Source organism: Lolium perenne, chromosome 6 (genome assembly GCF_019359855.2).
Source record: "Lolium perenne isolate Kyuss_39 chromosome 6, Kyuss_2.0, whole genome shotgun sequence".
In the NCBI taxonomy this organism is placed as follows: domain Eukaryota; kingdom Viridiplantae; phylum Streptophyta; class Magnoliopsida; order Poales; family Poaceae; genus Lolium; species Lolium perenne.
In genome coordinates this window covers 199,579,451-199,648,836 of record NC_067249.2, presented here as the reverse complement: position 1 = coordinate 199,648,836, position 69,386 = coordinate 199,579,451, and the positions used below count along the sequence as shown (strand labels likewise).

The 69,386-nt window shown below is 44.8% G+C and overlaps 3 protein-coding genes across 3 annotated transcripts; 2 read left to right on the top strand and 1 right to left on the bottom strand.

Moving 5' to 3' along the window:
* Nucleotides 1-8,950: 8,950 nt before the first annotated feature.
* LOC127306430 (AT-rich interactive domain-containing protein 5) lies at nt 8,951-14,754 on the top strand. Its single transcript, XM_051337065.2, has 13 exons — nt 8,951-9,674; nt 9,763-9,802; nt 10,065-10,117; nt 10,211-10,256; nt 10,767-10,859; nt 12,851-12,970; nt 13,060-13,114; nt 13,187-13,262; nt 13,477-13,543; nt 13,709-13,759; nt 13,889-13,981; nt 14,058-14,245; nt 14,319-14,754. Exons 1-12 carry the CDS (start codon nt 9,082-9,084, stop codon nt 14,160-14,162), a joined length of 1,392 nt encoding a protein of 463 aa, XP_051193025.1. The 5' UTR covers nt 8,951-9,081; the 3' UTR covers nt 14,163-14,245; nt 14,319-14,754.
* A 2,153-nt stretch (nt 14,755-16,907) lies between these two features.
* On the top strand, nt 16,908-22,292 carry LOC127306429 (pyrophosphate--fructose 6-phosphate 1-phosphotransferase subunit alpha). The gene is made up of 18 exons (XM_051337064.2): nt 16,908-17,095; nt 17,670-17,842; nt 17,993-18,105; nt 18,583-18,771; nt 18,858-18,925; nt 19,043-19,126; nt 19,309-19,362; nt 19,933-20,013; nt 20,106-20,199; nt 20,290-20,363; nt 20,484-20,594; nt 20,679-20,723; nt 20,826-20,882; nt 20,993-21,097; nt 21,180-21,296; nt 21,418-21,521; nt 21,682-21,847; nt 21,935-22,292. The coding sequence occupies exons 1-18, from the start codon at nt 17,006-17,008 to the stop codon at nt 22,058-22,060; spliced, it is 1,851 nt and encodes a 616-aa protein (XP_051193024.1). The 5' UTR covers nt 16,908-17,005; the 3' UTR covers nt 22,061-22,292.
* Nucleotides 22,293-33,458: 11,166 nt separating this feature from the next.
* LOC127306431 (UDP-glycosyltransferase 92A1) lies at nt 33,459-35,370 on the bottom strand. The gene has a single exon (XM_051337066.2). The coding sequence runs from the start codon at nt 35,261-35,263 to the stop codon at nt 33,833-33,835; it is 1,431 nt and encodes a 476-aa protein (XP_051193026.1). The 5' UTR covers nt 35,264-35,370; the 3' UTR covers nt 33,459-33,832.
* Between the last annotated feature and the right edge of the window lie 34,016 nt (nt 35,371-69,386).

The window sequence follows — 69,386 nt, the reverse complement described above, 5'->3', positions numbered from 1 at the left end:
AGACGCCACATGAAAACCAAGGGCCCCAGAATCGAGAAAGAACACACGGCCTTCTTGAACTTCGGTTGGAGCATTTCATATTCTGTGGCCCTTCCCTCGCTCCCACCAAGAACTATCTCTCTTTGGCATATGAACTTGCCAAAGGCACCCAACTTGGCATTGGCAAGCTGTTTCGGGAGAAGTCTATCGATACCTCCAACCGATGTCCGTCAAACTATTCTCCCAAAAGACAGCTTAAAACAGAGGCCCCCGGTGGTTTATTCGATTATGGGCTCAATCGTACTTCCGTAACCATATCCATAGCTTCCCACTTTTGGCTACCCGCACCTTTCCAAACACCAACGGGAAGCCAATCCGTTGTACCAGCTACGGCCAAGCCTTGTACGATCTTCCAGTGCGACAAACCGAACCCCAAGGAAGCATCGGGATGGTTCGTAACTTTTTACCAGGGCCTGGATGACCCTCTCTTCTTTCCCTATCGAGTCCGAAAATTTTGAAAACCCGCCTCCTTCGGGTTAGACGACTTTGCCGATGACGATAGCACTCATAGCTATATTCCATCATGATCCGCCCTCGCTTCCTCCTGGCTTGGCATGAGCACCTCAAACAGGATCATAAAACCTGGTTATGAATCTTACCACCGGTCGTAGTAGGCCGGCAATTCGGTCTTGGGCAAGTGTCTCCTTACCTCTTTCTCCACCATCTAACCGAGAGCAGTGGCCGACTTGCCCGATGTTATCACCGGTCAAAGATGTTACTCCTTTTTGATGCTCTAGTCATCCCAATCCCTCACAATCTATCCTTCATCTCTTCGATCGATGACTTTGAGATCCGGTGGACAATGTGGAAAACCCATGCCTTCAGAGAGCCCTAGGACCGTTCTGTCGAACCAACTTGACGCCGAAGCCGATACTTCGCAGAATGTACCACTTGCTTGCAAATCCTTGCGATAGTTTCCAAAGTGATGCTTTATAACCTGCCTGCTTTTCTTTGCAGCAACAAGATGGCCCAGAGCTCGTCAATGATGATGGATCCCCCTTCAAATTCCTCCCACCAGCTCCAAAGTGGTCCTCTTTTGCAAGAACTCACCATCTTTTAAAAAGGTTGTGATGCAGAGCCACCCGATTCCAATAAAATTGGCTCCCAAGAGTAAAGATTCTTCAGGGCCAGCTGCCCCCCGAGCCTCAGTCAGGGCGAGAACGACAGTGAGAAAAGTAGCTGCCAGGAAAACTTTGAAGGGTAAAAACCCTGCGCCAGCTCCGTAAAAGCTTAAACGTAAGTCGTCATATACCCCATCTTGTTCCATTCATCCTTCTAGGCTTTTATAGCATGTCGTTGTCCATTAATCCTGCTTCCTGCAGACCTCCACCGAAGACAATACCAGCGAGGAGACGGCCACCCGACGAGGCTCAAGCTCGGGCACCTCTCGAGGACACCACCACGCAAAAATAGCCAGATGTGCCACCATCGGCTTCCAAGAAAAGGTCAGCCTCGAACTCCGTCGCCCTTCAAGCTCCTATCAAAACAGGGCAAGGAAGCTTACGCACCAAGAGTCAATGCACCAAGAGGGCTCGGAAGGGTCAGCAAACCCCTTCCTCGAACCAAGAAGTTTCAAATGTAACGGCTCTCCAACTCCTCCTAGCTTAGTTCTTATGCTTTGCTGCTCAGATCGGCTCACCATCTTTTTGCAGACTGATGAAACTTCCAGTGGGGATGTCGAGGAAGTTCTGATGCCCTCCACAACTCTGGAGGTAACAACCTCTAAAGGTGACATCGACCAAGTTTCCACCTTGGCCAAACCCCAGGCAGAGACGCCACAGCCGATTGCTTCATCATCGGCTGTTCCCATGGTCATAGGAGAGGTACGCTCCCTTTGTCGGGCTTGCCTTTACCCTGATCTGCAGACTTATACTGCTTTTGTTGTTTGTCAGGGCTGTGATCTCTCAGGCTTGCTGTCGTTCGATTCTGAATCTATCGAGCCGTCCCACTCCACACCACGTGACGCACCGAGCCCCAGCGTCATCGCTGACCAACTCCAACGCCTCAAAGCTCTGCTTTCTTCACCCATTGAGACATTAGTCGAAAATTCTGAGGAGGTGAAGAACATTTTGAAGGAATCCAGCCTCACGTCCCAGTAACGCTGCAGTTGAAGCTCGCCGCCGTGACATTGTCTCGCTTCAGATCAAGGGTGCAGTTGGCTCGTCAGAGAATCGACTTACGCCACACCCAACTCCCGCTGAAAGCCGATATTGCAGACAAATGTCAACGGCTTAACGAGAAAAAGGCAGCTTTGGATGCTAAGACTGACACCTCTGTCAGCACTGCTGAGCTTGAGATCTTGCGAAAGGAGCTGGAGGATCTCGAAGAAAAGGTGCGGGTCACCAAAGAGCTCATCTGTGACAAGGAAGCTTCAAATGCTCGCTCCCAATGGGAAGCAGAAGGCCTCAAGGCTGAACTGAAAACTGACTTGGCAGAGATACGTGCCTTGAACAAGCAACTGGTGACAGGCAAGGATGATGACGACAAGGCCGAAATCGCAGAGGTGGATCACGTCCGTGCTGGTGCACTCCGCGCCTTAGAAATTTTCCTTCAGTAGGGCCTGCGCATGTGGCAGTTTGTGCGTGTAATTCTAGAGTCGATGGCTGTGCATCGGCTTTTTATTCTAGAGTCGATGGCTGTACATCGGCTGTGCTTAAAATTTATATTTTTTCCGGCCGATCTACTTATGCATCGGCCCCCAGTATTCCAATGTCCATCATCTTCGAGGAATATATCTTGAGTTGCTGGCCATTGACAGCCACTTCATACTTCGTAACCTCGTGTCTTATCCGTTTAAGTGCCCCCCGAGCCGATTTTTTCAAAGGAATTGAAGATATCGGCTCTTCAGGCATCCTTTCTTAGATCAATGCTGAACACAGGCAAAATGCATGTTTGAGGATAATTTTGGCCGATTGCTAGAATCGGCCTCCTTTTTCATTGCTATGCTTGATGAGGGTTTACAACTTCTTGGCGCTTCACTATGGCTACGTGACATGCTCGAGAGGAGATTCTGGCTTTTTATTTTTTGGGGCCGATCGCGGGGATCGGCCTTGCCACGTACGCCTAGTGCCTTAGATCTTGCTACTCTGTCAGGCCGGTGGATAAGACCAGCCTCACCCCGTTTTTTGAAGCTTCGATGCGCTCACAGCCGTCCAAACTGATTCAAGAGAGCGGCTCTTGGTCGTTTGCATCCCAAATATTCATGGCAGCTAGTGAGATCTCGATTGAGTCATCTGCCTGAACTACCTCCACGTCATCTCCATCCCACTGTATGATGCATTGGTGCATTGTTGATGGAATGCAACAGTTAGCGTGAATCCAATCCCTTCCAAGCAGGACAGCGTAATTGCTCTTGCTGTCGACGATGAAGAACGAGGTGGGTATGGTTTTTCGGCCTACGGTCAGATCTACATTCAGAACACCTTGCTTCGATGCTTGGCCGTTGAAATCGCTTAACGTGACGTTGGTCTTGATCAGATCGTCATTGGAGTGTCCCAAACGTCGTAGCATGGAATACGGCATTATGTTGATCGCCGCTCCCGTGTCAACCAACATCTTGCCGACAGTGCTGCCCATCGATATAACCTTTTAGGTATAGAGCTTTCAAATGCCTGTAGCTCCTTTCTCGTGGCTTCTCAAAGATCACTGGCCGTGGACCGCAGTCGAGTTGAGCCACCGATACTTCCTCGTCGTTTGGAGCACAAAACTCTGACGGGAGTATGAACACCATGTTTGTATCAGCCGATGCCTCTACATCGGCTTTTGTCTGTTTAGGGCGCCACACTTTCTTTAGCGGGCGCATCTCTGACTCCAACGTTTGCTGAATTTTTACGGCCAGATCGGGCCGTGCCTTCCTCAACGTGCATGTGCATCGTGCTTCGGCTTCCTCCAGGTTTCGTAGCCGCCGCACCCTACGCTTACGAGAATGGCTGAGTCCATCGTGGCACCACCTTGGCTGGTGGTACCTATCTTCTTCTTCATCCGACTCCTCGAAGTCTTCATCTTGAGACGACTCACCTCGCTTTGTTCCGAGGTGGGAGAGGCCCTAGACGTTTGAACACTGAAACTTCCTTTGTTCCCTTCCTTTGCGGTCTACATTCTGGGCAGTTCTCGATTGTAGGCAATCGGCTCATTCCTGAGTCCCAGCAGTGTTTAAAGAAAGGACAGTTCCAATGCCTATCTATGTCTTCTTGCTCTCTTGAGTTTCCTCTAGCGTGATGCTCGTACTCTTTATCGTCTCTATCATATCGACGATACCTCCTGTCATCTGCATCAGACCGACGATATCTTTCGTCATCCACGTCGTAGCGCCGACGTCGGTCATACTGCTGCTCATATTTGTTAAGGAGATGCGCGGAGAGTGGTCGTCGATACCGCACGCTTCTCACTTCTTCTTCACGTCGGTACCGACTGTTATCATGTTGGGGCCGGTCGCGTGGATCGGCCTCCTCTTTCTTCTTGCCACGGGAGTGACTGCTTTCTGCTTTATCCTTGTCATGGCGGTTACCAAGCCCTGCCATGTTGACATCAAAAGAGAAACCTGGCTCACATCTTATGGAGTGACTGAGATCCACCATGTTGACGCCAGGAAACGGATGTGTGTCTACTTTCATGGCAAATTGTCCGAAGATTAATCGGCCTGACTCTATCGCCATTTGAATCTGTGCGCGCAACACTTTGCAGTCGTTGGTGGCGTGGGTGAACGTGTGATGCCATTTGCAGTATGGCTTACCGTTCATCTCTTGTGACGTAGGAATTTTTGGCCTTCGGGTAACTTCAGCTGTTTCTCCTTCAGCAGCAAATCAAAAATTTGCTCAGTTTTGCTTAAATCAAAGTCAAACCCTTTTGGAGGCCCTGGTTGTTTCACCCATTTGCAGGACACGGGAACTGCCGTCCGAGTCCATTCAGCCACAGCGACTTCCCCGATCTTCCGCAGTGGTCTTCATCCTCCTCGCCGTCGACTGTGCCTATCGCGCGCTTGAACTTGTCTTGGTATAATTCCGGTGGCGCTGTTCATACGGTTAGTCTCCGGACCATGTGCGCTAACGAATTGTACTCCACTTGGAACGTCAGTATCCTTGAGTGGCGCTGCGAGGCTCGCCACGCCGCTCGATCGCTTTCTTTCTCGTATAAATGAACCGAATAACATCGGTTCTTGACAGCTTCAAACGTTGAATGTATTCGACACCGTCTCTCCTCGCCTTTGCCGAACTCGCGTCGATCGGCAATGCCCGCTTCGGTAGCTTCGAATGATATTGTATGTGAAATCGCTTCCTCCAAATGCTTCCATGTCCGAACCGAATTTGGGGGTAGCGAGGTGTACCACCCAAAGGCTGGACCCGTGAGAGATTGGGCAAAGAACCTCACACGTAGCGGTTCGATGTCGAAACCATGCCCAATCGTGCCAAGTATCGGCTCACGTGCTCGATAGAGCTAGATCCTTACGATCCACCGAATTTTGTGAAGTCGGGAGCCGATACTTAGGTGGCAGCTGGATTAGGTCATACTCATTGGGGTACGGCTTGGAATAGCCGATGGTTCTCTTCTTTGGCAGGATACCGAATCGGTCTCTCAAGATTGCGCCGATCGATCCACGTAGGGGCTGTAGGGGTTGAGCTTTCATGACTCGTTGCGTGGCATATTTAGTTAGCCACGCTTGCTTCTCAAAGATCTGCTCTGTAACTCCCCGCCGCTCCAAAGAATCCTTCCTGTCGTAACAATAGCTCCTACTCCGCAATTCCTCCCCGCCGAAGTTTGGATCGCGCGCGTCAGCTTGTTGCAGTCCGGCACGTATGTGCACACGTATCCATGTGGGATCTCCTTGGGCGGCTCATACAAGAATTGGTAGTCGCCAGGATCACCCCCAACCTTGTAGACAACGTATGCCGGTGAACCTTGTTGCGTGGAGCTGCCATCGCGAATGGCAGTGGTGGCCCTGTGTGGAATGATATCTCTCCCCGATGAGTCCCTAAAGCGGGTCCCGACGGAGAATACCGATGTTTCATGATTTCTTGCACCACACGAAGCGCAACTCGCTCAAGCGTATTCACCAGGCTCTCGTAATGCCGATGTAGAGAATGAGCCACAAAGATAGTTAATTTCTTGGCGCAGTGGCTCGGCACGTTCCTCCGAAGGGAGAGATGCATCTAAACCCTCGAACGCGCCTTCGGGTGTGAATCCTTTAAACCCGATGCCGTGCGAACGGGTCTTCTCAAAAGAGCCGATGAGATCGGCTTCAAAGATGGCCTTCACTCATCGTATTTCTTCTTATGCTCGCAGTAGATCCTCGTACTTTGATCGCCTGTCCGACATCTTGGCTGCCGACGTTGACGGGGTTGTTGTAGAAAGTGTCCCACCGGCGTGCGTGCGTAATGTGTTGCCACAAAACTCATCGGCGAGCAAAGTGGTTAAGCAACACGGAGAGCCGGGAGGCTCCCACGACCGCTTAGTGGGCCCTGGCGCCTCGCGTCGTCCCGCAAAGTCCTAGCACACGTCCGTGCGGCCGCAAGGCGTGCCACCCGACCTAGACCTGGTCGAAGGTGTTGGATTGCTTCGACTAGTCTCCTGCATGGTAGACACGTAAACATTAAATACGAGCCCGATCGGCTCTCGTGTTGCTCTCGTGGATCGGCTCAAAGAGCCGATCGCCCCATGGTTCATGTTGGATTTACGATGACATGGGGATCCCGCTTGATCAAAACAAAGCTAAACCAATCTACGACAGTTTAGGGTTTTCACCGCATAACCGGAACATCCTACGCGTAGTCGGGGCCTAACAGATACGAAAGATGATGGAAACTACTCCTAAAAGAGGCCTAAAAACCAACATTAAGTCAATTCCCGGAACATCCCTTGTAGGAACGGTAAAACAACACCTAACGCACTACCGGATCATCCAACCCCAGCATAAGGCCTAATCATGCAGATATTAAACTAATCCTTGAAGAACAAGGAGCAACTATAACAGATCGGATCTACTAAGTAACGAACAAGCAAGGTGCTGCCCTTACACCTGGATAGGTGCAAGGACAGCTAGATATTGAAGGACAGCATTGCTAAGCAAATATGTGTAAGAAAAGCATCAATGCAAGCCCCAAAACATCTACGATAAATAGTGCTACTCGCCATCAACAATGCTTCAGCACGAGTAACACAAGGTAATCGAATAAACGTGTACTGCCTAGATCGCAAGATGCGATCTAGGCAGCATGATGTTTACCCGGAAGAAACCCTCGAAATAAGGGGTGGCGATGCGCCTGGTTTGTGTTTGTTGTGAACGTGATTGTCCCCCTTTTCTCAATAACCCTAGATACATATTTATAGTCCGTAGACTTTCTAATTCGGAAGTACACCTGACCGTGTACGAGCCAAACTCTATCTTTTACTTCTAACCGACACGATCTAATATTATTTACAGATACACGGGCACGCTGGCCCAAATTCTAGCCCTAGGGCCGATTCAGAAACTCCTCTTAGATGTAAATCTTCCAAGCCCATCTTCATCACGGCCCAACTCCCATGCAGTCAAATTCTGGCGATAACAAATCTCTAGCAATCAATTCCTCCTCTAAGTGAGGGTAACTCTTGGGATCTAGACTTTGGAGCCATTTGTTGATTTCCACCATTGTTCTTCCTCTCTAATTTCTCCCTAGCACTTGTTTCTTTCATGAGATTTGAGTGAGAAGGATTTGACCACCTTTGGTGTTCTTCCTTTTGCATCCTTGCATAAGTGTTGAGCTCTCCTTAATGATTAGTTTGAGTGAGAGACCATGAGCTTGTTACTCTTGGAGGGGTGACCTTGTAGCTGGCTTGGAGGTTGGTGCTTCGTTGAGCTCTTCTTGGAAGATTGTGACGAGGCCCTGGCTTCTCCTTTATGGAGCTTGTGAAGTGGTTGTGGACATTTGTCCTTCCTGGAGTTGACTTGGAGAAGAAGGTGAACCTTAGTGGCGCTCGAGAGATCTTCGTGGTAGCCCGCATCTCTCCAACATGACGTATCACATTTCATGTGAGGGAACGCGGGAATGCATCTTCGTCTCAGCGTGCCTCAGTTATCTCTATACCCGAGTTTACTTCCCTTATGATAGCCATCGTGTTTGAAATACTTATATCTTACTATCTCTCGTGTTACATATATCTTGTGCCTATCTTGCTTAGCTTGAGTTTTTGTTGTTCCACTTAGTATAGCCTAGCACATTTTGTTTTGTGCTTGTAAAATAAACGTTAGTTCAATTCCGCATTCTTACAAGCCAAATTCATAATAGTTTTTAAAACGTCTATTCACCCCCCCTAGACGATATCTCTACCTGAAACTTTCACTCTCCTACTAGGCTACTACGTTAGACATTCTGCATGCTCGAGGTAGCATTAGGCTAGCATTCACATCTTTGAGAACATATGACCCAGCAGGGACGATTTTTTCACTCTTGGACGTCAATATGGATATCATATTATTGTTTCCGCACTGTCAAACTCAATGATTGCAGGCATGTTAATAATTTTTTATAGATCCGGATACCCTCCAAGCATGGTAAGATCACAACTTCGTCTGCAGTCAAAGACCAGCTCATATACTTCTAGTCACACATTTTGTAGGCAACATTGTGCAAACTCACAAAAGTACACGTAATGAACACTCATATATCTACCAGGCCTGAATGTTTTTCTTTGATATTGGAAGATTTCTTTGGTTCTAGTTTTGAAAGGGATTTTGAGTTTCAAAAGGAGTATAGAAATTTTAAAATTCTGAATAAAAAAAACAGAGCACAGAAATGTTAGTGGGCCTGGGTTCAGCCCATGCGGCCCATGGGCGCGAGGCCGCTAGAGTAGAATCTCTGCCCCTCTTCTGGCTGCCTCCATCCATCGCAACGCAAGCCGTGGAGATCCATCCTTCTCCGTTGCAGTCGGCCACCTCCCCACCGCGTCCCCAGAGCCTCCTCCCTCCCTCCCTCCCTCTTTTCTCTCTCCGCTCTCTCCCCCTGCCCCTCGGTGCAAACCGCGAAAATAGCAGCCGCCCGTTCGCTCGCACTCCCCGGCCGTGCCGCGATGAGCGACGGCGCCGATTCCGACCGCGACCTCCCGCCTGCCTCCCACCACGCCAACGCCGACCCGCGCCACCCCGACGACCCGTGGGCCGCCAAGGACGACGACGACGAGGAGGACGACCCGCCCGTGCCCGACGAGTTCCAGGACGCGCCGCTGTCGCCCGAAACCACCAGCGACGGCGACGGCGCCGGCTCCCCGGATCGGGCGGGCCACCCCAATGCCGGGGAGGCCGCGCCGCCTTACGCCGGGGGCATGAGGGTCGAGACCAACGGCGAGGACGCCATGAGCCACGACGGCGACGGCGAGGACGACGACGACGACGACGAAGAGGATGACGACGACGACGAGGAGGACGAGGAGGACGACGACGACTCCACCCCCGATGCGTCGCCCAAGGCGGAGGGCGACGTCCCGGCCGGGATGGCGCAGTGCGCCGGCCCGCCCGCGGAGTCGGACCCCTTCCTCGACGGCCACGACTCCGGGACGGAGGATGAGCAGGCGGCCTTCATGGCCGAGCTCGACCGCTTCCACAGGGACCGCAGCCTCGAGTTCAAGCCGCCAAAGTTCTACGGCAAGGGCCTCAACTGCCTAAAGTGCGCATCTTTCCCAGCTTTCCCGAGTCATATCTCTACTCGTCTGAACAAACTTAATAATGAAGCTCCTTGCCCTCTTCTGTTCCAGGTTGTGGAGACAGGTCGCACACCTGGGAGGCCATGAGCAGGTATGAAGGCTGCCCCTTTTCACTGCTTTCAGGCACACCACAGACGGGACATGCTCCTGATATCATACAGTGATTTATATAGTAGCCTGAAAGCTGTGAATTTCCTACACATGTTCCACCAATGAATATACCAACTAGCAAATAGCTCACCAATGATGTTGAACAATAATCCACTGCTCATCTTCTATCGCAAATACAGTATATATTGTATCTTTTGGTTAAACATTGATGGTTACTCCAGTTATGTCTTTTGATTATTCAGGTAACGATTTGTAAACTATGGCGGCAAGTTGGAGAAACCTTCAGACCACCAAAGTAAGCTCTCTTTCCACAATACATGTAGAACGAGTTTGCAGGGGAAGATGTAATTCTGCCTCACCTGATTGTTGCTATTGGATTCTTTTGCAGGACCTGCACCACAGTCTCTTGGTCGTTCCGAATTTTCTACGAGAAGGTGATACATCTCCTGCAGGATTTTTTTATTTATATATTTTTTACTTTTCGGAAGGTTTCACAAGCACACACCCACACCATGGTAGATGTAAAGCAGTTTTTATATGAACAATATTGTAGGCATATCGAGCTTTGCTGTAAATTACTAAATTTACTTTCCATAACGAAAAACTATGTTATTAAACTTACTAGCATTTGGTTCTTACAATTTTTTAATATGGAGCTGAAATGAAGCCACTGCGATTATTAGTGTTCTAACAGTGAACCAAACAAATATAACTAGAGCACTTGCTTCTTTTTCATTTGACAGAAACTGTTCTAGTACTTGATTTCCATATTTGATAGGTGCTATTTATTTAAGACATCACTACTTTAGATCCTTAATTTTTCTACCTGATCAGATTTCGGATGGAATAAATAAAAGAGAAACATGTTTTAAGCTTATATATTTTCATTTATTGTTTATATGTTTGATTTCTTCGTTGTTGACTGTTGTTTCTTATCACCGTAGGCGCTCCTTGAGTATGAAAAACACAAAGTTCGAACTGGCCAGCTTAAAATATCAGTACCTGCTATACCACAGCCTGGTGGTACGAACCGCGAGGTAATTATTTTGGCTGTAGAGTTATAATTTTATCCGAATTTTCATAGTTCACTCTCTAGTTTGTTTCACATATGCTCAATTTCATAGGACAAAGTATCTCTCTCTAAAAATATCAAGGATTTAAAACTCATACTTCAATGTAATTGAAAATCAAGGATATAAAGGATTATTATATTAAAATACTAGCACACATGATTAGCAATTGAATTCTTGTCCTGTTTTTTTTTTTCCATATGGCACACCATTATTGCTAGGTTACACTATTCCTAGGAATGATGGAACATATCAAGGTCAGTTCATACAAAATACAAAAGTAATTAATGAAGTTCTGAGGGCTTGCATGGTGTCGCCTAACGGTAACCACCATACAGAGGCAACTAATATCAGTTTCAACATAAAAGGTATCAAAATCGCACATGCACAGAGCAACTGTAAAGGACACAACCACACTCGCAAAGGGAGCAGCACATAGGCCCAGCAAAACAATTAACCAACGAATGGATGCCAAACTCAACTCTTCAGTAATTCCTCCGGAGCCCTGCCCAGTATTTGAAAAAGGAGCAAGCATAACAGATAAACTCAGCAGGAGTTCTAGTCAGCTTGTTATCAAACCAAGCTCTGTTTCTCACCTCCCCGCAGAACAACTTCACCACTATCTTAGTTTATCTGTTATGCTTGCAGATGTAATTCTTGCAAGTTGCATCTGCCTGGTATATACGAAGATACTCACTAAAAACAGTGTAAAACAATTTGGACAATGTGTTGCTCCAAGACTGAGACTAACACAACTCGAAACAAACTTTGCAGCTACACATCCAAAGAACAAATGGTGTATGTTCTTGTTCTCAGGGTGAGAACAAATTGAAGATCTCATCCCCTTCCCAGACCTTCTTTTGTCCCTAGTGGGGAACGGCATTATGCTAAACTAGCTAAGTGCCCACACATTGCTGTGTATCCCTGTCTCTTTCCTCTCTCAAGTTTTCCCTTCAGCTATGTCTCTTGTACAGTGTGTTGTGCCTTTAGGAATGAATACTAACCAGACATACCTAAGTGGTATAAATGACAAGAGTTGTCTTTTGTTCTCTTCTTCCCTAACATTTCCTCCGTTCCTATATATAAGCGTATTATTTTTGTCACAAATACCTAGTCAAGAGTTAGGAGGGGTAATTAGGATAAGTTTGGACGAAATTAGCTTTCTATCGACTGTTGGTTAGCACCTGAATTGGTGTGAGGCATTTTCCTTTAATCTGGATAGTGATTTGATCTATCCCGCAGGTCACTTGAGATCTCCTGTTCCTGTCTACTCCTAGCGATCTTGTTACGATTAAGGATGTCGTAGTCAATTTTCTTTGTAATCTGGATAGCTATCCAATCGATTCTAGCGTTCACGCTATCGTGTGTGCTCCAAAGGTTATTCTACCTACCATGGCTAGATCGTTTCCACAGGAGGCTCTAGCTTTGTACCTGGAGTTGATCCAGGTGCAGGTGCGGAGGTGCCTTGCGGCTGATCGAAAAGGGAGGAAACAGAGCCAGCTTTGTATGCGAGATGTCTTCTGCCTTCTTTTCCACACCGGACAGAATACGCGGGATCCAATTGGGAATAAGGTTGTTGCTGTTCTTGTACGCCCAATCCCGATGTACCCCGATCGATCTCCTGGTTCACTCTTTTAGAGGGCCAGACAGTTTTTTCGAACAAGCGGACGCAAGGTACTATCACCATCACCACCGATTCAGAATTAATAATAAAGATAAGCCACAACAAAGTCTTGTTTTTCAAAGAACTTTTGCTTTTCATAAATGTTTAAAAGATCTATCAGGCCTAGAGCTGGATAAGTGTGTGTACATAGATTTCCCAGTCAAGATAAACACAAATACATGTTAAGATGGGAACTATTTTCTATGGGGGCCTTGAAGATATCTGACATTGCCGAAAGTGTCTGCTGTCACCTGCTAACATGAGTAAGCATGATGAGTTGTTTCCTGTTTTGCAGATAGGTGTGAATCCATCATCTTCTGCAAGAATTAGAAGGTATGCTGCAGCACGTGCTATGCAGGGTTGGCATGCACACCGTCTCCTTGCCAACGACATGTATGGAGATCACATCTTAAAGGTAAAAATATCTTGCCTTTTTGTTTGCATGCACCTTTAATTTTCCTACTATTTGGCCTTTTTCATGCAAATACATTCATATTTTTACAGGACAAAGATTCAATCGCCTTTTCAAGTCGTGATAATAGGAATCTAAAAGGCTTCGGTATGCTCCACATTTTTTTTTCTGCATAAGCATGTGATGCTTGATTCTCATAAATCTTCTTGGCATATTTAGGGGTACTCAAGAGGAAGAAAGCATCTAGTCCAGAGCGTGCTTTCAAGGTGCCTCGCACAAAAGCAAACAAGTCACAGTTAAGACCTTCTGCCATCTCAGTTGGCTATGTTTAGTTCCGTGGTTAACATGATAGGCAGAGACCTTGGCTGCTGAAATATGTCAGTCTGCAATTTAACAAGAAAAATCCAAAAAAAAAGAGACTATATAGCAGGATTGAACTTGCAATCGGTGTATTTGGATGTTATTCTATGATGTCTGTTCTTATATGTGATGTACTGATCAATTTTCAGGGAGGATTCTATGGTCATTGATGTTGGAGAACCTGCTGATTGGGTGAAGATTAATGTTCGTCAAACCGTAAGTTCCACCATGATTATTTTGTTTAATCACATGGTTTGCAAATATTACAGACAATGTCTTTTTAGTCTGAAATATTAAATATCCTCTTAAGAGTTGTTTCTCCTTTGAAATTCCATTTCGATTTGAGCTGAAACTGCTTCATTGGCTACTGGTTTGGTGCAGAAAGAATGCTTTGAAATATATGCGCTAGTTCCTGGGCTTCTACGAGAAGAGGTGAGATTGCATGCTCAGAGGCCACACTTCATTGATTAATTGGACCATTGCAGCATAAACCAAAGGAGCTTGTCACCTGAAGTGAGGCTACAGATAATAAAGTACTAATTCTTGTTCCAAATGACGCAGGTGCATGTTCAGTCAGATCCTGCTGGACGTCTTGTTATAACTGGGGACCCTGACCAGCCTGATAACCCTTGGGGCATCACTGCATTCAAAAAGGTTAGTGTTCGAATAATTAAAGGACAAACTATTGGGTACTCCCTCAACTTAACATGAGCTGATTGTTTCGTCTTAGGTGATCAACTTGCCACTAAGGATTGATCCTCATCAAACATCTGCAGTTGTCACGCTTCACGGCCAGCTATTTGTGCGTGCGCCATTTGGGCATCCCGACATGTAGATATGCCTTCTGTTCACTCCAGTTACCTTCAACTGCAATACCTGTGTTACCACTGTGCCAGTGGTTTTCATGGATATTTATAGGTGTGTGTTTGGCTATATCAGATAGTTCTTGCTTCAACACTGAAACTCCATCCTGATATGGCGTTCTGTGCAGGTTTTAGAAGATTTTTGTTGTTGCAGAAGTAGGATTTCGTTTGAGCAGATGCACCATGCCAAGCTTAGCAGAACTTCTCTGCAATCTGTTCTCTTGTGGGTATTCATAGTACACATAAATTAGCTGGTTCATGCTTGGATTTTATTTTTTAGTGGCATATAGTTCTTTTCCTTTTCTGAGAATTGAGAGAGAAACAAGACAAAGCTGGAAATAGGTTAATTTTTAAGGATTAGCTTCTTTACTTTCTGTATTTATTTCCTCTTATCTCTATAAAAGCATTCCTGGGCAATGGGCAATGTAGTTTTGAAGCCAAAAATTATTTGTATACAGTGATTTTATTTGTCATTTTACTCGACTATGTGCTAAAAGCACTGTTCATTAAGCAAACAAGCGTCAATTGGAGCTTGGGCTACAGGGAGTCTGTTCAAAAACTTTATTTTTCACTTTATAAATTCTGGAAAAAATGTACATGTACATATAAATATTTTGCACATTTAATGTTTCATAGAGTTATCTTTTCATATGTGATCTACACAAAAAAGACAAATGTGAAGACCAAAACAGAGCCTCCTTTTGCGCCACATTTGTATGTCTTTTGTGTATTCCAAAATATATTGTACGTATTAGTTAATACAATTTTACTGGTACGTAGAAATCATCTGTATGTTGAAAAATTCATATTTCTTTTTTGGAGCATGTAAACAACATTTTCGATTATTTCTTTGAAGGCGCGCTCCCTGGAGCTCTGGCTCCGTATGTGTGAAGCTTTTATGATTATGCAGTACTTTCAACTCTAAGATTACATTGGAGGCGAAGCCCATTTCACGTGTTACGTTAGTTTTAAGAGGTCGAGGAAACTAGTTGTAAGTTGTAGGTGAGTATCTAGAGAGCTGCTCGATTTAACCTAATAGTTCGTCTTCTTTCCAAAAGGGCGAAACTACCAACTCTAGCTAAAACAAGTCCCTCCTGTCTTTCTTGTCGCATCATCTCCTTATCACCTCTCTAAGCTAATGCCTCCTATCAATTATGTGCTTGTGTCACTTAATCAAAAACTATGTGCTTGTGTCTTATGGCCACCGACTTCCAAAAATGCAGTGGTGAAGCCTAGTTGAAAATAGCGGGGACCACCCCCACCCTAGCCATGGGCGGGCACAAAGCTATTCATGGGTATTCAGCTGAATACCCATTAATTTTGGCTAGACAAAATCGTGTAGTATTCATCCGCCTAATCTAGCAAATCTAGCTACTCTTCTGGCCGAACAGCAGCACTATTAGCCCCCATAATCTCCATGTGAGGCTCCAATAGTCTAGCTCCAACGACAGAGCAAGGACGAGGCGGCTCTCGATTCAGTTCATGACCGGAAGCAAGCTACACTCAGCCACAAAAGCCAGCCGAGCCAAATTTGTTTTAGTTCGAACAATTATCAATCTTTGTGTCATGTACTTCGTTGTTAAACAAAAATTGTGAACCTTCACGTTTTCTCATTGGATTTTTTGCTGACTTTGAATACCCATTATCAACAACCTGTGCCCGCCCATGACCCTAGCTCAACCAAAATCTTCATAATATTATTAGTGCATATTAATAAAGTGACACTATTTCATACTTCTTTGGATTGCCACCCTTACATGGTCAAGATAACCTTGGACCTGCAAAGCGCCCTGCCTCCTTATGGCCCTCTCCACATGATATCAACACTAGGCATGATGAGTTGTCGAAAATAATCTTTCCAACTAATCTTCACCAATATCGCATCATTCAAAAAGTTAAGACCAAGATACTAGTGCAGTAAAGGGGTCCAAGCAACTCACGATGACATCGAGACAGCCAACTAGTGAACCAATAGTGGGATATATATCACCTAATCAGACAAAACCACCATATGAATATGGCTAGGGTTTGTAGAGGAAGCCACATTCTATTTTCTTGTAATACTGATGCTACTCAGATCGAAGTGACCTCAACCCTACCAAAAGCAACACCCCCCTCCATGTCTTTTCTTGCATCGTATAATCGCCTCCTCCTGGTTTTGACTCCACCTTTGTTTGTGCCTCATCTTCCACAATCAACTTTCACATGAACAACGCCTTATATCGCCCCCTCTCGCGTCTTCCCTTGCCCCAACCTTGCGACCTCTAACTCAGTGCCTCATGACCCTCCCTGCGTGATCTCTATTCTACCATGCAACATTGTCGAAAACAATATTTCCAACTAACCATCATCAAAAGTTCATTATTTGAATTCGGCAAAAAAAAATCACATTATTTGGAAAGTTATAAGACAAAAAAAACCCGGTCCAGAACATCCAAGACCGTTGGACATGTGAACCAACGGCTGGATATGGGTCATATGGACCACCCAGGTGCCCCACAAAAACCACTGTACGGACACAAAACGAACTACTGAGGTCCTGTCGAAAAAGAAAAAAATTACCAAGGTCCCCCGATCCAGGGGTACAGATGCGAATATTCCTGCGATCCTAGGAGGCATTTCGAAAACGAGACCGGACGCACACGCACGCGATGCGCAACATTGGCTTGCGCGAGGGGTCCCGTCTCCGGTATAAAATTTAGCTCCGCCATCGCACCCGGATCTCTCCACTCAGCCGGCCAGCCACCACCAACACCAAAAACGCATCGACGCGGCGCAGATACAAACGAGGCAGCCGCCCTTCGCCGGCGAGGCGATGGATTCCGACTACGGCGTGCCGCGCGAGCTCTCGGAGGTGCAGAAGAAGCGGACCCTCTACCAGCCCGACCTGCCTCCCTGCCTCCAGGTACGCCCCATTACCGCCACCTCCTCCTCCACCCCCGCGCGTGCCAGATCTGCGCCGCGGGGCACCAGATCCCGCATTGTTTCCCGGCCGGATCGGCCCCGTCGGCGCCTGGGCCTCCGGTTCGCCTGCTTCCGATTTGTTTGTTTAGGTGTAGGTGGTATGACTCTGACGCGGCCATCGCTCTCGGGGTGGCGAAACTGGATCTAAGTTGCGGTTGCTCGCGGAGTGATAATTGCGACCCCTAGAGTAGGTAGCTAGCTCGGCCTGCCCGACTTGCGGCGGCGGGGCACGAGGATTCTGGAGATTCAGTTTCCTGTTCTGACGCTCTGATGTGTGATAGTGGAAGGCTGGCACTGGGAGCAAAGTGATAGATTCTTCTCTACCAATTTATTCCCGCGGGTCCACGATCTGTTTCCGTCCAGTTTGACTAGGCAATCGCTTTCAGGTTTACTTTTCCTCCTCTTTGGGAGTATGTTTGACTTGGTGCCTGGATCAGAGAAATTCGTGCTAGTTTTGTGGAATGATATTCTGGATAGCTCTGCTCATGCTGTGATTTTTACCCCATGTAAACCAGGGCACTACTGTGAGGGTGGAGTATGGTGATGTGGCGATTGCTGCTGACCCTGCCGGTGCTCATGTGATCAGCCACGCGTTCCCGCACACGTACGGGCAGCCACTGGCCCATTTCCTCAGGAAGGCGGCTAATGTCGCTGATGCTAAGGTCATATCAGAGCACCCTGCCGTCAGGTATTGCTGACAAGTAACAAGTGATGTAGAGCATTATTATTCTTCCTAGAGTTCGGATATAGGAGAAACATAAGCAGAAATTTTCTTCGAGCTCTCCTTGCTCTCACTGTGTACACACAGAAATATCTGATTGTTTTGTTTTTGATGAAGGGTTGGCATTGTATTCTGTGGAAGGCAGTCCCCAGGAGGCCACAATGTCATATGGGGACTCCATGATGCTATCAAAGCTCACAACCCGAATAGCAAACTTATTGGTTTCCTCGGTGAGTAAATTCCAAACTGATTCTTTCCAGGTTCCAGGAACATTCTTTTTGTAGTGACCAAATGTTCTATTTCGAATTATTATGTTTGTACTTTAGTATGCTTTCTTTGTTTGCACAAACTTGTATGGTCAACTAACATAGCATCAATGCATCATTCTAAAGGTTAGTCATGAACGCCGTGTTAATTAGCAATAACAGTATCTTTTAGGAAAGCCAGTAGCAGCATGATGTGATACAAAGTTTTCCTCAGATAATTTGCTTTAAGTGTGTTATTCAAAATATATAAAACACTTATTGTACAACATATACAAAACAAAACTTTAGTCGGGCCCTTAATTTCACTAGTAGGCTGTGGCCTTGTCCTTGCATACTGCCTTTAGCCCTTGACAGAGTTGATATCCGGACTTATATATTTGATACGTTGGAATATTTTATATACCCCTTATATATACATTCTATGTCTTTATGTTGATACAGGAGGATCCGATGGTCTTCTTGCACAGAAAACTTTGGAGATCACAGATGAAGTTCTTTCTTCCTACAAAAACCAAGGTGGTTATGATATGCTTGGTAGGACCAAGGATCAAATCAGAACAACAGAGCAAGTCAATGGTGCAATGGCTAGTTGCCAGGCTTTGAAGTTGGATGCTCTGATAATAATTGGAGGTTTGCTATATGTGACATTAACCTATGAAGATTTAAATACAATGTACGTTTGTTTCAATCCTAAATCTATGTTTGTTTCTTTGAAGGTGTCACGTCAAATACAGATGCTGCTCAACTTGCTGAGACTTTTGCCGAGGCAAAGTGTGCAACAAAGGTATTACTGAAATCCTTTCAACTGAACCTTCAACTTAATTCTGGATCCCTTGCGTCAGTGCAAGTATATACCTTGCGGTACCTGTAAGTGACTTCGGGACATTTTTTTATTGAACAGGTTGTAGGTGTTCCTGTAACTTTGAATGGGGATCTCAAGAACCAATTTGTTGAGACAACTGTTGGTTTTGATACCATATGCAAGGTAGGAACAACTGAATTCAATTGCGTAGTGCATTATCTGGTATATTGTGGTTGCATCTGTGAATCACTTCTTGTGCTAAGCTTGCAAATTTCAACATCTTGTCATGCTATTTTTGTAGTATTATTTAATTATTTATTTCGTGATTTCTAATGATTCCCTGAACTTATATACTGTTCTAACAGGTCAACTCACAACTTATAAGCAATATGTGCACCGATGCTCTATCTGCTGAGAAGGTAATATATCACATAGTAGCATTCTATTTTGGCATAATTGTTGTGTTGACTTTTTACCTATGCCTGCTTTCTTTATTTGTTTGGTTAACACCCAGAAAAAGAAATATCTATAAATCATTTGTATTGAATATTTTCTTGTGTTCATATGAAAAGGAAACAAAGGAAGTTCTGAATCTATACTATTGAGTCTTGAGTCAGTAAAAAAGGAAGTAAACAAAAATAGAATAGGATATGCTCCAAGGCTATTCACTGTGTACTTCTTCACTTCAATCTTATGTGAGGTCCACATGTAGGGTGTACACAAGTTTGGCCTAGACATCCAAGATGAAAACGTAGTTCCAGGTGCATAGTGTCCAACATATTTGCTCAATAGTATATAGTAGTTGATCACTGCTGAAATTCTATGTCATTGGATTCTCCCTATGCTTCCTGTAATCTTTAGTTTCCTGTATGAAGCATTCTCATTTTTTCTCAGTATTTCTATTTCCCTACAAGAGCACCTTTTCTGTTTACTAATTCAAATTACAGAACTAAACTTCTTCCACCTTTTTGCTGTATGCTTTTTGGCAGTATTACTATTTCATCCGTATGATGGGACGGAAGGCTTCCCATGTGGCATTGGAGTGTGCTCTTCAATCGCATCCAAATATGGTTTGTATATTTTCTTTTTTCAACCTGTTCCTGCTTGTTAACCCTATTTGCAAAATTGGCTTACATATTTTGAACCCATATAATATGCTCAGGTTATCCTTGGTGAGGAGGTTGCTGCATCAAAACTCACAATTTTTGATATCACAAAGCAAATATGTGATGCAGTTCAGGCGAGAGCTGAAAAAGGTTGGGCTGCCTTTTTTGGTCCATGTGTTGTGAGGTGTTCATGTTACTTGATTATTTCAATTTATCAATGCTTTGTATTATAATTTTCAGACAAGAACCATGGTGTCATACTTATTCCTGAGGGCCTTGTGGAGAGTATTCCTGAATTATATGCTCTCCTTCAGGTAAGTTTGTCTCGTGAGCTTGTAAACGTGCCCCCCTAAATAATGCAAAAGCAGAGTACTTGCTTGTTAAGTAAAAAAGTGCTGATTTGCAACGTCACTGATGATAGCTATTGACTGTAGGAAATTAATGGCCTTCACGGTAAAGGTGTTTCCATTGAGAATATCTCTTCTCAGCTTTCTCCTTGGGCATCAGCGCTATTTGAGTTTTTGCCCCAGTTTATTAGGCAGCAGGTATGTATTATCTCAGTTAATTAGCATAGTTCCACAATAAACAACAGTTCTCTGTTGCTTCAACATATTTTTTTTCTGATGCAGCTGCTTCTCCGCCCTGAATCTGATGATTCAGCTCAACTTTCTCAGGTACAGTAGCACATGAAATCATCTTTTGGTAGTTTGTGGATAATGCTGATATGTTTTCTATTGTCTTTTGTTTTTGCTGATTTTAACATGTTATCTGTGCAGATTGAAACTGAAAAGCTTCTAGCCCAATTGGTTGAAACCGAAATGAACAAACGTTTGGTAAGCATTTTTTGTGGATTTATTTGTAGCTGCAGTTTAGCTGCAAGGCTAGTTTTGATGCGACAGGCAATGGTTCTATGAGTTTGTAATTTTCTCTTCTACTTTTGCAGAAGGAAGGCACCTACAAAGGAAAGAAGTTCAATGCAATCTGTCACTTTTTTGGCTACCAAGCTAGGGGTGCAATGCCTTCGAAGTTTGACTGCGATTATGCCTATGTAAGTTTCAGCTCGCGGCCTTGCTCATTTTAACATAGCAAATTGCTTTGCTGTCTATTTATCCTTGTGCTGTTGATTTCAGGTTCTGGGTCACGTGTCTTACCACATCTTGGCAGCTGGTTTGAACGGTTACATGGCTACTGTGACAAATCTTAAGAGTCCCCTGAACAAGTGGCGATGTGGTGCTGCTCCTATTTCGGTTAGATTTCTCATTGCACCACTACAGAACATTTTGGTTCATGTGATCAGTTCATTTTTTTACTAGTGTTGTAGTAGGGTGTATAGGGACACATAACTCACATTTGTTTTCTTGCTATTAGTCCATGATGACCGTGAAGCGATGGTCACGTGGCCCTTCAACCACACAAATCGGGAAGCCAGCTGTGCATATGGCTAGTGTTGACTTGAGAGGAAAAGCATATGAGTAAGCATGGATTTTGTTGATTATATACTTTTTTGAAGAGAAATGCCGTCATTTATTCGAACAGTAACTCTGTTAACCAAAGAGCCGCGTAATTTCTGCTCTTGCCATTGTTTGTAATAAGCTAGTCTACTGTAGTAAAGAACGGGCTTTTGTTTTCCAGGCTGTTGAGGCAGAATTCATCCAGCTGCTTGTTGGAAGACATCTACAGAAACCCTGGACCACTCCAATTCGAAGGACCGGGTTCTGATTCCAAGCCTATTTCACTGTGCGTTGAGGATCAAGACTACATGGGTAGGATCAAGAAATTGCAGGAGTACTTGGAGAAGGTAGTTTACATGAATCAATAAGAACGGTACACCTCATTTGAAAACAAGCTTCTGCCTTCTAATGTCTTAACTCTTGATGAGATGCAGGTGAAGAGCATAGTGAAGCCTGGGTGCTCACAGGATGTTCTCAAGGCGGCGCTGAGTGCCATGTCTTCTGTGACAGATACTCTGGCTATCATGACTTCTTCTTCCACTGGCCAGGCCCCACTCTGAGAGTCGAGTTACTCTGATCTACATGTTTCCCTATCCTCTTTTGTTCCATCTGACGGTTGGGATTAGAGAACAGTGATCTTGTGATCCCGTGGTTCGTTCTTTTCCTAGTTTGCAGAGAGTTTTTGTCATTCCTGGCTCTGATAGTGTACCGAGGGTTTGTTGTTGGCGAGGTTGAACTGGAATAATCGATCAAACTGCCGGTTGTGATCTATTAATAAACTAAATTTTGATACACATTCTTCGGTTGCTGCTGATTAATAGTGTTCTTTTGGAAGCTCGGGTAGAACACGTTCACATAGTGGACACTACATGTTGTTAATGGATTCCACAGGAGTCAAGCGCTAGCAAAGAAGAATCGGAACCAACCTCCTGTATCCTGGAGGGGGGGGATTTGGCTCCCGGAGCGCGTCGCCGTGTCCCGGCGGAATCTCAGGAGGAGGGGCATGCCAAATTTGTCCGCTCTGAGGGCGTGAAGAAGCGCGCCCTACGGAAGTGGACGATCTGTCCTCCTCCTGTGTGGCTGCTGTCGCTCCCCTACTCCCTCTGACAATGATTTGAGCGCCGAAGAGGAGCAAGCGCCCCCGACCAAGGTCTTCGAGGATGTCGACTTCATCGACAACGACGAAGCCGAGGCGGCGGCCCTCGTCAACCTTAGCCGTGTCTCGCCGCTGGAGGCGGCGGAGGCGAAGCGAAGAAGACACACTCTGAGCCGTCCACCAGGTCCGCGTGTACAAAGCGTTCCAGACGGAGGCTGCCTCCCGCCGCATCAATGCCGAGCTCGTCAAGCCCGAATAGGAGGCTGCTGCCGCGCTCATAGGCCCCAGTGAGTGAGGTATACTGGGGCCAGATTTTGGTAACTTAGGGTTAGCGGCTGCGTAGATTTAGGTTTAATCGTGTTGCTTTTGCAATCCATGCAAGAGTGATTGGAGGTGTCACGGGATTGCCGCAAACTCCCGCAGCTAAGTGGCAAAGCCCTGCCACTTGTCAAGCTCATCGAGCTCGCTCTAGGCCTTAGCCAGCTGCATGGCCTCTACTTGGTCAGCTCGGGTGGATGAGCAGATTGGGCTGGCCAGCACCGTTGCCCTTGCCATCTTCCTCCTCGTCCTCGCCGCTGGCCAGCGATAGTCGACGTCGCTTGTCAAAGAGGCAAGAAGTAGGCGACATCGCCTAGGTAACCAGCACGGTGGCGAAGGTCAAACTCCAAGGTACAAAGTTGTAGCTCTCCAACTCGTAGGCCGGGTCCTCCCGCAGATTGGGCTGGAGGTTGAACCAGCGACGGCGGACGCGCCGCTAGCGTCCCTCCCACCACACGGGCAACACGAGCACCTGTCGAGAATTCAGAAGCAAAACAATTGGACAAATGCAAAACCCTTGCCTCGGTACGACATGTATATGGCATGAAATATCCATGCTAACCGAGACTCCCTTTTGCGAAAAAGTGACATACTATTTTTTCTTTTTGAAATTAACACTTTCATTATATATATAGCAAGCAAGCCGCCTCATTAAAAACCTTCCAATCCCTTAGGTAACCTGGTAAAGAAAAAGAGTGCGTAAAAAACTTGCTACCAGTTCATTACATAATCGTTACATCATTTGCAATAACCGCTCTAATAGCGTCAGGGGATCACCATGCCAAACAGCTTGGGTCACCTCCATGAGCTTGGCTAAGCTATCAGCTGCCTCATTTGCCTCTCTAGAACAGTGGGAGAAAATAACACGGGCAAAACCCCTACATAAGAAAGTAGCCTCCTCATATATTGTTGCTGCTACTGCCAACGAATTGCCCCCATTCTGCATAGTTGTAATCACCTCGGCGCAGTCAGATTCGATGATGATTTTGTTACATCCAACTTCTACATAGCTGGCGAAGTTGGATGTAACAAAATCATCATCGAATCTGCTATGCAGCTTCTACATATTGCAGTGTCCAATGTCCCGCTGCTATGCAACTTCCTGTATGATCCCGCAGGATCGCACCCGTGCCTCCCGACCCTGTATCAACATTAAAAGCAGCGTCCACATTTAACTTCAAGAGTTCCTCCGGCGGTTTCTTCCAACCGTGTCTATCAATAGGGGGAGTCCCCAACTTCTTTGCTCTCCCGAAGTTCATAGTCAAGGTGAGGATTGAGAGAGCTGATCGGGTAGGATTTTGTAGTGTCTCGCCATGGGTCGCTCTTCTTCTCCCCCACCAGATGTACCATGTTGCCACTGCCGCTAGATCACATCGGCGTACCCAGGGGAGATTGCCGCCGCCGTCGTATCCAGAAGGAGTGACTCGAGAATTGTATAACCATTCACTTTAGCGTTGCGGGCATTTTCCAAAACCTGCGACATACCCAATCCATCCCAAACCTCCATGGCCCGAGCACAATTGAATAAAGTGTGTGCCACACTCTCACAATGGACATAGCACATCGGGCATTGGCTCGAAATGGGAATATGCCCGTTGGCCAGAGCGCCATAGCAAGGGATCGCTCCCAACAAAGTCCTCCAGCAATGGATTTTTATTTTAGCCGGAACCTTAGTAGAGCATAAAGCTCTCTAGACCGGACTGACTGCGGATGAGTCGAAAGGTCTAGTTCGACGTAGTTTTCGCCCGTGTTGATGGTCCCATTCCAAGTAATATGAAGATTTCACCGAAAAGACCCCACTTTTATTATTATGCCATGAGATAAAATCCTCCATCATACCCACGGATAGAGGTATCCGCAAGATCCTTTCCGCATCAGGAGCCCAAAAAATTTCTCTGGTTATCTCCTCATCCCAAGTCCTTGTTTCTGAGTCAATAAGTTCTCACACTCTAGTGTATACAATATTTCCTCCCCGGGTCATAATTTTCTTGTTATTTGCTAGAGGGTATCTAACAATCCTCCCAGATATTTATATTTTCACCATTGCCAACTCTTCAAATATGCCCTCTTTTGAATGTCTGAATGCCAGCCCAAATACTTTGCCAGGTGAATGAGCTGCCCTTCTTCAATTCACAGTTTAGGAGATCACCCGTAGGATAATATTTTGCCTTTAGGAGATCATCTGATAGAAGTCTCCAACATTGTTTAGAAAGCAAAGCTAGGTTGAAACTATGAGTATGTATATACGGATTGAAAACTTGAAAACCTATGTACAGATTTGTCTCAAGTAAAATATTTATCACACTAGGGAAAGTTGTAGTTGTACCACCAAATCCACCACGAATATATCTATCTAGCCATCCATTTTTGCGTTGACATATGTGCATCAAAATATCTCCTTTTGTTGCTCCTAAACACTTCGTATAAACTTGAAATGGAGCATGCCAACAACACATTCATACTACAGTGCGTAGATTTTTTTTCTCATGCAGCATAAATACTCGAAAGTACTCCTGGAAAGTTTCAAATTTATATGATTATCTTCGGAAAAAAATCTAGAAGTTATCCTAATGACTTTGCATGGATCTCAACACAAATCCACCATTATGTTTATAAAATCATGTTAGGTATTAGAGTATTGAACGAGTTTAATTCTCGTTTATCCTCACCTTTTTCTCAAATTTTAATGTATTTTGTTTAACACCCAATATACTTTAACCTTACCTAGTGGATTGGAGATAAAATTTTGTGAGGATTGAGTGAAGTTAGGGATTTCACCCAACTTAAGGGATTATCCCACTAATCCTACCTTACAGAAATACATACCATAGCGAGAGTCGGATTGCGCCAAAAGTTGGCCACATGGTACTGCAAGAAGATTAGAGGTAGCATGGTGAGACGGGTAGCCTCTTGTAGGTTCATGAGGTAATCGAGTTTCTTGGCCATGGCCGGTACAAATAATGCCAAGAATGAGAAGCGATAATGCATTTTCTTACGAGTCTTTTTTTGTTCGTAACCATATTTGACCATGATGGCAGGACAGCAAAGAGTAAAGTTTGAGAAAAACCTTAAAGTCATAAATGTTGTCTAAATCGAACCTCAGACTTCTAATCCTGGGAATCAGCACGCTAGACTTACAAATCCCGGTTAATTTATACCCTGAACCAGTCTAGACCAGTTTGGCACAATGATCCCGATCAAGATTAACCTCTACCTCGCTGACACGACGGCCCACATGTCATATCCATCTTTCCCAAATCTCTCCGGGCAAAAAAAAAAAAAAAATCACCATGGCTGCAGTTTCTCCCCTCCTTTTCAATCCACACTATGGCAGAAGTGGACTTTGCCGTGCACCAAAATCACACGGCAAAGGGGCAAATCGACTCGGCAAAGTCTTTGCCGTGCGGCCCTGCACGACAAAGATTGCTCGGCAATGACCCGCCCGGCAAAGCCATCTTTGCCGTGCGTCGCGCGAAAATCGCACGGCAAAGGCTTTGCCGTGCGCTGGGCCTGCGTTGTCGTATGACCTTCTTTGCCGTGCGCCTTGACTCTTTGCCGTGCGGTAGTCTTTGCCATGCGCTTCACCTCCAACCCGCATGGCAAAGCCTTTTCTTTGTCGTGCGCTTCCCCTCCACCCCGCACCCCGCACGACAAAGATTCTACAACATCACAGCCACAACAGCGCAGTGCACAGCAGGGCAACCTTTGCCGTGTGTATGTGCACGACAAAGATGGCCTTTGCCGTGTGCATGTGTCTTTGCCGTGTGCATTGATACGTCGCAAGCGTATCTATAATTTTTGATGTTCCATGCTTGTTTTACACAAATTACTATATGTTTAAGGGACTAACCTATTAATAGTTGCAAAAGTGCACAAGTTCTTGGTTTCAACTTTGTTGTGCAGGAAATAGGCAAATATGGAAGGAAATAGCTCATTATGGTGAAATCTGGAATTTCCCGGAATCTGTCCCTGCTGAACACTTTTCAAAGATCGCTTCGAAACTCCATCAAAACGACGTCCAATGAAAAAGTCGTAAACCACAAAGTTGTAGAGAATTTCAAACCGAACAATTTGGACATCTTATTCGTCCAGAACGGACAACGGATGCATCCGGAAAATCAGAATTACTGCAGAGGTTCGTGCAGTCTCCGGACTCCGAAAGTTGGTGACGTATTTGACATAAACTCTTTCCATACCTGGATATTTCGGCCGAGCCACGAGTTGTGAGGCTCATGAAGGACAGAGGGGAGTCCTAGGAAGGTTCTAGAGGTTCCCAAGAGCCCTTGGATCAAAGGGGCATCCATCCCATGGCCTAGATTGCATCTCTAACACTATATATTGATGGGAAACCCTATTTTTGGAGGTCCCAAGCATTGTCACGAAAATCCTCCTCCTTGACAGCAGCCAAGGAGGGGGAAACACTCATCTACACCAACACCAACTCAAGGAAGAAGAAGGCTAAGGGGCGGCGCTCCCCCATGATGCTGGCGGCGGGGAAGGAGTCCCCCGCGGCGCCGCCGGCGCCGCCCACGCCTCCGCCTCCCGACACTCCTCGCTGAGCCCTCCAACATCTTCACCGCCATCTCCATCACCAACTCCTCACTGTATTCAGTGGTCCATCCTCTCACAAACCTCTGTACCGCCCTATGTAAACATGGTGTTTGATGCTATAAGTTATAATCCTATGATCTATGTCATGTTGCCATAGTTTATTTGTTCTTTGATTGATTGGTTGTTTCTCTTTGGTTCATTAGAGTTGTATGTTGATATGTTACCGTCCTTGGTGCCCATTATATTTGTGCGCGCATGGATCAAGCACCATAGGGTTGGTAGTACTTGTATACTAGAAGGGGGAAGTTCTGCCGGAGTGACAGAAACCTAAGGACGCGAACCGGATAGTTGCATGTATGGGAGTAAGAGGACCATTTACTTAAGGCTATGGTTGGGGAAACCTTAATGCTTGTTAGTATTTACAGATGTTTGCTAGCAAGCCAATCATATAGTACTTGTAATCCCGGAGGGAGAGCATGTATATTTAGCCTCTCCTACATAGAAAGCTGCATCGAAGACATTGAACCCAAGATCTTCACTAATTGATCTTGGACAAAGCCACCACTATTACCACCGCCTTTCCACACTCATGGTACTGTTAGTTTAGTTTGTTTTATTGCTGCATCACTAACATTTATTCCGTGTATTTTATTGTTCTGCAAAGTCACCTCTCATACCCGTTATCGCTCTAGTTTTATTTCCTAGATATTGCAAACGCTTAGTGTGCGTAGAGTTGTATTAGTGGTTGATAGAACTTGAGAGAATGTTTATCCTACCTTTAGCTCCTCGTTGGGTTCGACACTCTTACTTATCGAAAAGGCTACACGCGATCCCCTATACTTGTGGGTTATCATGCATCTGCACGGCAAAGGTGCTGAAAAAATTCCAGATTTTTTCTGTTTCTCCATTAATCCCTGCATATGCAATTCACAAATACAAATATATATCCAGATACATATATAGCACAATATATAGAACATTTGCACATCATCAACAACAAAGTTCATACATAATAGTCCAACAAAATCCATACAATAGTCCAACAACAAAGTTCATACATAGAATGGTCCAAATAGCACAACAAAGTTCATACAACGAACATCAATCTTCGCCATTTCCGTGGCCACTTCCTTGTCCTTCTCCACCTCTTTGTCCTCCATCTCCTTGTCCTCCTACAAATTCATAGATGCATAAGTGGCATGGAATGGTTAAAATTGACATGTAAGACATGGAAGAACTAGAATTGACATGGAATGGCTAAAATTGAACATAATCGCTAAAATTGACATGAAATGGCTAAAATTCAACATAATGGCTAAAAATGTCATGTAATGGCTGAAATTAACATAGACACAATCAGCAGTGTCCTCCCTGACGCAATCACCAGTGTCCTCCCCGACGCGGACGTCTCCTCCATCGCGGGTCTTCCGCCAATTCGCGCGCCTATCTCTCCATCCTCCTCTACTCTGTGAAGCACTCCCACTCAGGCGACCGCCCCTGGGCGGAGCTCTTGGACCGTGTGGTGCTCTCACACCTGTAGTTCCTCACCGCCGCCGTCGCTGCAAATGCGTCCGCGGGAACTTCTCCACACTCCTCACCGTCTAGTGTTGCTCTACCTGCCCTGCGCGTTCGACCAGACCTTCTCTGACAGATAGACGATAGGAGGGCTCGAGGTGCAACGAGGCTGTGCGGCTTGATCCCGTTCCTGGCAGTCGTCCCGCTGGCCACCACGGCGCTGCTCCCGATCTTAAACGCCTCCCCGTACGAGCTCGCCTGGTCCTCCGCGCGGGTCTCGTCTGCAGGGTCGCCGCTTCTGGCGAGGTCCTGTACTGTGCCGCATCCATACGGGATGCCGACGACAGGAGTTTCTGCTGCTCCGCGGCGAGTGGAGGAGGCAAATCGCTAGCGGATGGAGCGTCGGGGTCATCAGGGAATGAGGTTCATGCGGCAGACACTACCGGTGCAGTCCTAGTAATTTGGGGATTGAATAGAACATGGATGGAAGATGATGAATCGATCTGACATATGGGCCAGATGCGTCAAAGGTCTGAATGATTCCTGTCGGGACTGCTTTTCTTCCTGGTGTACCAAACGGGTATAGGGTTTAGATTGACCGGGATCGGTGTGTTTAGGGTGCCTATTTTCAGGATTAGGAGTTTGGGATTTGATTTCAACACCGTCTACAACTTGAAGGTTTTTTTTTAGACTTTACTCGACAGCAAACTATCTCGAAAAACAAACAACAATCAGAAAACAATTGTTGTTTGTTACTCCTAGTTGTCACTTGCCTTCATGACATCCAGATACTACGATAATCCTTGAACCTTGCAGGGGGCTGCTGCCCTCCCCCTCCAAGGCCTAGACTGTATTGCTTAATTTTTAATGAAAAAAAAACAGTTTATTAATAACAATCAACAATGGTATACAGATCTCTAAAAGTAATAAATTTACAAAAAAGTTTCCAATCCACCTTGCGGAAGACTGTATTGCTCAATTAATGGGTGAGATTTGGTTAGATTAGGACACAAATTACTTGAGATTAGAGGACACAAGGTACGTGATCCCTGTAGCTTGCCTGTCTTCACTCATACAAAAGGAGCAATCCTCATGAATTTTCGTCTAGCTCCGCCATTGCTTTCTTCCCCTAGATAGTTTGCCTACGACTAAGCTAAGATGGCACATAACGGAATTATGTTCTACAGATCTAGTACTTATTTCGGTTCATAAAAATAAATATGTTTTAGAGCATCTCTAACAGGTCATTTTTATAGCTGGCCCCGACCCTTATAATATCCGTTTTTGAGGTTTTCATGGAGAAAAATGACCCCGAGAGGATCCCTTGTATTTGCTAAAACTAGGCGCCCAACAAAAATTCCTCCCAACACAGTATATCCCCTGTTTCCACAAGGCATCCGTCGGTACCCCACTACTCCTTATATGCTCAAAAACCCTTGGCGCACTAAAATTTCTGCCCGCGCTCTTTCGCCCACCCCTCTTTCAGTTAATTTGGGCTGCCGCATGCAACTATGCGTCGAAAGAAAGGTTATCTGTTGTCCCCCACGCATATCCCGCACCTTAGGGGCGGAGCCAGCTATATGGCAAGATTTGGCGGCCGCCATACCTAAATTTTAGCTCCAATACTAGCTATATATGTGCATATGTGCTTCAGGTTTGCCATTTCCTTCTGCTTCCAATCTGCCATCGATGGCATCGCTGCGGTGGTGCGTTTCAGGACAAACGATTGAATCGGTAAGTGATTCACCCCGTGTTGGGCCCGGTGACTATTGGGCCTGAATCCTGATCGGTAAAGCAGGAATACACGCACACTGATTGACACACGAACACGATCCTGCTGCTGACTCAGAAACCAGAAATCCTACACCTACGGAATAAATCTCACGGACCAACCTTACGGATTGCCTCCTCCTTGTGTGATTGGCTGAATCCCTCCCACCTCCCATGATTCTAGGGCATCAATCCCTCCCGTGGCCTCCACGTATGTCCGTAAGGTGAATTCCGTATAAAATTGTCCGTAAGGTGAATTCCGATCGCGATCGTGAGGTGAGGAGCGGAGGCGGCACGCCTGCAGGACGCTAGCGCACAGCACCAACCAAAGCCGCGGCCGCCGGCCGACCAGACGAGGCCGCGAGGGCCACTGGGCGAGTAAGAATACGGTACCCAAGAAGAAAACCAAGTACATAAGGTATTTGATCCTGGACGCACTTTCAATTCTGAAACCAATCTCGTTGTCGCCTGAATAAACCTCTAGTGCAAAGGATTTGATCTTGCGGACTTTATCTTCAGTCTAACACTTGTTTGTCCCTAATATAACACATCCAGTAATTAATTATTTTTTATCTATTGTTTCTTGGTTTATGCAGATCATTTGTTTGTTCAACAAGTTATAATTATAGATCAGTTATTCGTGTAGTTTCTACGTAGTGGGGTATTTTCAATGCAATACATTATTTTATCATTACGAAATTATGTTGTATATATGTTGAACGAAAATAATATTTAGCTACTTATTTATCGACTCCGCCACACCTCAAATTTATTCCTGCCTCCGCCACCTCTAGGAGTTGGGAGCTCGTAGTTCCTTGGCCCCCCTTTTGCCTGGATGTGGCCGAACTTGTTACCGGCTTACCGCCATGGATCTAGCGTGGAGCTCCACCGTGTGCCCCGATTCGGGCACGCCCTCGAAGTAGCCACCCGATTCAGTGGCTGCTATATGGGAGATAGTCTCCAAATTTATTTATATGGCATCCTTTGTATTCATGTGCGGTTTGAATTACTCTTTGATTCCAAACCGTTCGTTATTTGTTTAATTATTTGGATTTAGACTATTACTATAATTTGGATTGTTCTTATATTGTGTGATGTTAAACATTCATAAATTTGCTTGCTACTATAATAAGATTGTGTTATCCAAAATCACACATCGTGTGTGCTTAAATAAAGGGACGTGCTGGGCGTCCCCCGGGCGATCAAATCCCGGGATCCCCCGGGTCACGAGCCGTCCGATTGAGTCAACGCAGCAACCGTATCCGTCCGATACAGAACATGCTGCACATGGAATACTTCCTCCAGCTCCACCACGTGGGTGGACCCCACCCCACCATCCACATGCCCCGCAGAGAAAATGAATTGGTCGTCGTCTCCGCAAGCCCATCGAGCACTCGATGCTGCAACTAAGGAAAAAAGGACGGAAGTCTTGCGAGACTGCCGCCGCTTGCAGTGCCATGACCGTCGCCGCTTGCAGTGCCGTCGCCGCCGCTGCTCGTAGCATCTCCGGCAAGGGCTAGTAGCACATCCTTCTGCCGCTGGTACCATCGCTACTGACGTCGGCAGCAAAATCGTCGTAGCATCTCCATCCATGGCGCTGCATCGCCGCTCGCCTCTCCCAGCAACCACAAGGAGCCTTGGTAGCTACAGTCGACGACCGCTCGCAGCATCCGCATCGAACCTTTGACAGCAATGCCGCTAGCCCCCTTGCAGCAAGTCCGCCCGCCCTTCATAGCAAGGCCGGTAGCCTTTTGTAGCGACGTTGGCCGCCGCTGGCAGCAACCGTCTCCGCTCGCCGGCAGCGACTGCCTCGGCCACTGGTAGCAACCCCAGTCCATGTTGCAGCAAGTCCGCCGCCCTTTCTAGCAAGACCAGTACCCTTTTGTAGCGACGCTGGCCACTGCCGGCAGCAACCGCCTCCGCTCGCCGGTAGCGACAGCCTCTACCGCTGGTAGCAACACCGCCAACCCCTTGTAGCAAGCCCGAGCTCCCTTTGTAGCAGTGTCGGCCACCGTTGGTAGCAACCGCCTCCACCACCGGTAGCAACTTCGGCAACAACCTTGCAGCAAGGCCGACCGCCGCTGGTAGCAACCATCTCCCCCGCTGGCAGCAAGGCCGGCCGCCGATGGCAGCAACCACTTCTTACAACCTCCCACGTCTCGTCCATGGTGCCCACCGTCTTCACGAGATGTGGCCGGGGGAGCGGCGACTCGCAGGGTGTCACGACATGCAGCAACGGCCGGTGGCACACGCGACTTACAACAACGGTCGGCGACGCGAAGAGGGAAGGATTTTGGGACGAGGCGCTCGCAGAGGAGGAGGCCGGAGGTGGGGCGGCGCCCTCACGGAGGTGATGGCTGGAGGAGAAGCCATGGCGCGCTTGCACGGGATAAAGGACGAGGGACAATGGTGGCGTGTGGCCGTACGTGCTGGTTCCTGGTGCGAGATGCACTGCAAATGGCGAGAAAACTAGAGAAAGAAGAAGACGTGTGTGGAGAAGAGGGTTCGGGAAGGAGATAAGGTTGACCCGGCACTGTAACTGCGTGGACACGCGTCACGCGTATGAGGTGGAGGAAAAATCATGCGATCCCCCGGGGGGAAGGCAGCGTTTTCCTTAAATAAATCCTAAAACTGATTTACTTCTATGGTCTTTGAATTATAACTTCGACCACTGTTTCCATCTATATCTGGTATGTACAAGGAATGAGAAAAAAAAATGTTGTCGGGCTAATATTAGGACTGCCAATTTGCCATCAATGTTTTATTTCGTTCCATCAAACAAGATACAAAACGAGATCTGGCAAAAGGTAATTGTCGGGTGAGTCCACTGGGTGGTGGGTGCACATAAAGTGTTCGCAGAAAACGCCCGTACGGGACCATTTCGACGTCACTGGTCCTAATAAGTACGCAGAAAGGTCGTGTCACAGTCACCAGTTCACCGCTATGTTGGCATGCATCGCAAGATTAACAGATTCCCGTTTCGCAAAAAAATAAAAGATTAAAAGATTCCATAAAAACTGTAAAAAATAATGAGAAAATAATTCCCAGCAACTAGAGGACGCAAGAAAATAGAATCAAGCGCTCAGTGCAAGCGCATGGCTGCCAAGAACTCTTGCAGCGCCGCCCTGGACGACCCGCCGTCCTCCGCCCATGCCCTCTTCATCACCTTCTGGACCTCCGCCACCCGCCGCCGCATCTCCGCCCCCATCACCGTCTCGATCCCCTCTGCCAGCTTGCAGCTCTCCACGGCCGAGCTCTCGAGGTTCCCCCGCGCCACCTCCACGCACACGCCCCACTCCTCCGCCAGCGTCTTGACGTTGTAGAACTGCTCCGCCGAGAGCGGCCAGCCGACGATGGGCACGCCGTGCGTCAGGCTCTCCAGCACCGAGTTCCACCCGCAGTGGCTAAGGAACGCCCCCGTGGAGCCGTGCGCGAGGATGCTCACCTGCGGCGCCCATCCGTGGACAAGTAGGCCGCGGTTGGCAGCACGCGCCCGCGCCTCAAACGCTTCCGGCAGCCATTCTTCGCCACCGTTCACATCGACGTCGATCCCCACCGGCGGCCGGAAGGCCCAGATGAAAGGCCGTCCGGTCGACTCCAGTGCCGTGGTTAGCTCCATCATCTGCTTCCGGCGTATCGAGTTCTGCGACCCGAACGATATGTACAGAACGGACGACGGTGGCTGCGAGTCTAGCCAGCGGATGACGGCGCCGTCGTCGGTCGCTGTATGCGCCGAACCATCGCGGACGAGAGGGCCGATGGAGCAGACCGGAACCTTCTTGCCGAGAGTGCGGCGCACCATGTCCAACCCGGTGGGCTCCAGCTCCTGCACCGTGTTCATCAGCACCGCGTCCGTCAGGTAGCCGTGCTGTATCTGCCGGTGGTGGAACGCAATCACCCGGTCCATGCGGGGAGATGGGCTGGAGAGGAACACTACCGACATCTGAGACCGGTGGAGCTCCACCTCCGGGTGCTCGGGCAGCCGGAGCAGGCCGCCGTCGCCGAAAGGCAGCGCCGGCATGTTCTTCCACAGGGCGTGCAGGATGGCCGTGCCGAACGCGCCGCACGACACGAAGATGGCGTTCGCACATCCGCGGCGGCGCGCGACGCCCACCGTCCACGCGACGAACACGTCGGCGATGACGCAGACGGACTCGTTGTCGGCGACAAGGCGGGAGATGTAGGCGTCGAAGGCGGGCTCGAGGGACTCGAAGGCCTCGAAGAGCGTGAGGTACGCCGGGGGCGGGAGGGAGCTGGTGGACTCGCAGTCGGCGGGAAGCCCGTGGTCGGCCGGGACGAACGGCAGCGCGTGGAAGCTGATGTCCAACGATGGGGACGACGTGGAGGTGGAAGCGCGGAGGGCGGCGACGTTGCGCGGGGTTGAGACGAGGGTGATGGAGACGTCGCCGGGGAGGACGCGGCGGAGGAGGCGGGCCGCTTCTAGGAAGCTGACGAGGTGGCCCTGGCCGGGGAAGGGGAACAGCACGACGTGCTTGTTGCTGGCCATGGCCATGGTTGCGGGTACGCTTGCTTCCGAGTGGTGGTGCTTTAGTCTTCTCTGCTGATGCGCATGAGCACTAATTTTGCTGGCGTTGTTGGAACTTTTGGATTGGGCACCACGTGCTTGGTATTGGTGCGCTCATGTCTACCTTATTGGGAATGGTAGGACTAAGAGCGTCCCCACTCGTCTTCCCGACTAGGCACTCGAGCGACGTTTTTCCAATCCGGACGACGTTATTCGGTCAAGTCGCGCCCCCGGTTCCTCGATTTCGTCCGGATTAGGGCCTAAATTCATCCGGCGAGCCCACGCCATCCCCGCCCCCCATGGAGCGCTCGGGGACTCCGGACGAAACGAAAGCGCGCGAAACATCGAGGAAACTTCCCGCGCGTCTGGTGACCCCAAATTGTCGGCGAGAGACACCGATCATCGTCCTCATCGCATCGTCTTCCGTGCGCTGTAAAAGCCTGCCGGTCAGCATTCGCCGGCCGCGTAGCTTCCACGCGGCGAGTTAATGCCGTCGCCTCGGTATCACGCGCAGCTACCTCTATTTATCGCCGATCTACCGCGTCTGCTCCACATTCACCTCCTCGCTCACCTTCCCCAAATCTTTCCCGATCTCGCATGAACCCGCGGCGGCCACAACAATGGCGAACGACGGCGCGGCAAACAATCGTTTCGGCCGCCGCTCTCTCCACCAATGGAAGGGGCGGTGATATAGGCATCCCCAATGGGCCTACCAAAGATGGTACCCGGGGTTTGCTGAAGGCCCATGACTCGAGGAATATGAATCCCAAGTTCATACTAAGGAAAGCTAGAGTTGTATTAGGAAATATAGACTTGTAATTTTACGGGACGGATTAGAAACCCTCCCGGACTCTGTAACTTGTGTATTACGAATCCCTCGGCTCCGCCTCCTATATAAGGGGGAGTCGAGGGACAAAGAAATGATCGACTCATTGTTTCACGCAACCCTAGTTTTCATAACCGTCGAGTACTTTCCGGCTAAAACCTTCGAGATCTACTTGCCCTCTACTTCCGACTAAACCCTAGTCTATCAACTTGGCCAGAGCCTCTACTAGCAACGGAGAGCATGCAAGATCGTAAACAACACATATATGATAGATCAATAATCAACTTGACATAGTATTCCATATTCATCGGATCCCAACAAACACAACATGTAGCATTACAATAAGATGATCTTGATCATGTTAGGCAGCTCACAAGATCTAAACATGATAGCACAAGAGGAGAAGACAACCATCTAGCTACTGCTATGGACCCATAGTCCAAGGATGAACTACTCACGCATCAGTCCGGAGGCGGGCATGGTGGTGTAGAGCCCTCCGGTGATGATTCCCCTCTCCGGCAGGGTACCGGAGGCGATCTTCAGAATCCCCCGAGATGGGATTGGCGGCGACGGCGTCCCAGTAACTTTTCTCGTATCGTGGCTCTCGGTACTAGGGTTTTCGCGACGGAGAGATTAAATAGGCGAAGGGGCAGAGTCGAGGGACGCTCGAGGGGCCCACCCCATAGGGCGGCGTGGCCAGGGGTGGGGTCGCGCCCCCTAGGGTGTGGCCGCCTCGTCGCCCCTCTTCGTCTCCTCTTCGGACTTCTGGAAGGCTCCGTGGAAAATAAGACCGTGGGCTTTTGTTTCGTCCAATTCCGAGAATATTTCCTATGTAGGATTTCTGAAACCAAAAACAACAGAAAACAGGAACTGACGCTTCGGCATCTTGTTAATAGGTTAGTGCCGGAAAATGCATCAAAATGATATAAAGTGTATATAAAACATGTGAGTATTGTCTTAAAACTAGCATGGAACATAAAAAATTATAGATACGTTCGAGACGTATCAAGGGCGGGAACTCCCCCGTCCTGGGGATGCCGCCGCCGGTGGCGGCTACCGTGTCGCGCCGCCACGTTAGTTCCTGGATGCCGAGGAGGATGGACCCATCCTCCTCCTCGTCTGGCTCGCGGTCGGCGTCCAGGTCCGGCGGCTCGACGCCGGCCACCGTCAAGAAGGAGTGGGCGTCTCCTTCGACCGTCAAGAAGGAACCGGCGTCGCCACCGCCGACCAGAGGGCGCAGCGACGGCGCCCTCATCATCCACGACCAGCCTTCCTCTCTGCAGTGCGGGCGGAAGAGGAAGTCGTCGAAGAAGGAGGCCGCCGCCATCAACAACGCCGCAAACAAGTTCGCCGAGGAGGAGGCGAAGCGCGCGGAGGATGCCGCCGTGGCGGAGGAGATCGCCACGTCGCTCAAAGACCTGGTGCCCGCCGACAACACCCTCCCTGAGGACGCCGCACTGGAGTGGTCGAGGCGCGACTGGGAGTGCCAGGAGGCGGAGCAACAGCGGCGGCTGCTGGATCTGGCCACCGCGCGTCAACTCGCCGCCCGCGCCGCCGCACCAACCGCCGGTAGGAACGCCGCGCCCAGGGAGGTGATCAAGCTTGAGGAGAGCAGCGACGACGACATCTACCGGCCGTCGCCGCCACGCGCCGGCGACGCTGGCCAGGGTACGAGCCACTGGTACGAGGCGCCGCCGTCCCAGGACAACGCCGGCTCGAGTGACGATGATGACGGCGGTGACTACACGTCCTTCTACCGCCATTTCGGCATGTAGGAGGCGTATAAGTTTTAGTTTGCCTATCACCGAATTCAAATATATGTATGAATTCGGCCTATTTATGTACGAACTCGCCTCTATATGTTAAATATCATTAAATTTCGCTTATGTTTGAACGAGCTTCGCCCAAATTTGTCTGAATTCGCCGAATTACCTCCAGCTTATGTTTGAACTTGCATCCATCCTGGGCTCGCGGCTGGGAAAATGGGCCTCCCCAGGCCTAATTTTCATCCAATCCGGACGGAAATAACGCCGGATTTCGGCGTGGGGAGGCCAAACGAGTGGAGATGCTCTAAGGCATCTCCAGCGGCTCATTTCAGCGTTCGGAAATGTTCGCGCGCATCCGTTTGCGTCGGTTGAAATGGTTGAAATCGACCGCGCGTCTGTTTGCGCCACGGGGTGACTCCAGCGGCACGACATATTTTTGCGAGAAGCATTTTTTTAACATGAAAACATAATTTACGCATGAAAATAAACCCTAAACGCCTGCGCCTACTGCTGCTCCTCATCGCTGTCGAGCACGATGAGCTTCGGTATCACCCACGGCCAGTTGGAAACCGGAGGAACGTACGCCGGGCGCGCCGGTGGTGCTGGAGGTGGAGCCGCCCAGGGCTCTGGCTGTGGCGGAGGTGGAGGCGGCCAGTGTTGTGGCTGTGGCGGCGGTGGAGCCGCCCAGGGCTCTGGCTGTGGCGGAGGTGGAGGCGGCCAATGCTGTGGCTGTGGCGGCGGTGGAGGCGCCCAGGGATGTGGTTGTGGCGGCGGTGGAGACGCCCAAGGGTTGTATGGTGGCGGTTGTGGCGCGGTCGAGTCCTGTAGCGCCAGTCGTAGGGCTTCATTCTCCGACAGGCCCGGCGGCTGATACGTCTCCGACGTATCGATAATTTCTTATGTTCCATGCCACATTATTGATGTTATCTACATGTTTTATGCACACTTTATGTCATATTCGTGCATTTTCTGGAACTAACCTATTAACAGGATGCCGAAGTGCCAGTTCCTGTTTTCTGCTGTTTTTGGTTTCAGAAATCCTAGTAACGAAATATTCTCGGAATCGGACGAAATCAACGCCCAAGTTCCTATTTTCACCGGAAGCATCCAGAACACCCGGGAAGGACCAGAGTGGACCCACAGGGGGCCCAGACCATAGGCCGGCGCGGCCCAGGCCCTGGCCGCGCCGCCCTATAGTGTCGGTGCCCCTTCGACCCTCCGAGGCTGCCCTTCCGCCTATTTAAAGCCTCCGTCGCGAAAACCCTGATGCGTTCGACGAAAACCACAGAAACCTTCCAGAGCCGCCGCCATCGCGAGGCCAAGATCTGGGGGACAGGAGTCTCTGTTCCGGCACGCTGCCGGAGCGGGGAAGTGCCCCCGGAAGGCTTCTCCATCGACACCGCTGCCATCTCCACCGCCATCTTCATCACCGCTGCTGCTCCCATGAGGAGGGAGTAGTTCTCCATCGAGGCTCGGGGCTGTACCGGTAGCTATGTGGTTCATCTCTCTTCCATGTACCTCAATACAATAATCTCATGAGCTGCTTTACATGATTGAGATTCATATGAGTTTTGTATCACTACTATCTATGTGCTACTCTAGCAAAGTTATTAAAGTAGTTCTATTCCTCCTGCACGTGTGTAAAGGTGACAGTGTGTGCACCGTGTCAGTACTTGGTTTATGCTATGATCATGATCTCTTGTAGATTGCGAAGTTAACTATTGCTATGATAATATTGATGTGATCTATTCCTCCTACATATGCATGAAGGTGACAGTGTGCATGCTATGTTAGTACTTGGTTTAATCTGTTGATCTATCTTACACTATAAGGTTACTTAAATATGAACAAATTGTGGAGCTTGTTAACTCCGGCATTGAGGGTTCGTGTAATCCTACGCAATGCGTTCATCATCCAACAAAAGTGTAGAGTATGCATTTATCTATTCTGTTATGTGATCAATGTTGAGAGTGTCCACTAGTGAAAGTCTAATCCCTAGGCCTTGTTCCTAAATACTGCTGCGTTACTACTGCTTGTTTCTTTGTTTTCTTGTGTTACTACTGCTGCAATACTACCACCATCAACTACACGCCCGACAAGCTATTTTCTGGCACCGTTGCTACTGCTCATATATATTCATACCACCTGTATTTCACTATCTCTTCGCCGAACTAGTGCACCTATTTGGTGTGTTGGGGACACAAGAGACTTCTTGCTTTGTGGTTGCAGGGTTGCATGAGAGGGATATCTTTGACCTCTTCCTCCCTGAGTTCGATAAACCTTGGGTGATCCACTTAAGGGAAAACTTGCTGCTGTTCTACAAACCTCTGCTCTTGGAGGCCCAACACTGTCTGAGGAAAGGAGGGGAACGTAGACATCAAGCTACTTTTAAGGCGCCGTTGCCGGGAGGAAAGGTAAAAGGTACTCACACTCCGTATCTCGGCTACTAAGCTATTTTCCGGCGTTGTAAGTACTCGAAGCTATTTCCTTTAGATCCTGCAATTGCATCTTTTTGTTTCTTGTTTACACTAGTTTGGCATAATGGACAACAATGAGCTTTTTACTCTATTTCCTGATTTAAGACATGGATGGTTTGATCCAAAAATTAAAAAAACCATGGAACATATTAATATGAACACTTTGAACACCATTGTTGCTAATGATATGGAAAATTCTAAGCTTGGGGAAGCTGGTTTTGATGAGCATGATCTTTTTAGTCCTGCAAGCATTGAGGAGAAAATTTACTTTGATGATACTCTACCTCCTATTTATGATGATTATAATGATAGTAGTCTTTTGGTACCACCTGTTATGGAGGATAAATTTGATTATGATTACAATATACCTCCTATATATGATAGCTACTTTGTTGAATTTGCTCCCACTACAACTAATAAAATTGATTATGCTTATGTTAGGAGTAGTAATAATTTTATGCATGAGACTCATGATAAGAATGCTTTATGTGATGGTTATATTGTTGAGTTTGCTCATGATACTACTGAAAGTTATTATGAGAGAGGAAAATATGGTTGTAGAAATTTTCATGTTACTAAAACACCTCTCTATGTGCTGAAATTTGTGAAGCTATACTTGTTTTATCTTCCTATGCTTGTTACTTTGCTTTTCATGAACTTGTTTATTTACAAGATTCCTATGCATAGGAAGCATGTTAGACTTAAATGTGTTTTGAATTTGCCTCTTGATGCTCTCTTTTGCTTCAACTACTATTTCTTGCGAGTGCATCATTAAAACTGCTGAGCCCATCTTAATGGCTATAAAGAAAAGAACTTCTTGGGAGATAACCCATGTGTTATTTTGCTACAGTACTTTGTTTTATATTTGTGTCTTGGAAGTTGTTTACTACTGTAGCAACCTCTCCTTATCTTAGTTTTGTGTTTTGTTATGCCAAGTAAAGTCTTTGATAGTAAAGTCAATACTAGATTTGGATTACTGCGCAGAAACTGTTTTCTTTGCTGTCACGAATCTGGGCAAAATTCTCTGTAGGTAACTCAGAAAATTATGCCAATTTACGTGAGTGATCCTCAGATATGTACGCAAGTTTCATTCAATTTGAGCATTTTCATCTGAGCAAGTCTGGTGCCCTTTTAAAATTCGTCTTTACGGACTGTTCTGTTTTGACAGATTCTGCCTTTTATTTCGCATTGCTTCTTTTGCTATGTGGGATGGATTTCTTTGTTCCATTGACTTCCAGTAGCTTTGGGCAATGTCCAGAAGTGTTAAGAATGATTGTGTCACCTCTGAACATGTGGATTTTTGATTATGCACTAACCCTCTAATGAGTTTGTTTCGAGTTTGATGTGGAGGAAGTTTTCAAGGGTCAAGAGAGGAGGATGATATACTATGATCAAGAAGAGTGAAAAAGTCTAAGCTTGGGGATGCCCCGGTGGTTCATCCCTGCATATTTCAAGAAGACTCAAGCATCTAAGGTTGGGGATGCCCAAGGCATCCCCTACTTCATCGACAACATTATCAGGTTCCTCCCCTGAAACTATATTTTTATTCCGTCACATCTTATGTACTTTACTTGGAGCGTCTGTTTGTTTTTGTTTTTGTTTGTGTTTGAATAAATTGGATTACATCATGCTTGTGTGGGAGAGAGACACGCTCCGCTGGTTCGTATGAACACATGTGTTCTTAGCTCATAATATTCATGGCGAAGTTTCTTCTTCGTTAAATTGTTATATGGTTGGAATTGGAAAATGATACATGTAGTAATTGCTATAAATGTCTTGGGTAATGTGATACTTGGCAATTGTTGTGCTCATGTTTAAGCTCTTGCATCATATGCTTTGCACCTATTAATGAAGAAATACATAGAGCATGCTAAAATTTGGTTTGCATATTTGGTCTCTCTAAGGTCTAGATAATTTCTAGTATTGAGTTTGAACAACAAGGAAGACGGTGTAGAGTCTTATAATGTTTTCAATATGTCTTTTATGTAAGTTTTGCTGCACCGGTTCATCCTTGTGTTTGTTTCAAATAAGCCTTGCTAGCCTAAACCTTGTATCGAGAGGGAATACTTCTCATGCATCCAAAATCCTTGAGCCAACCACTATGCCATTTGTGTCCACCATACCTACCTACTACATGGTATTTTCCGCCATTCCAAAGTAAATTGCTTGAGTGCTACCTTTAAAATTCCATCATTCACCTTTGCAATATATAGCTCATGGGACATATAGCTTAAAAACTATTGTGGTATTGAATATGTAATTATGCACTTTATCTCTTATTAAGTTGCTTGTTGTGCGATAACCATGTTACTGGGGACGCCATCAACTATTCATTGTTGAATTTCATGTGAGTTGCTATGCATGTTCGTCTTGTCTGAAGTAAGAGAGATCTACCACCTTATGGTTAAGCATGCATATGTTAGAGAAGAACATTGGGCCGCTAACTAAAGCCATGATCCATGGTGGAAGTTTCAGTTTTGGACATATATCCTCAATCTCAAATGAGAAAATTATTAATTGTTGTTACATGCTTATGCATAAAAGAGGAGTCCATTATCTGTTGTCTATGTTGTCCCGGTATGGATGTCTAAGTTGAAGAATAATCAATAGCGAGAAATCCAATGCGAGCTTTCTCCTTAGACCTTTGTACAGGCGGCATAGAGGTACCCCTTTGTGACACTTGGTAAAAACAGTGCATTGTGATGATCCGGTAGTCCAAGCTAATTAGGACAAGGTGCGGGCACTATTAGTATACTATGCATGAGGCTTGCAACCTGTAGGATATAATTTACATAACTCATATGCTTTATTACTACCGTTGACAAAATTGTTTCATGTTTTCAAAATCAAAGCTCTAGCACAAATATAGCAATCGATGCTTTTCCTCTATGGAGGACCATTCTTTTACTTTCAATGTTGAGTCAGTTCACCTATTTCTCTCCACCTCAAGAAGCAAACACTTCTGTGAACTATGCATTGATTCCTACATACTTGCTTATTGCACTTATTATATTACTCTATGTTGACAATATCCATGAGATATACATGTTACAAGTTGAAAGCAACCGCTGAAACTTAATCTTCTTTTGTGTTGCTTCAATGCTTTTACTTTGAATTGTTGCTTTATGAGTTAACTCTTATGCAAGACTTATTGATGCTTGTCTTGAAGTGCTATTCATGAAAAGTCTTTGCTTTATGATTCACTTGTTTACTCATGTCATATACATTGTTTTGATCGCTGCATTCACTACATAAGCTTTACAAATAGTATGATCAAGATTATGATAGCATGTCACTCCAGAAATTATCTGTGTTATCGTTTTACCTGCTCGGGACGAGCAGAACTAAGCTTGGGGATGCTGATACGTCTCCGACGTATCGATAATTTCTTATGTTCCATGCCACATTATTGATGTTATCTACATGTTTTATGCACACTTTATGTCATATTCGTGCATTTTACGGAACTAACCTATTAACAAGATGCCGAAGTGCCGTTCTGTTTTCTGCTGTTTTTGGTTTCAGAAATCCTAGTAACGAAATATTCTCGGAATCGGACGAAATCAACGCCCAAGTTCCTATTTTCACCGGAAGCATCCAGAACACCCGGGAAGGACCAGAGTGGACCCACAGGGGGCCCAGACCATAGGCCGGCGCGGCCCAGGCCCTGGCCGCGCCGCCCTATAGTGTCGGCGCCCCTTCGACCCTCCGAGGCTGCCCTTCCGCCTATTTAAAGCCTCCGTCGCGAAAACCCTGATGCGTTCGACGAAAACCACAGAAACCTTCCAGAGCCGCCGCCATCGCGAGGCCAAGATCTGGGGGACAGGAGTCTCTGTTCCGGCACGCTGCCGAGCGGGGAAGTGCCCCGAAGGCTTCTCCATCGACACCGCTGCCATCTCCACCGCCATCTTCATCACCGCTGCTGCTCCCATGAGGAGGGAGTAGTTCTCCATCGAGGCTCGGGGCTGTACCGGTAGCTATGTGGTTCATCTCTCTTCCATGTACCTCAATACAATAATCTCATGAGCTGCTTTACATGATTGAGATTCATATGAGTTTTGTATCACTACTATCTATGTGCTACTCTAGCAAAGTTATTAAAGTAGTTCTATTCCTCCTGCACGTGTGTAAAGGTGACAGTGTGTGCACCGTGTCAGTACTTGGTTTATGCTATGATCATGATCTCTTGTAGATTGCGAAGTTAACTATTGCTATGATAATATTGATGTGATCTATTCCTCCTACATATGCATGAAGGTGACAGTGTGCATGCTATGTTAGTACTTGGTTTAATCTGTTGATCTATCTTACACTATAAGGTTACTTAAATATGAACAAATTGTGGAGCTTGTTAACTCCGGCATTGAGGGTTCGTGTAATCCTACGCAATGCGTTCATCATCCAACAAAAGTGTAGAGTATGCATTTATCTATTCTGTTATGTGATCAATGTTGAGAGTGTCCACTAGTGAAAGTCTAATCCCTAGGCCTTGTTCCTAAATACTGCTGCGTTACTACTGCTTGTTTACTTTTTCCGTGTTACTACGTTTGCAATACTACCACCATCAACTACACGCCAGCAAGCTATTTTCTGGCACCGTTGCTACTGCTCATATATATTCATACCACCTGTATTTCACTATCTCTTCGCCGAACTAGTGCACCTATTTGGTGTGTTGGGGACACAAGAGACTTCTTGCTTTGTGGTTGCAGGGTTGCATGAGAGGGATATCTTTGACCTCTTCCTCCCTGAGTTCGATAAACCTTGGGTGATCCACTTAAGGGAAAACTTGCTGCTGTTCTACAAACCTCTGCTCTTGGAGGCCCAACACTGTCTACAGGAAAGGAGGGGGAACGTAGACATCAGCGGCATGACGCCGGTGGCGTACCGGGGCAGCGGCGACTGCACAGGTCGGTCGTTCTCGGAGACGAGGAGGCCGAGCTTCGCCATCTCGTCGTCTGTCATGTTGTCCGGGAACTCGAACTCGCGGCCCTCCGCCATGGCCAGCTGCCATTCCTGGAAGACGAGCGCGATGTAGTCGTCGCTGTCGTCCTTGACCTTCTCGTTCTGGTACGCCAACGCCTCGATGTAGTCATCATCGTCGTCGTCATTGTCCTGCGCACGCGTCGGTGCCTGGCGCGCACACGTCGGTTCCTGGTGCGCACGCGTCGCCGCCTGCTGTCTTCGAGGACGAGGCGGCGGTGGACGGTCGAAGGGATAGTCCCTGTCGCCCATGAAGCCCGTCCTCCTCCTCTGATCCCTCTCGGACACGAGATACGTGCGCCAACTGTCAGAGTCGATGGCGTACGCCGGATCGGCGCGGAGGTCCGGCGGCAGGTACCGCCTCCTTCGCCGGATCTCGACGCTCCTATCTGGCTCGCGCGCAGGCACGGGAGGGATGGGCACCCGGCAGCAGCTGAGCCGCCAGCCGCCAAGCAATTGCACGCCCGACCAGGCCTTGCACGGCGTCCAATTCCCATGCATCAGCCTCCCCAGTGTGACGTGCAGCGGCACCCTCTGCGTCCGCTCCCCCTTCTTGGTGCCGCTGCCGGACGTCTCGAAGTCGTTCTTCTTCTTTCCCATGGTGCTGCGGTGGCGCGGCAGTGGAGGTGGGAGTGGAGGTGTAGGCGAGGGCAAGAACTGTGCCGGTCAACTTTTAAGGCCGGCCACGCGCGGGATACGATGCCATTGAAGGCGGCGCAGAAGCCAAGCCGTCGCCCGCCCTTGCACGCGCAGAACAGGCAGCCGCGACATTGAAGGCGAAGACTGCGGCGCAGACGCGGAAGCACTGACCGCGGAAGCACTGGCTGCGGAAGCGATGGCCTTGATACAGGGTCGCTGCCAGGTGGGCCCGTGGGGGAAGCAAGCGGACGCTCGGCGCGACCGCGCAGCGTCCACGGAGACGCAAACGTGTCGTATATTTGCGCTGCGTTTGCATCGCGGCGAACGCCCCGGACACGATGCGTCGCCCCGCTGTTGCTGGGTGCAGACGCATTTCCGATCCGCGTGGACGCAAACGATCGCACAGTCCGTTTGCGTCACCCGCTGGAGATGCCCTAACGCCAATTTTCTCACGGAACCGGTCTTTAGACTAGTCACAATGCATATCGTATAGAAGTATCATGCGTATGAACTACTACGTGATATTATCTTCATAATGCATGGTATTATATACTAGTAGTATCATAGTCTCCTTATATTACTCCCTCCGTTCCTAATTATAAGCCATATAGTTTCTGGCACGAAAATTAAAGAATGCAAATTTCGGAAAAATTACACCATGTTTGAAGGAGATTAACCCTAGGCAATTAACATGAGCTAATAGAAAACTTTACATAAGATAAGAAAACGTAATCAAATTTCTAAAAATATTGTACATAAAATTGACGCAATAATGCAGTACAGCTTATATTCTGAACTTTTTCTCAAAAAACTATATAGCTTATATCTAGGAACGGAAGGAGTAATTGATTTGTAGAATCTCAATGTAAATATATATACAAGATTTACCTGACATTAAAATTTTCTCGTAGTATGTGCTATGATACGGTATCTACCTATGATACTAGTATCCTCTCTCTCATCCTTAATTACACTGTCACATGAGTATTTTACACGTCAAGATATACCGTCTGCTTACAACATTTTGAAACCATGCGTGCCATGACCACATACTACCAAATTCTACTCCACTCCACGTACTGTTCGGTCTATCTCAAAAAACCGAGCACCGAACACTGAACCGAAATAAATGGAACCGAATCCGAATACATCGAATTAACCGAAAACAATTTCAGTGCTTAAACATGAAAAACCGAATTTATATTAACAAATTCAGTTTTGACCATCTATTAATCGAAATACCCTTAAAAATCAAGATATTGTTAGATAGCACAACCGTCTCATAGAGAGGTCCACTCTCAAACGTTTCAACTAATTTCTCCCCAAACGAGAAAACTTCAAACAGGTCAAAGTCTCAAACTCCACGTACGAAATCACATGTCTCCTTGCAGGCCCATGCACGTCCCTAAAAAAGTTAAAGGCAACCCCATGCCCTCCCCAAAAATAATACACGTACACAAGCATCTGTATACTTTTTTTTGCTTCATCTAGCTATGTACGAGTAGTTTACTACTACATGATCGTATGGTTCCTAGAGTTATAAGCGTTGGTAGTATATACGTGATCAGCAATCCTTGTCCTAGCTTTTAGTCACGGCAACTCAGCAACTGCCAAGTTACTGCATGTCATCATACGTATTTGATTTTTTATTTCTTGTTACAATTAGGTTAAATCGGTTAAAAACCGTACACCGAACCGAATTATCGGGAAACGAATTATAAATTAATTAGAAACCGATATAATTTCGGTTCTCATTTCTTATTACCCGAATTATCAAAAGAACGAAAAACCGAATGCTCAGGCCTACTTCTGTCTTAATATAGAAAGCACACAACTTGTGTGTTCTTAAAAAGGTATATATAACTCCCTCCTAAATATTATCACGTATTTTAATAAACCTAGACATATTTTAGCTTATCTTCTGCCTAAATCACTAACATGTATTTGGGGCTGAAGGGAGTACAAAAGATATACACCGTACCTCACTTCTAGCTTTGTCCAAAGTCAAACTTATTAAATGTGAAAAAAGTATAAGAAAAGGTAGAAACATTTACGACACCAAATTAATCTCACTAGATTGGTCTTAAAATGTAGTTTCATAATCTACCAATTTTATACCATATATGTTGGTATTCATTTTTATAAACTTAGTTGTATTCAAATGAGGTTGATTTATGACAATACTAGAAGCACACTTATTCACGTATTGTGGTGACTCGGCACACCACTACGTGTTGTAATGAGTGAGCCATTGGCATAAAACTCACGGAACAACCAAGAGTGGTACAACAGAAACATCGCGGGTTCAAAGCTCTCATTTATTCATGGTGTTCAACCATAAGAGTACAAAAGATTCAAGATCTTCCTTGGTCTAACAAGGATTCACGGCAAAGTAAAAAATCCAAATCTACTAACTTGAAGCAAAGTGGCACATCTAAGTCTGATACCATTTAAGTTCAACAACTTAATTATTTAGTAGGCTTCTATGTTGCTCGGCTCATCTAACCTATTCTAAGATATCTAAGTCTCACTTTCTACCTCTTCGTCTTCTACAACATATACTATAGCGTAGTCTACTCCGTCAATGCCTCTGAACAGATCGGGTTCCTTGTACTATACTTCCTCTCCGTCGGGTTCGTCGGTAGTTTCTTCCCCAGCCTTTTCATAATTTAAGAAAGAGTTTAATAAGGTGTAGGTTGAGTACGAATGTACTTAGTAAGTTCTGACAGGTGGTTATCTAATGCTCTATATGTACAGTCGTGAATCGATGATCCTGGACTTATGAAAGTTTTCACAAATCCTCACGGGTTATGTGGAGTCTCTTGCCTGCCGCCATCGTATTTCTTTCCTAGAACAGTTAATATCATGACACGTTTGGCACACTCTTAAGAGGTGTGCTACTTTTCTCACAAACTTCTTAAGACTTGTTTCTCAACTCAGAGTGTGTGTGGGTTCATACTTCCTAAGGTATGAGGCCCGATTAAAATACAAGCCAATAACTACACTTCTCCGCGACCCTGCAAGCCACCCTTTGTAAGGAGTTTCGGGAACGAGACCTACGCTTAATTACCCTCCCTTCATCGATATTGTAGTTTTCATTCCACAACATGGAGTGGGACGTTTCGGGCTCCCACCCGCTAAATTCACCAAGGAATATAACCCAACAAGTATCTGAGAATATATGGAAGGAAAATATGTACAACTAATTTTCACGTCCCATTCCAGAATCTATGGTCAGCATTGTCTATACATTGCTTAGAGTGACTAACAACATTTGTTGCTTAATCGTATGGTGATGCGATTACAGTGGAACCTCCACCATAGAGCTCCACTTTATGTTCAGTCATGGTTTCAGTGTCCACCCAACCGGTAATCCGCAGTTTATATATAGAGAATAGGGCTTTCTTTTGAATGAAAAGGACGTATTTGAAAAGGTTTTGATAAACTTATAAAATGGTATGCAAAACTGAACTTGCCTGACAACTGTGAGTTACCACAACTCGCATATTCTAACTGACCCCGGATCTCGGGCGCTGAAAATGGCATAATTGTCTATTTAAAGATCCAAATCTATGCTATGATGCATTGTATGAGCTGTTTTATTATTTAGTGTATTGAACTCTCCCCTTACTGTTGTTTTTAAGGTTCATTTGTTTCGTATTTTCCATAGTTTGGCCTTTTGGTTTGGTGGTTAATTTCTTTTCATAAAAAGGTTATTTATTTTGTTATTAATGAACATTAAATGATGAAATAATTTTCCTAGAATGGAGAAATTCAAATATTTAAGTGGCATTGTTCTTTGAAATTCATTGTAAATGTCTACTGCAATTTTCCTTTTAGGGTTTCATTTAAATTTCACTTTAGAATTTTCATATATATGCTTAAATCTTACTTTAGAACTATATGAATTTTCATGAATTTCACTTTAGAAATTTCATATATCTATTTTCGCAGCCAAAAATCCGGATGTGGTTAACCCCATCCGCGTTATGCGGTACCGCGGGGTGGGGTATCACTCTTATGTGAGTAAAATGTTGCCAAGGGAGACATGAATTTTTAAGCGTGTGATTTCTATATGAGCATGCTGGACATTTTGTCAAGTTTAATTTTTATATTGGATGGAGCCTAAGATAGGTGCAACCATATGCATGAGAAATTACACCCCTAATGATTCATTCTAAGGCCATTTCCATGAGCAAGAAAATGATGTATTAAGAGATAAATGTCCAACTACCGCCTAAATTTAGGGTCCCCGATTAATAACCCACTATTGCAAGTCCAAGATATGGGTCATGATTTGTATCACTTCACATCCCTCTTCTTTTCTCTACTCCATTGTGCATCCCTATGAGTCTATATAGGTGAAGTACTATGCAGTCTATGTTCACATAATATCGTCATAGAACCACATCAAAGCATAACACACTAATCAAATACTGTAACGGTATTTTACCCTTATCCATTATTTTGGTAACAATGACACCGTGCTAGAGTATTTGGCCTAATACATGTTTGTAAGGATAATCCCATGTATTAGCCAAAGAGGCATAAATGGTGTATCAAAGAAACAAGAAGGCTAAAGGAGACCCCCACTTCGATAACAATCAAAAAAGGGTCTACAGCATCCTGCCGGTCAGAGGCCCGGTCGGACCGGCCCCTGCGCCGGCCAGTTCCGGTCTGCCGCCCGGTCGAACGGGCGCAGGGCCGGGCGCCCCGGCGCCAACCGGCCCCTGCGCTGATGCCATCCGGGAGGTCTACTAGAAGACACGGAGCTGCCCCGGTCACGGCCCGGTCAACGGTCCGGTTTGGACCGGGCACTTCCGGTCAGCCGCCCGGTCGGACCGAGTGCAGGACCGGGCGCCCCGGCGCCAACCGGCTCCTGCGCTGATGCCTTACGGGAGGAGTACTGCGCGACACTTCATCGCTCCGGTATCGGTCCGGTCTGCCGCCCGGTTTGGACCGGCCGGTCCGGTCCCTGGCCCGGTCGGACCGGGCCCTGCGCCGAACGGTCCGGTCTATGGTCCGGTTGACCGGGAATCTCGGGAAGAAAGCTGAGGTGGCAAGTTGACAACGGCCACATTTCAAGTGACACTATATATACCCCTTCTTCTACCTCTGAAGTGGTAGGCACTACACTACAAGCTGTTCTTGAGCTCTCTCTCTCATACTCCATTGTTAGAAACACCAAAAGCCTCAGATCTCCCTCCTCCACCCAAACTCAAATCCCTCCGGGGAAACGATAGAGGAGGACCCGATCTACTGTTCTACCAAGCCAAATCTCATTCCCCCTTCTATTCATCAAGAAGCTTGCTTTCTAGGGTTCCTTGGAAACCCTAGGTGGGCAAGAGTGGTCTGGAAGCATCCGGGCTGTGGATTTGCTCCTGAAAAGAATGTGAAGGTTTGGAGGCTACCTCAAAGTCTACCACAAGTGAGTGAGCTATTCCTTCATGGGATAGGCTCCGGAGCATAGGGTGAGCCTTCGTGGCGTGGGGAATCCTTCGTGGGACCTCCACCCCTCCAAACGTGACGTACCTTCTTGCAAAGGAATGGAACACGTGAATAAACCCTCATCTCCATGTGCTATCGGTTATCTCTAACCGAACTCCTTACTTGTGATATAACTGCCTGTGAGAGCCTTCGTGCTCGAGTTACTTGTATCCTCATATAGGTTGTCTCACCTAGTTTGCATTAGGCTCACCTTTATATTCCGCAAAGCCTAATATTGAAAAGAAAGAATTAAAATATGTAGAAACCTATTTACCCCCCCCCCCCCTCTAAGTTTACCATCTCTGAACTTTCAATTGGTATCAGAGCCTGGACTCTTATTAAGGGCTTCACAACCTTAAGAGTGAGATGGATAAATGATAACCCACAAGTATATGGGGTCGCGACAGTCTTCGAGGGAAGTAAAACCCAAATTTATTGATTCGACACAAGGGGAGGTAAAGAATACTTATAAGCCTTAACAACTGAGTTGTCAATTCAGCTGCACCTGGAAAAGCACTAGTAACAGGGGTGATGTGAAAGTAGCAGTAATATGAGAGCAGTAGTAACGATAACACAGAATAAAGAATACGAGGTAATGGCACCGGAAAATAGTTGATACTGCTTCCAATGACATGTAGAACGAGTATATGATGATGAAAGATGGACCGGGGTTCCCAGCTATCTACACTAGTGGTAACTCTCCAATAACAAGTGTTGGGTGAACAAATTACAGTTGGGCAATTGATAGGATTGAAATAGCATTAAGACAGAACATCAAGATTATTAATTATGTAGGCATGTTTTCCATATTTAGTCGTACGTGCTCGCAATGAGAAACTTGTACAACATCTTTTATCCTACCAGCCGGTGGCAGCCGGGCCTCTAGGGAATCTACTGGAAATTAAGGTACTCCTTTTAATAGAGTATCGGAGCAAAGCATTAACACTCCGTGAAAACATGTGATCCTCATACCTAAGCCTTCCCCTCCAGTTGTCCCAATTTCTGTCACTTTGGGGCCTTTGGTTCCGGACATAGACATGTGCATACAACTTGTAGATACAATCTAAGCAATAAGTATAAAGCTTAAACCTAAGATCATGCCACTCGGGCCCTAGTGACAAGCATTAAACACCACAAGATTGCAGCAAAAATAACTTCACAAACTTATATAGATAGACTATTCATAATGTAACAATCCATCGGATCCCAACAAACACAACACCGATTACATCAGATGAATCTCAATCATGTAAGGCAGCTCATGAGATCATTGTATTGAAGTACATGGGAGAGAGAGTACCAACTAGCTACAGCTAGAACCCGTAGTCCATGGGGGAACTACTCACGGAGCATGATGGAGGCGGTAGCGTTGATGGAGATGGCTTCCGGGGGCACTTCCCCGTCCTGGCAGGGTGCCGGAACAGAGACTTCTGTCCCCCGAATTGGAGTTTTGCGATGACGGCGGCGCCCCTGGAGTCTTTCTGGAGTTTCATCAATTCGTATCGCGTTCTTAGGTCGAAAGGGACTTTATAGGCGAAGAGGCGGCGCAGGGGGGTGCCTGGGCCCCCCTCACACTAGGCCGGCGCGGCCAGGCCTGGGGCCGCGACGCCATGTTGTGTGGTGGCCCCCTGGCCCCTCTCCGACTCTCCTTCGGTGTTCCGGATGCTTCCGGAAAAAATAAGATGTTGGGTCTTCATTTCGTCGAATTCCGAGAATATTGCCCGAACAGCCTTTCTGGAACCAAAAACAGCAAAAAATAGGAACTGGCACTTCGGCATCTTGTTAATAGGTTAGTTCTAGAAAACGCATAAAATCATTACAAAGTGTGAGCAAAACATGTAGGAATTGTCATAAAACAAGCATGGAACATCAGAAATTATAGATACGTTGGAGACGTATCAGCATCCCCAAGCTTAGTTCCTACTCGTCCTCGAGTAGGTAAACGATAACAAGAATAATTTCTGTAGTGACATGCTACTTACATAACCTTGATCATACTATTGTAAAGCATATGAAATGAATGAAGTGACTCAAGGCAATGATCTATAGTTGCTAACAAATAGATAACGTATAGCAAAACTTTTCATGAATAGTACTTTCAAGACAAGCATCAAAAGTCTTGCATAAAAGTTAACTCATAAAGCAATAAATTCAAAGTAAATGCATCGAAGCAACACAAAGGAAGATATAAGTTTCAGCAGTTGCTTTCAACTTTCAACATGTATATCTCATGGATAATAGTCAACACAAAGTAATATGATGAATGCAAATAAGCAAGTATGTAAGAATCAATGCACAGTTAACACAAGTGTTTGCTTCTAAGATGGAAGGAAGTAGGTAAACTGACTCAACATAAAGTAAAAGAAAGGCCCTTCGCAGAGGGAAGCAGGGATTAAATCATGTGCTAGAGCTTTTTTAAGTTTTGAAATCATATAGAAAGCATAAAAGTAAAGTTTTGAGAGGTGTTTGTTGTTGTCAACGAATGGTTGTGGGCACTCTAACTCCCTTGCCAAACAGACTTTCAAAGAGCGGCTCCCATGAAGGACGTTATTTCTACCAGCAAGGTAGATCATCCCTCTTCTCTTTTGTTTACCCATGTACTTTAGTTTTTATTTATGGGTGACACTGCTCCCAACCTTTGCTTACACAAGCCATGGCTAACCGAATCCTCGGGTGCCTTCCAACAATCTCATACCATGGAGGAGTGTCTATTTGCAAAATTAAGTTGCTTACTGTTGAATCAGAGCAAAACATGTGAAGAGAATTATTAATGAAGTTGATTAATTGGGGGCTGGGAACCCCGCGCCAGCTCTTTTTGCAAAATTATTGGATAAGCGGATGAAGCCACTAATCCATTGGTGAAAGCTGCCCAACAAGATTGAAAGATAAAACACCACATACTTCCTCATGAGCTATAAAACATTGACACAAATAAGAGATAATAACTTTTGAATTGTTTAAAGGTAGCACATGAAGTATTTACTTGGAATGGCAGAAAATACCACATAGTAGGTAGTTATGGTGGACACACATGGCATAGGTTTTGGCTCAAGGTTTTGGATGCACGAGAAGCATTTCCTCTCAGTACAAGGCTTTGGCTAGCAAGGTTGTTTCAAGCAAACACAAGTATGAACCGGTACAGCAAAACTTAGATAAGAACATATTGCAATCATTATAAGACTCTACACTGTCTTCCTTGTTGCTCAAACACTTTTACCAGAAAATATCTAGACCTTAGAGAGACCAATCATGCAAACCAATTTCAACAAGCTCTACGGTAGTTCTCCACTAATAGGTTCAAACTACATGGTGCAAGAGATTAATCATGATCTACTTGAGAGCTCAAAACAATTGCCAAGTATCAAATTATCCAATACAATATGAAGCATTTTCTGTTTCCAACCAAATAACAACAAGTGCAATAGCTTTCAACTTTTGTCATGAACATTAAAAGCGAAGAACACAAGTGTTCAAATGCAAAAGCGGAGCGTGTCTCTCTCCCAAACAAGGATTTCTAGGATCTGATCTTATTCAAACATAAACAAAACGAAAATAAACACACAGACGCTCCAAGTAAAGCACATAAGATGTGACCGAATAAAAATATAGTTTCAATAGAAGAAACCTGATAAGTTGATGAAGAAGGGGATGCCTTGGGCATCCCCAAGCTTAGACGCTTGAGTCTTCTTCAAATATGCAGGGATGAACCACGGGGGCATCCCCAAGCTTAGACTTTTCACTCTTCTTGATCATATATCATCCTCCTCTCTTGGCCCTTGAAAACTTCCTTCACACCAAACTTATCATAAACTTCATTAGAGGGTTAGTGCATAATCAAAAATTCACATATTCAGAGGTGACACAATCATTTTTAACACTTCTGGACATTGCTCAAAGCTACTGGAAGTTAATGGAACAAAGAAATCCATCCAACACAGCAAAAGAGGCAATGCGAAATAAAAGGCAGAATCTGTCAAAACAGAACAGTTCGTAAAGACGAATTTTTCTGGGGCACTAAACTTGCTCAGATGAGAAAACTCAAAACTAATGAAAGTTGCGTACATATCTGAGGATCACTCACGTAAATTGGCAGATTTTTATGAGTTACCTACAGAGAATACTGCCCAAATTCGTGACAGCAAGAAATCTGTTTCTGCGCAGTAATCCAAATCTAGTATCAACCTTCTATTAGAGACTTCACTTGGCACAACAATGCAATAAAATAAAGATAAGGAGAGGTTGCTACAGTAGTAACAACTTCCAAGACTCAAATATAAAACAAAATTACTGTAGTAAAATAAACACATGGGTTATCTCCCAAGAAGTGCTTTCTTTATAGCCATTAAGATGGGCTCAACAATTTTAATGATGCACTCGCAAGAAATAAGAGTTTGAAGCAAAGGAGAGCATTAAAAAGCAAGTTCAAAACATATTTAAGTCTAACCCACTTCCTATGCATAGGAATCTTGTACACAAATAAATCCATGAAGAACAAAGTGACAAGTATAAGAAGATAAAGCAAGAGTAACTTCAAAAGTTTCAGCATATAGAGAGGTGTTTTAGTACAATGAAAATTTCTACAACCATATTTTCCTCTCTCATAATAATTTTCAGTAGCCTCATGAACAAACTCAACAATATAGCTATCACATGCAGCATGCTTTTCATGATCCACAAACATATAATTTTTATCAAGTAACATAGGACCATCATCTAGAGATTTATCATAAACATTTGCTAAGCAAAATTCTTTAGTACCATGCATTTCGACATCAGGAACAAACAAAGCATTATCATAAGATTTATAAAAGTAGCATGGATTATCATAGATAACAGTAGCATAATTATTCTCACAAGTTTTACTCATAGGGAATATTTCAAGAGAATCCACAGGAACATAACATTCAACCTCTTTCGGTAAGCATGGAGGACAATCAAATAGTGTAAAAGATAAAGAGTTACTCTCATTAGAAGGTTGGCATGGGTAGCTAATCCATTCTTCCTCCTTTTGTTCATCACTCTCCTCTTCTTTTTCATCCAATGAGCTTTCGGGTTCATCAATTTCCTCCTCTTTTTCATCCATTGAGCTTTCAGGTTCATCAATTTCTTCTTCCACTGGTTCCTGCAAATTGTGAGTGCATTCTTATGCATTAATGAGTCTCTCTTTATAATCAATGATATAAGGATTATCACTGTAGCTTTCTATGCAAAAATTAAGAATAGAAGAGACATAATCTTTAAGGTCCTTACAAACAACACAAGTTTCATAATTTTTAGCAATGAAGGATTCTATTTCAGAAGCTCCCATAAACAAAACAAATTGTTCTACTTCTTCGAACCCAAAATGAATATAGCTATTACAATTATAGTTCTTAATTAAAAATTCCTCACTAAAGCCACATTGAAATTTAAGATGTTTAGTATCCTGTTGAGAGCAACAGTTTATATCATAGCGTTTAAGCAAGATTTTAGCAATTGTATCCAACTTTTCTATCACAGCACTCATAACTTTACCCGTTCTTGATTCCCTATAATTCATATATAATTCAGTAAGCTCCAAATAGGTTGTAGGTTCTCCCATAGCAACAGTTTTAATTTTTCGGTTTTTCCAAATTTTTATGGATTTTTGGGTATATAAGAAAAGTAAAACAAGACAAAAAGAAACTAGACAAAAGTAAACTAAGCAAAATAATACTAGACAGAAATAAACTAAGCACAAATAAACTAGGAAAAAGTAAACTAAGCAAAACAAAATAAAACAAAACAAAAACAGAGAGAGATGTAGAGTGTACTCCCCAGGTGAACTTACGAGTAGAGCTATGCCTCCCCGGCAACGGCGCCAGAAAATAGTCTTGATAACCCACAAGTATAGGGGATCACGATAGTCTTCGAGGGAAGTAAAACCCAAATTTATTGATTCGACACAAGGGGAGGTAAAGAATACTTATAAGCCTTAACAACTGAGTTGTCAATTCAGCTGCACCTGGAAAAGCACTAGTAACAGGGGTGATGTGAAAGTAGCAGTAATATGAGAGCAGTAGTAACAGTAACACAGCAGCAGTAACAGTAACACAGAGGTAATGGCACCGGAAAATAGTTGTGGTGACCCGGCATACCACTACATGGTGTAGTATGCAAGTCTGATATAACACCAATGAAACACCGTTCCACTAGTCTTATATCGCTCAGAGTGGTACAACAGAAACATATGCGGGTCCAAGGCATGTCTATAGAATTACAACTTTGACTCTGTTACATAAGATCGTCACAGCCTCCTACTTTACAATGAGGTAAAACTGCAAATAGAAAAGAGGTGTTTAATGCACTAGCTACAGCATTAGACCAGAAAGTCTAATACTAATGCAGGTTTTCATAATCATTTCTTCAAAAGGTTGCTTTTATTCAGAAGAACTATGTCCGTCAGCCTTCACCGGTTTACTAGAACTTCATGGAGTTCCTTTCGGCGTTCGCGATTCCATATCCCGGAACAGGGAGTGACAGGTCACGGTTCTTTACACTCTGCAGAGGTGTGTTGCTTTACCCATAAGAGATCTTAACCTTGGTGCCAACCGAGCTTAAGTTCTCGTCCACACTTCCTTTGGTGTGAGGCCCGGTATAAGGTCTAGCCAATCATGTTCCTCCGCTACCTCGAACACCCACCCTTTGTTGCATGCCCCGACCCTGGGTCCACGCCGGTCCCATTATTCCCGTAGATTTCAGGGTGGACCCCGACCACGACGATAGTGCTGGGCTCTACCATACACTCCTACGTCGGTAGCTGCAACCCATCATAGACCGCAATACCGTGGGGACTTAGGACTCCCCAGCCTCACCGCTTGCTCCTTCGGGCGACAAGTGTACTACGGACTATGTCGTGGGGACTTAGGACTCCCCAGCCTCATCGCTTGCCCCCTTGGATTACAAGTGTACTACGGTAAAGCGCATCCGTTGATGAACGAGAGGTGGAAACACTTTTGACTACTCCGTCCCACTCCGGATCTTATGGTTAACACGGGTATTACGGCACAAGAATCACTGGCGACATTTGTTGTTTAATCCTAGATGGATATAAACCCTTGCAATGGAACCTCCACCATATCAACACAATCCATGGTTCCATTGCCCACCACATAGTCATATTCATAGTTATGAAAGTAGTGGTTTTGGTTTTATGCAATAGTGATAATCATAGTACTTTGCAAGTAATTTGATAGAAATACTCAAATGACATGAGCAAGTGATGAACTTGCCTTTCTTGACTGCAAGATTATGCAGGCAAAGTCTTCGATACGCAATAACTCCAAATTCTGAAATAGCATCATCGTCCGGTAAGGACGATGTTTAAAAGATTGGCAAGGATGCAATAATGCATAAGTATGAGATGCAATCGCTCTAAGCGTGACCTAACCCCGATGATTTAGGATTAGTGAGTGGCAATGATTAGTGTAGGGTGTGTTACACTTTTAGAGTGATTTACAAACAAGGTTCTTATTCAGGTTTGTGTTGTTTTAGAATCATAAACAAGTGGTAGAATGCATAGTAATAATCATACACACCCAGGAATAGTAGTGGTATAATAAGTAAAGAGCAGTTGTCAATTTTAAGTCCTATAATGCATGGTTGATGATTACTTATTATATAATTCAAAAGAATAACTTTTGAAGAACATGTTCTTTAATAAAGAACAAGTATGATAATTAGGTTCGTGGGGTTCTATGGTTTACTATGGTTCCAATTGGTTTCTGGAGTAAGTATTAGATGGATCACAACATAGTTGGATTCATCAATAGCTAGAACTTGTAAGGTTGAACTAAGCCTAAGCATCTTGAGCAATCTATTATAAATAGTTGCTATCAAGGTTGGTATACCTTGCTGGGGATAGCTAGTTAGGGTTTATAGGTCCTGTTTGGTAGGGTTGAGGTTACTCTCTATTTTCTTCAAAAGAATAACTTTTGAAGAACATACTTCTTAAATACTAAGAAGTATAATAACTAGGTTTAGGTTTGCTATTTAATTCCTTAAGTAAGGATTGGTTGGTTCCTAAATAGGATGTTTGATAATTATCTAACATTAGTAGGGTTTAGTGGATATGGTGTGTGATGCACAATTAATGGGCATGGTTGCTACTATGGTTCATCACAGGGTTGTGATGCTAAATATGGATAATTAAGGTTGTTGCCTCTAAGGATAGGAACTATGGTTGGTTCTATTTGATCATCTAGGTTTGATTAAGATGAATACATGGGATACTAATTAGTAGAGTTAGGGTTCCCATATTTTATGTGGATTTGTACTAGTATTTAGTTGCTAGATATGAATCTATGATAACTAATGAAGTGACATGATCACATGTTACTTGGGGTTTAGGTTTGGAAACCATTTAAGGTTCATATGAAGTAATAGAGCTAGGGTACTAAATGGCATTAGGGTTTTTAGTATCCCACATAAAATCATGGAGTTATAATTCTATTCCTAATGAAACTAGGGTTCTCCATTTGTGATGCAACTCTTAAAGTAATCATTTGATTATGGAATTGAAGTTGTTCATAACTTGGATTTGAAAATAATGTTGGATTATGGCATTTTATTATTTTTAATGAGTTAACAATTAAGGTAATTATTAATTAGGGTTTAAATTCCAATAATAAAGATTTAACAAATTAACAAATAAAGAAAATTAGTTTTAATGCCTTCTTTAGTTATTTACTGGTTTTTATTTAATTTGCAAAGTTTTCCTAATTTCTGAATTTTAATTGTATTAAGAATTAAAATAAAAGGCTTAAATGACAAGTATAAATAATTGAATTTTTATTAAAAATAAAAAATTTCATTTTAGATTTTTATTGGATAGATTTTTCTTTTCTAAGAATTTTGATATCTTATTTATATTTTTCTGACTTTATTTGAATTTTATAAATTATTTCAAAGTTTCTGGAATAATGGGATTTAAACTTAAAGCGGAGAAATGACTAAATGCACCCGGTCAGTTACCCATGCAGCCACTGACTGGTGGACCAATTGTCCACGTCAGGTGCCACGTGTGTGTGGACCGGGTCAAAATCAATGGTTGAGCTCTGGGCTCCTGGCTGACGGCCAGTCGACGGCGGCATCAGCGCTGGAGTGCTCCCGCGAGGCTGCGCGCGTGAGCAGGGGGTCTGGGGCACCGTGGTGAACCATTGGGTAGCGGCGCCCCCTTGAAACGGTCGCCGGAGTTGCTCCGGCGAGCTTCGTGTGTGGCGGTGCACGGCGGTGAATCGACACGACGCAGCTACGATGGCCTAAGAAGCGAAGCGAGTATGCCACGCGGTAGAGAAGCTCACCGCGAGTAAGATGGGCGTGTCGGCGAGGCTTGCGGTGGCCTGCATCGCCGGCGATCGTCGGCGTCTGGTGGTGGCCGACGGGGAAATAGGGGTTCAATTCGTCGGGCTCGGAGCTTCCCGGCAAGCGCGCGTCGGCGAGAAGAACAAGGAGAAGACGGTGGTGATGGGTGTACCCTCGGCGAGGCACGGGGCTGCCTCTATCGCCGGCGGCGAGCGGAGGTCTGCGGCTAGGGTTTCGGGAATTTGGAAGAAATAGAAGAACGCGAGTGGCGGAGACTGTGGCGGGGTATTTATAAGGCCTCCGGCGGTCGTCGCTGCTCGTTCGGTCCACATTGGCGGCCATGACGTGGCCTCATCGTCGCGCTGTCGAGCTCCAGGGCGTCCAGAGAGAGGAAGACGAAGACCCCTTCGTCCTTCTCGTTCTTATCCGAGCGAAGGGTTGCTTGGGCCACTTTGGGCTGTGCTGGGCTGGGGCGTTTGGGCTGCTGGTGGGCTATTCCACGGACAGGTGAGTCCAGGTAAGGCTCCTTTCCTTTTATTTTCTGTTTATTTATTTTCTGTTTTCTATTTCATTGATTTAAATACTGTTTTGAATTCAACCATATTTTGTAAATTTGATTGATTGAATTCAAGTAATATTCATTCCAGGAACTTAAAGATTATGGTTGTGTATTAATGAATTTAATATGTACTAAAGCATTGGTTCCTTATTTACTATGGTTATTTGGGTTTAAATATTCCTATGGACATGAATTTGAATATCATTTTGAAAGTATTCAAATTATTTTCCAATGATATTTTCTCACTTGGTGATATGTAGGTTTTATTTGGTATTACTTTGCAAAAAAACAATTTCATGGTAATATTTATTACTGAATTGCAAATAATAAGGTGGCTTTAATGGCATGATTTCATGTACCTGAATATTTATAGGGTTTGATTGTTTATTTGATAATTTGACTACTTGCATAACATTTTATGTGAGCATCTATTTGTTAAGGTCTTGTAAGTTTTATTATAATCCTATTTCAAGGTTAGCACTAGGATTATATTTAATAATACCTTGAATGACCTGGAGTAGACCTTAATCTCAACAAGGTTTGGTCTTGGTTATGATGATAAGTAGTTGATCACCACCATGGGTTTAATCATATAGTTTAGCTAGTGAGAAACTCTAGGGTTCTAATTATATTTACTTACTGGCAAATGGTTTGAAACTCAATTGTGAATTAGGTTTATAGTGGTGATCACCCAAGTGATGCATAACTAATGTTGGGATGTAGATTAGGGTTTTACTTGTGATCACCAAGTAATTCACAAGTTAATTTGAAACATGGAGATAGGTTCTATGTGGGATTCAACATCACCCTACCTTGACTAGGATTGCTCTTCCTCCCAATTAACTTCTATTGCTATCCTCAATTTATCATTAAAGTAACTAAAGTTGTTATAGTTCTTTTTATAGTTAACTTTGGTCATATGGATGGATGGGTTCTCACCATATAAGTATAGGCTTTAAATCTAAGCTCTTCTTATGGGCTTATATCTTCTACTTTTAGTTCTTAGGTTTTATAATTACTACACAATTTATAATGATCAAGGTTTGGCTTCCTAAAGTATTACTAAAAGTATTTGGATATGGTTATACCAATTACCCCTCTCACTCCACAAGGACTTGGACTATAATCTAGGGTTCTACTCAAAGGATGATGATATGATTATCTAAGCATGTGGTCTGCCTAAGAATTCTACCTTGCTATCTTCTGTAGCTTGTTCTTCAGGAACTCTGATAAACCTGCCTCTTGTGGCATGCCTCCACCTCCTAGCTGCTTCATCTTGATCATAAAGATTTTATGGAGTGGATCAATGTGTTGGTTTTCTTGCATCATGGTGGAAGATGATGGAATGAATGGAGTGTGAGGCTCCTTTTATAGGCTTGGGCATGCTCTAGTATCATGACACATAGGTGGATGACTCTTGCTTTGATTTGATGAGTAAGGTGCTTGGGTGTCATGCTCTTATCCATAGTAATCCCTTAAGCATGAGGTGGCATTGCTTAGGATGCAAGCTATGTAGATATTTTCATCCTATGTGGCATGGTATTATCCTCTCATGTGATTTGTTTTTGGATGGCCAAGTGGTTTTTGTTACTAGATGTCTCATGAATGATCTTATGCTTATGGTTGAGTCACTATATCATATGTGATTGTATTTATATTATAATTGGGATCAAAATGTCAAGAATAAGAATTATACCCCAATTTTGAATGATGATTTTGATTTCACCAAGGCATGATCATATAAGTTTCAAAGTACTCATATTTTATTTTATTCAAATAATTTGAACTATAATTTGTAATGTAATTGAATTTAGTTTTGTAATATTCCACATACTTAATAAGTTATGATTGCAATAAGAATGTGTGGCTTTTATGCACTTAGGTCCTTGTGTTTTTCTATTTTTGGTATTTAGTTTTTAAAGTGGATTCAATTGTACCTCAAGGTAGTTGCTTAACTTTTAAGTGTTAATAATTTAGAGTTTGTTTCTTATCTCTTTGATGGTTATATACCTCTCCCAACTCTAGGGTTTAGTGATAAGCTTTTGTTGATGTTAAGTTCAAGAGTTTAATTACAGAAATACCATGAGGTTCATGGTAAGAATATTTATTTGTTAAAGACATGGAAAAGATAAGTCAAGAATGTTTTCTTCATTTTTATGGTTAGTTGATTTCCAATTGAATAGATGTTCTTATGTTATGGCAAGGAATATCATGTTATGATCTTTTATAAGATCAAGCAATTGATCCTTGATTAATATGTTATTGTGTTGGTTTTAACTCCATTTGATCTAACCCCTTAGATCAAATCATCTTTTCCCAAAACAGGTTTTAACAAAGTCACATTGAGGTTTATAGAACTTGACTTGATGATCTACTTCAATTCCATCAAGGTCAGGTGAAACTTCAGTTACTGTGACTGTTTTACTTTAAAGCGCGAAAATTCCCCAGATTTTCTATGCATGAATGCAATGCACACATCTGTTTACTCTATTTTTGTAACCCCAATACCTGGGATATTACAATAGTTGATACTACTTCCAATGACATGTAGAACGAGTATATGATGATGAAAGATGGACCGGGGTTCCCAGCTATCTACACTAGTGGTAACTCTCCAATAACAAGTATTGGGTGAACAAATTACAGTTGGGCAATTGATAGGATTGAAATACCATTAAGACAGAACATCAAGATTATTAATTATGTACGCATGTTTTCCCTATTTAGTCGTACGTGCTCGCAATGAGAAACTTGTACAACATCTTTTGTCCTACTGATACGTCCAAAACGTATCTACTTTCCCGAACACTTTTGCTATTGTTTTGCCTCTAATTTGTGTATTTTGGATGCAACTAACACGGACTAACGCTATTTTCAGCAGAACTGCTCTGGTGTCTCGTTTTTGTGCAGAAATCCAACTTTCAGGAAAATCCTCGGAATTTATGCAGAAGGTCCTATTTTCCCAGAATATTGGCGGAGCAAGAAATGCAAGCTTGGGGGGGCCCAGGGCCCCCAGACACTAGGCCGGCGCGGCCCAGGAGGGGGGCGCGCCGCCCTAGCGTCTGGCCCCCTCGGCTGGCCCCCGACGCCCTCCTTCGGACTACTTATTGCCTTCGACCTAAAAACGCACGGGGAGAAGTCGAAGTCGCCAGAAACCCTCCAGAACGCCGCCACATCGCGAAACTCCGTCTCGGGGACCAGAAGTCTCTGTTCTGGCACTCCGCCGGGACGGGGAATTGGAGGAGATCATCGCCATCATCACCACCGACGCCTCTCCATCGACCAGCCATGTTTTCTCCATCCATGTGTGAGTAATTCCCCCGCTGTAGGCTGAAGGGGATGGTAGGGATTGGATGAGATTGATCATGTAATAGCATAAGATTGTTAGGGCATAGTGCCTAGTGTCCGTAATTGGTACTTTGATGATATTGTTGCAACTTGTTATGCTTAATGCTTGTCACTAGGGCCCGAGTGCCATGATCTCAGATCTGAACATGTTATTGTTTCATCATGATATTTATTGTTTATGATCTTACCTGCAAGTTGTATACACATGTCGCTGTCCGGAACCAATGGCCCCGAAGTGACAGAAATCGGGACAACCGGAGGGGATGGTAGTGACGTGAGGATCACATGTGTTCACGGAGTGTTAATGCTTTGCTCCGGTACTCTATTAAAAGGAGTACCTTAATATCCAGTAGATTCCCTTGAGGCCCGGCTGCCACCGGCTGGTAGGACAAAAGATGTTGTGCAAGTTTCTCATTGCGAGCACGTACGACTATAATTGGAACACATGCCTATTGATTGCTTTGTACTTCGACACCGTTTTATTATTATCTGCAAATGCCCTGCTATGATTGTTACATGAGTTTCTCTCATCCATGCAACGCCCGTTATCCGTCCCCGTGCCTACAATATTTTAATCCTGCTGTTTACTATAATCACTACTGCTGTCTTTGTTACTCTGCTGCTGTTATCCTACTACTGCTACTGTTATAAAACTGTTACTACTGATAAACTCTTGCGAGCAATTCTGTTTCCAGGTGCAGCTGAATTGACAACTCCGCTGTTAAGGCTTTCAAGTATCCTTTGTCTCCCCTCGTGTCGAATCAATAAATTGGGTTTTACTACCCGCGAAGACTGCTGCGATCCCCTATACTTGTGGGTCATCAAGACTGTTTTCTGGCGCCGTTGCCGGGGAGCATAGCTTTATTTGGAAGTTCACTTGGATTGATATTGTTCGCTGCAAATTCTCCATCATGGGTAAAACTCGCGATCCTAAAGTTGCCATATTACCATCCACTACCAGAAAAGGTACAACTCTGAGTACCTCTGCTACACTTGATTCACCATCTGTGATAAGTCAACTTGTTTCACCGCCGCAAGCTTCACTTGCTGGTACTCCTGCTGAATCTGAAAACTCTTATAATATTGATAATGTTTCTGCTGTGCTTGATGATAGTGGTTCATTGGGATCCTTTCTAGATGCTACAATTGCTAGGTCTAGACAAATTGAAAATGCTGAAACTCCTAATGCTACTACACCTGTTAGTTCACCTGAGTCTGTTGATTATTCTAGTGATGATCCTGATGAGGATTATGTGGAGCTTAATGATGATTTTATTAATAGATGCAATGCTACTGCTGATGCAAGAAAAATTAAAAAGTTTCTCGCACAATATACTGTTAGACATAAGTTATCTCCTGATCCTGAATTTGCCACATCTCCTATATGCATTAAGGATAAAGATTATGATTTTTCTCTTGATCTATCTCATATAGCTATTGTAGAGAAAACACCCTTTTGTGGTACTGAAAAAGAAAGTGATGTAGAACACATGATTGAGCTTTCTTCTATGAGTAGCTTGTTTTCTGATGATGTCAAGATGCGTACTTACTTTGTCGCTAAAAATTTTCCTTTATCATTAAAGGATGATGCAAAAACTTGGTATAATAATTTGCCTCCTGGTTCTATTAAAAGTCCAACTGAGCTGCGTGATGTTTTCTTTTGAAAATACTTTCCTGCTAGTGCTCAACATACTGCTTTACAGAAAATTTATAGGTTTGACCAGGGAGATGAAGAGAAATTGGCTGAGGCTTGGACAAGATTTTGTTATCTTATCAGAGCTCGACCTAGACATGATTTAGAAAAGAATGATCTACTTGATATATTTTATAGTGGACTAACCATTGAATCTAGAGCATATTTGGATAGTTGTGTTGGTTGTGTTTTCAGGAAAAGAACTCCAGACGAAGCTGAAGAATTATTGGCTAGAATAAGCCGGAATCATGATGATTGGAATATACCTGAACCAACTCCAACGCCAATATTGAAGAAGAGGGGCTTAATTGAATTGAATGATGAAGATATGAGGGAAGCTAAGAAGTCTCTCAAGGAAAAAGGTATTAAATCCAAAGATGTGAAGAATCTACCTCCCATAGAAGATATATGTGAGATAATTCCCCCTTCATCCATGATCGAGGTAAACTCCCTTCAACGCTTTACTAGGGAAGATATTCCGTATTCAAAACCTCCTGCTCAATGCTTAGATGAGTTTGATAATTATATTGTTAAGCAAGAAAATTTTAATATGAGAGTAGAGAATCATCTAATGGAAAAATTCTCAAGCTGTTAGCAATTTGCATGATATTGTGGAGAGAACCTCCAATGATGTTAAGATACTTGTTAAACATTTTCAAATGGTTCAAAATCAAATTGATCAACTCACTAAAGTTCAAAATGACTTGTTAAAAAATAATTCTAAAGAGAAACATGCTTATGAAGTAACAACTAGAGGCGGTGTCTCTACCCAGGATCCTCTATATCCTGAAGGGCATCCCAAAAGAATTGAACAAGATTCTCAACGAATTGAACCTAGTGCTCCTTCTAAGAAAAAGAAGAAGAAACATAAAAAGGTTGTAGAATCCTCTGAACCTGTTAATGATCCTAATAGTATTTCTATTTCTGATGCTGAAACTGAAAGTGGTAATGAACATGGTAATGATAATGATAAGAATGACGCTTCTGATAAAGAAGAAGTTGAAGATGAACCTGAAAAGCATGCTAAAAATAAAAAGTATACTAAAGAAGATTTTATTGCTAAGAAACATGGTAATGAAAGAGAACCTTGGGTGCAAAAGCAAATGCCTTTTCCTGCTAAGAAACTAAAATCAAAGGAAGAAGAACACTATAATAAATTTTGTGATTGGATGAAACCTTTATTCTTGCAAATCCCTTTGACTGATGCTATTAAATTGCCTCCTTATTCAAAGTATATGAAAGATATTGTTACTAACAAAAGGAAAATCCCCAATGAGGAAATTTCCACCATGCTTGCTAATTACTCTTTCAATGGCAAAGTTCCAAAGAAGTTGGGCGACCCAGGTATACCTACTATTCCTTGTTCTATTAAGAATAATTATGTTAAAACTGCTCTATGTGACTTGGGAGCCGGTGTTAGTGTCATGCCTTTTACTCTTTATAAGAGACTTTATTTAGATAAGTTGATACCTACTGATATATCTTTGCAAATGGCCGATAAATCTACTGCTATTCCTGTTGGTATATGTGAGGATGTTCCTGTTCAAGTTACTAATAACTGCTTGATATTAACTGATTTTGTTGTGCTGGAAATGCCTGAAGATGATAATATGTCTATTATTCTTGGGAGACCTTTTCTTAACACCGCAGGGGCTGTTATTGATTGCAACAAAGGGAAGGTTACTTTCAATGTTGATCATAAGGAGCATACCGTCTATTTCCCCAAGAGAATTGATAAAGTATGTGGAGTCAATACTATTTCTAATATGAGAACTATCAAAATTGGAACTATTGATTCTCCTATATATGAGCCTAAAGAAGAATATCAAAATCTTATGATTGGATCCATATCAATACAATACAAGGTAACATGATTGATTTGAGGTTTATTTCTTCATATGTTATGTAAAATTTATTTGGTGGCAAGACTTGATCAACCTTGTTAACAAATACTTTTTATATGCATAGAGGGGGTAAACAACATCTCTTTCTTCCTCCACTTGTTCTACTTGCTGTAGCACTTTTGTTTTGCAAAGTTTTTAGTTGTATAGATATTTCAAAAAAATTCCTGCACAGTAATAATAAAATTAATACCCAGAAATGTGCATTTTTCAAAGTTTTCAAAAATTCACAAAAATTATACCGTTGGTCCTATTTTTCGACGAAACACCTGGGAACACCTGGGGATGACCAGTGGGGCACCCCAGGGTGGCTCCCACCTGGCTGGCGCGGCCAGCAAGGGGGGCGCGCCACCCTGGTGTGTGGGCCCCCCTTTGCCCCACTTTAGCATCTCTTCCTCCCAGACTCTTCTCTCTCCCGAAAAAATCGACACCAGCTTCCTCTCACTCGTGTTTCTGCTCAAGAGCTCCAGATTTTTCGATCTCTTTGCTCAGCCCAGATTTCTTGCTTAAATTTGGCACATTTGCTCCTTGGTATGTGACTCCTCCAATGATCCAACTAGAATTTTGTTTGGTTGAGTATATCTTGAATATTTTGCTGCTGTAGGTAACATGTTTAGTGAGCTTGCATGCTTGTTCTAAGTTGAATAAACTAGTTTTGATGCATGATTAGTACTCTAGCAAGTTCCTATAGTAGTTCCCCTTGATTATATGTCACCAAATCAATTTTATATTGTTTGTTGAAACTGTCAACTTGCCATTCAATGACTTTTGTACAGCAATTAGAGTACCGCAATGGGGATCATGCGAGAAGATAAGGGGATCGCCGCGAGAGCTTTTAAGCCTCTTTGAGATGATTTGTCATGGAAGGAGTTTCTCAGAGGATGGTGGTAAAATCACTAGCATTCAACTCCCAGCTATCCGCTACTTTGCTTATTTCATTACTAAATGCGTTCTTGCTAGAAAGAATGGTAGTAAACTATCTATCCATGATTTAGCTTTTCTAGCTGCTGCACTGCAAGGTAGTAAGACTTATAATTTGGGGGCATTGATAGCTTATAGACTTGCTACTAACCGTGAGAAGGGCGGAATTTGTGGAGGTCTCATCGCCTCT

Coding starts and splice junctions, on each gene's coding strand:
- LOC127306430 (XM_051337065.2), top strand. CDS start 9,082: ATGAGCGACGGCGCCGATTCCGACCGCGACCTCCCGCCTGCCTCCCAC. Junction 10,118..10,210: donor GAAACCTTCAGACCACCAAA/GTAAGCTCTCTT, acceptor ATTCTTTTGCAG/GACCTGCACCACAGTCTCTT. Junction 13,982..14,057: donor GCATCACTGCATTCAAAAAG/GTTAGTGTTCGA, acceptor GTTTCGTCTTAG/GTGATCAACTTGCCACTAAG.
- LOC127306429 (XM_051337064.2), top strand. CDS start 17,006: ATGGATTCCGACTACGGCGTGCCGCGCGAGCTCTCGGAGGTGCAGAAG. Junction 17,843..17,992: donor TCAGAGCACCCTGCCGTCAG/GTATTGCTGACA, acceptor TTTTTGATGAAG/GGTTGGCATTGTATTCTGTG. Junction 20,200..20,289: donor TCAGGCGAGAGCTGAAAAAG/GTTGGGCTGCCT, acceptor TATAATTTTCAG/ACAAGAACCATGGTGTCATA.
- LOC127306431 (XM_051337066.2), bottom strand. CDS start 35,263: ATGGCCATGGCCAGCAACAAGCACGTCGTGCTGTTCCCCTTCCCCGGC.